Genomic DNA, 72,089 nt, shown 5'->3' with positions numbered 1-72,089 from the left:
TAACTTCTTTTTCCTCCCGCCTACCACTAATTTAATGGATATTTGGTCTTCCTTCAGGATACATTAAAAACCAGTGCTTCAGCTAACCTAACGATGGCACTAAATAAAATTTCCTTCTGACTATACAGCAGCAACCCAGTTGCCAAAGTAAAAACCACATTTCATCTCTCTGTTGCTATGAGAATGGATCCAAAAAACTAAACATAATGGAATATAGATGTGGCCTGAAAATATAGAGTCAGTTTGAGCCATCTGAAAAGCCCATGGTTCCCCCTCTTTCACAAGGAAACTATTTTTAGAAGTCTCTGAATGCCCTGTGACTTTATGGCTTCTTCTAGTTTAGACATCCAAACTCCTATATAAGGGATTCTAGCCAAAGAATTAAGCTTCAATTTCTTTTTAGGGATATTCTCAACCTATAAGGACATAGGCTGACACACATGTGGCATGGTGGCTGAGGCATTTCTATTGGGACATCCGTGGCAGCACACTCCAACCAGCGTCTGTCACACACGCATAGCAATGTATTCAAACCAAGCCAAGTAACCTGTTTCCTTCATATCAGCAACTGCATCAGGGTAATATTGGTGCAGAAAGATTCACAAGTTGGTGTGGCAATATGCCAAAGTGAATACAGTAAAATCTTAAAGACGTGCACATGGGACCCTCTACGGGGATCTTAGATAAAACTTAAATTACCCTTTTTATATTAAAAATAAGTCCTCCAGGGCTTCCCTGGTGGTGCAGTGGTTGAGAGTCTGCCTGCCGATGCAGGGGACATGGGTTCGTGCCCCGGTCTGGGAAGATCCCACATGCCGCAGAGCGGCTGGGCCCATGAGCCATGGCCGCTGAGCCTGCGCGTCCGGAGCTTGTGCTCCGCAACGGGAGAGGCCACAACAGTGAGAGGCCCGCGTACTGCAGAAAAAATTTTAAAAAATAAGTCCTCCACTGGGGCAACATACAGGATGTTACCTGGTGATTCCCTTATGCACAATTTACGTTTTTAAAAATTACCAATTTTAAGTATACAATTCAATACGCTTTGACAACTGGATTCAGTTGTGTGACCACCACCACAATCATGACAAAGAATATTTCCATTTTCACAACAAATTCTCTCAAACATTTTTGTAGAGTCTCCTTGCCTCAGTCCCTGGTCTTTGGCAACTACTGATCTGCTTTCTATAAATATGGTTTTGCCTTTTCTAGAACTTCATATAATTGAAATTATACAATATGAAGACTTCTGCACCTGGCTCTTTCAAGTTTTAGATTTATCCATAATTTTGTATATATCCATAGTTTATTCATTTTTATTGCTGAATACCAGTTCATTATATTTATACACCACAGTTTATCAATTCACAATTTATTTATGAAACAACATTTGGGTTGTTTCCAGTTTGGGGCTACTATGAACATCTGCATGCAAGTCCTTGTGAGGACATGTTTTCATTTCTCTTTGTTTAGTACCCAGAAGTGGAATTGCTGAGACATACACTAAGCATGTGTTTAAATTTTTAAGAAAGTAGCAAACTGCTTTCCAAAGTAGCTGTATATTTTTGCATTCCCACCAACAATGCTCCAGTTGTTCTGTACCCGTACCAACAACTGGCTTGTCAATCTTTTTAATTTTAGCTATTCTAGTAGGTATGTAGTGGTATTTAATTTGCATTTTCTTAAGACTGATGGTAAGTATAAGATGTGATTGGCGTTTAATGTGCTAATAAGAAAGAATGCTGCAATTAAACAATGACACAATGCTTTCTTATCACTTAGAAATTGCATTTTATAGCCTCCCTAAAAAGCTCTCTTAGACTTATTTAAGCATAGTCTTTTTATTATAAATCTCTCACATATAAACAAAAAAGGAATATATAAGCAAAATTAATTGGTGAAGAAAACCCTAATACTTCTTCAAATTTAGAGTCCAGCTCTTCTAAGTCACCTTTTGACTCAGTTATTGATGTTAGTGTTTTCCATATTACATTGACTTTATTTTTAATATTTATTTATTTATTTGGTTGTGTCAGGTCTTAGTTGCAGCAGGCAGGCTCCTTAGTTGTGGCATTCGAACTCTTAGTTGTGGCATGCATGTGGGATCTAGTTCCCTGACCAGGGATCGAACTCGGGTCCCCTGCATTGGGAGCACAGAGTCTTAACCACTGTGCCATGAAGGAAGTCCCTACATTGACTTTTGTGTCAACCGTGGTACTGGAAAGACAGTCTTTTATTTTGGAAGTCTGCACCATTTTTGCTTCTGAGCTTTTTCTCCAAGCCACCAACAACATTCTGTAAATTTTGATGCTGACACTAACTTGATCTTATTAGGCTGGATTGAATTCCTTATCAGAAAAGATTAATATTCCTTCTTCAAATGGTTTATAGATTAAAATGGTGAAAGATTTCAGTTGTCCAATCATGCTACCAGCAATGACAACCAAGATTGCACATGCCCAGGCAATGACAAATGAATCAGTTGTAAAATATCATCAATGGTAAAATAACACCCCAGTTCCAGAGATGTAAGAATATGTAAAATGGTGCATCTTGGAAACATGAAATACAGTGTCAAATAAGCATACTTTTTAAAAGTTGTCTTCTTTATCTTAGATGTGTATTTCGATACAGAAAACATGAAGTCATTTTAGTGGGTCATGACCAGCACTTTTTAAGCAAAATAGAATAGAATAAAAAACATAAAAGTGACATACATAGTAAAGGTAAGGGCCACTTCATAACCTTTACAAACATTTCAAAAATGGTTTTTTTGGTCAATTATATATTTGGTTGTGATATCTAATGTATTTCTTAAAGCATGTTGTAATCAAAAATGTTTGAAAAATATTACTATAATAGCATGAGAAGCATTCAATAATATTGATTGATTGATTTTTGCAGTCAGAAGCCTTTTTTTTTTTTTTTTTTTTTTTTCCAGTACGCGGGCCTCCCACTGCTGTGGCCTCTCCCGCTTCGGAGCACAGGCTCAGCGGCCATGGCTCACGGGCCCAGCCTCTCCGCGGCATGTGGGATCTTCCCGGACCGGGGCACGAACCCGTGTCCCCTGCATCGGCAGGCGGGCTCTCAACCACTGCGCCACCAGGGAAGCCCCAGAAGCCAATTTTAAACTTTTTTAAGTGGCCCAAAATTTTGATCCAATTCTTTAAAAGTTATTATCAGGTTGGTATATTTTTACCTTCTTTCAGTGAGGGCAATATTAGAAAAAACTTTGCACTCTCTCAGTTTATATGATTACAATATCACAATCTAACATATATATGTTCCTAAGGGAAAGAGTTTCAATTTCTGACTCACAAATGAGATCATCAGAGTTCAGGGATCTGGATTGGACCCAGACTTTTAGGTCCTGGGTGGTTAATTATTTAGCACCGTTTCAAAACTAAGATCCTTTAAACAATTATTCAACATTTGTTTGAAAGAAAGCTCTCTCCTCAATTCCCCAATCAGTAAGTCTGGCCCCAGATCTGCAAACTCAAACCAATGACACAAAAAACTTGATCCATCTCCCTTGAAAGCAGTTCCAGGACTATTTATTTGCCAATTTTTCAAACCTACTATTTAGTGGGACCTCACCTCCCATGCACATGACTTATCGAAATAGCTATCATCTCCCTACCTCCTTCTTCCAACTAAATTTGATAGTCTTCCAGGAAGAATTCTGGTACATATGTTCAGATCTATGTTCAGATCTTCCATCTATGTTACTTTTCCAGTAATGCCCTAATCAATTGGATTGCTCCAAAGCTGTCTGGCTCACTTACCTCTCACTCCCCTTAATCTAGCTCTGGCTGTAATAGGAAAGCCTCTGCCTTGGAGCCAGGAGACGTGAGTGCCTATCCTGGCCCTATCGCACAACAAGTGACCTTTGGCATATGATTTAGACACACTGGGCCTCAATTTCTTTATCTACAGACAAAATGAGCTCTCTGACTTTATGTGGTCTGATGCTCTTTCTATCTCTATAATTCCATATCTTTGATGAATAGTTTTCATATCTGCTCCAATAGCTAGGGGTTATAAGAAATGGAGGTATGGACTCTAGACCATGTCCTCCTTTTAGCCATAAAAAACTCTACTATAATAATTTTTGTTTTTTAGCCCTGTGTAAGATTTCATTTGAATGAATGATTCCTTGAACAAAATAAATAAATATAGGAAAACTATTCAGGTATTTTCTGAGTAGCCCCTATGTGCCTGGTGGATACTTGAGAGCGTGTTTATGTTATTTAATTTGTTAACTTGAAAGCACTACACAAAGTAATATGCTTACTTACATTAAATGGAGATAAATTTGTAAAAAATAATTTATTTTATCATTAAAGTATATCTATCAGACCTAGTATTGTTATGATCCATAAGAAGAATATAGTTGAAAACTATATTTATATATTCAACTGGGAAATAAAAGCATTTTATAAAGAGAACTGAATTTCTGTAAACTATATCTCACTAAATCAAGTTAACAACATTATTATAGCATTTCCTTTCAAATAAGGAAGTGCTGAAAATCGTGAGAACAGAGCGAAATAAGTAAGAATATACCAGATTATTTTGACTTTTAGTACAAGCTATCTCTTTCACAACTCCTTGAGGGCCGGAGAGGTATACCTATTATACATCTGTTTTTCTCAACAGCACCTACAATGGGACTTTATTACACATCAGTTTAATGAATGAAATGTGCCAGGCACTCAGCTCTGGGAGGTAACACCCCACTGCTCCCACCAGTATAAAGCAGAGTGACCACATGACCCTGGTTTACCCAGGACGGTCCCCCTTTAAGCCTGTTATACTACACTTTTTCACTCTCAGAGGGTCGTGTTTTACAAGATAAATCACGTGCTTGCCCTAATTATAAGCCTCACTCACATTCATTCTGCCTTTCAGCTGCTGGGTTTTTTTTTTTGGCTGCATTGGGTCTTCGTTGCTGCGCATGGGCTTTCTCTAGTTGCGGCGAGAGGGGGCTACTCTTCGTTGCGGTGCGCGGGCTTATTGCGGTGGATTCTCTTGTCGCAGAGCACGGGCTCTAGGCGCGCGGGCTTCAGTAGTTGTGGCACGTGGGCTCAGTAGTTGTGGCGCACGGGCTTGGTTGCTCCTTGGCATGTGCGATCTTCCAGGACCAAGGCTCGAACCCGTGTCCCCTGCATTGGCAGGCGGATTCTTAACCACTGCGCCAGCAGGGAAGCCTTCAGCTGCTTTTAAGGTAAGAAATTCTATAGCCTTTGGCTCCAGTTCCTGATTTTATTTCACTCTGTGAGCAAGTAGAATAAGTGTAGACCTTGAGAAATGCATTCCTGTTCCACTTTCATTAAAGTATTATGGAGAGCTACAATCCTCTGGGGGAAAGTTTATCTTTAGGAGACTGAGCTAAAGCACAAACACACCTTGCCCTGTGAAGTCAAGGCCACCGGGAAACCTGAATGAAAGGCAAGAAGTCTCAAGTTTCCACCAGAAAGAAAGACATGATCTGGAGGGAAACTTTCACCTCAATTTTGGTGGTCCAACATTTCTATTAGGCATATGCCCTGCTGCCTGCTATATCCAGGGACTTGGGAAAATAATCAGATCACATGTTAATCACTTTGAGTTCCATAGAAAACAGATGCCAGATAAATTCCTGGCTTTGTTAGAGAAATGTTGCAAAGGCCAGACTGTAAGAGAATTTCTCACTAGTCGTAACTTCAGGAAAATTATACTAATTTAGACTTCAGTTTCCATCAAACACACATCATAATAATAATACAGTGGCACCATCTGACTCTTAACCATCTGTTCTCTCATACCAACACTGTGAAAGCGGATGGGGAGGCAACACCTCAGGGAAAATGGCGGCACACGTTACGTTAGGGAAATGCCAGCCTGGGTAGCCAAGTTCTGGACATAGAGAATAACCTTGACAAGAAATAAAGTAAAAGCAGTCTACATCATTTGTACTGATATAAATGAAGTGCCGCTCAGGGCACTGAGCCACGGACTTCAGATTTCTGGTCCTCCCTTCGACCTGGGCCTGGCAGTGATGTCAGCAGTGATGTGGCAATGTACCAGATGCCCTAAGGAGGAGGTCCCAGAAAAGGAAGCATCACCTCTCTTCTTCCCAAAGTGAAGGTGATTCCTGCCCGGTTTTAGAAATCTAAAATTAGGTTTAAGAGTTCTGGTGGTATTCATCTGACCCTAAGGAAAGTCTGAAGCTAGGTGCCTCACTCAGGTGCTCCTGAGAATAAGAAATTTATAAATTTATGTCACATCGACAGGTTTATGTTACCCTGGGCCTATATAATATAGGACATATATCCCAAATTTAATTCTGGTAACAAGTTAACATACTTACCTCCCTTTTTCCTCTTTATTACTTCTTAGCTACCCCACTTTCTTACCCAAAAGTGATGAGTCACTTAACCTCTATTTTAATTTCTCATTGGCAAAATTGGTGGGGCAGTTTGGAGTGGAATAGGGACTATATTTTGGCAACAACAACCCAAAGTATCAGAAAAGCCTCATATCTTTCCGTGAAGCAAAGGCATAGCTATTATCTCTTTACCAATCATCCGGGCAAAGTGATGAAATGAACCAAAATGAAAGGAATCTAAGGAACCAACATCAAACGCAAGCTAATTCTGTTGCTACAACAAAAGACAGTTATGGTGTAATCAGAGCCATACCAGAGTCTATAAGGTACTTCATTTACCCACAATACTCATTGCAGTTACTTCCTAGTTTCTCTTCTCTCTGTCTTCAAACTGAGTTTGGAGTCAAAGCAACTTGCCTACCCCTTGGCCCCAAACAACTTGCTCGCATCTGCTCTGCCTATAGAGAGGACACAGAATCAGAAGCGGCGAGCCTGGGACCTAGCACACTCCCAAATTATACCCAATTGTGTGACCTTGGTACAGGCATTTAACCTCCTGGACCAATTTGCTTCACCTGTGCCATGAAGGGTTTGGTCACCATGAACTTTAAGATCCCTTCATATTCAAATATCTCAAATTCCTTAAAACTTCCTCTTTCTTTCTTTTACATCTCCTCCTTTCTGTCTTCTTACAGTTGTGCTTGTGTTCCCAAGCTCTTATATATTTAATCATCTGGCTGAGGCAGAATAGCTTAGAGGTTAAAAAGCACAGCTTTGGCACCGGAGAAAGCAGAATTCATGGTCCAGTCCTGCTACATACCAGCTGTGTAACTTTGGATAGGTTCTCTTGCCTTGTCTGTAAAATGGGATTAATAATAATATGTACCTCATAGGTCTGTGGTGAGGGTTAAAAGAGACACTGCATGAAAAATGCTTAGCACATATTCATTCAGGTCTTCAAGCACCTGGCATGTGATGGGCACAGTGCTAGCCCCTGGAAGTGCAGCGGTAAACAAAATAAACAAGGTTGCTGCCTGTATAGAGGTTCTAGTGGGGGAGTGAGCTCTCGAGCAAGTCCCTGCTGAAGTACAAGATATGTGCTATGAAGGAACCATCTAGAGACAAGATGCCAAACGATGTCACAGGGAAGTGAATTGTGGTGGTGGCATGGCAAGAAAATCGTGCGTTAAGGAGACATCAATTATGAGTAGGGTGGGGTCAAAGAAGAGTAGGAACTAGACCCCAAGCAAAGTTAGGGGAAGGCTTGTGGGAAAACCCTAGAACTAGGAGTGACCATGACTGGAGACCCTGAATTCGGGAGGGGCTAGAGGAATAAGCATGGGTTCCATCCTGCAGGCAGAGTAGGCACTGTTAGCTGTTGTCATTATTACTGTCCCCACAAATGTAACATATCCAAAATGGAATCTGTCTTTCCACCTAAAGCAACTCCTCCCTCCTGCCTGCCCCCATTCCTTGTCATGGTGGTGTTACTCTGCTGATCCTCATATTTTGAAGTCCTCTTTGATGATTTTTTCTCCTTAGCCCCTTCCACTCATTTACTCTACAAGTTTTAAGTACCAACTGTGATCAAGATACACAAGCTAGCATTTCAACTTTTCAAAGTTTCTTCCAACCTGTGCCCTTGTTTCTGTTCCCACAGCTCCTACCCAAGGCCTTACGATCTCATGCCTGTTATAGCAGTAGCCTCTTAACTAGTAGCGATATCTCTATATTTAATAATCTACAAAGCCCTGCCTACATAATAAATGCCACAAAACACTACATTATTCTTGTTTTATTACTGCTAAAATAAAAATAGTGGCCTTCTATTCATCCTTTAGATGAGAACAGTTTTCAGAGTCCTTTGACACATTTCCTGCCTATCCATGGGCTGCTCCACAAGGAGAAGGGGGACTTCTCTTCAAAATGATCTCATGTCCTCCAAACACATAAGATTCATTCCAGATTCCAAGTCAGTGATTCTCAACCTATGTGGTCCATTGTCACCTCAAAAGTTCTTAAAATACTCATGCTAGGGCTGATCCCTAGAGATTCTGGAGAGAATCTCTTAGTCATCAGTAATTTTTTAAGCCTCCCAGGTGATTCAAATGTGCAGTCAAGGTTGGGAACCACTGCTCTGTGCATTCTGCCTTGCTGTTTCCCAGCCTATAAGGTCTACTCTCCTTCCCTCTCCCACCCTATTTTCTCTGTCCTTATAGGTTCAGCAATTTGGGTTGTCCCTGTCTACTCCTGACCATCCAAATTCCACATTTCTCAAGACCCTTAGAGTATAAATGGTTTGAATCAATTGTTTTGGTAACTCCATCATAGGTAATTGTTTCCAAAACCTTCTAAGTGGGAGTTCTAGAACTCAGTACCTCAGGTATATGGTAGAATACAAAGACTAATGTGAGCCAGTCTAGGCAACTCATCACCATTCATGCAATTTTATCTATAGAAAAGCAAATCTTTTCCTATTGAAGAACCTAAAGACTGTTAGGAAAATGTGTTCAGATTTCCAACTTGCCCTACCAAGCATGAATCCCTTCCTGTCCTTACTGCCCTTACCAACTCTACAGGAGCACAGAATTCCATTTGCCTAACATCTCACATGCTGGCAGACACAGGACAAATCTTCAAGACCCTGGTGACAGCTTTCATGTCCTGAGACACCTACTAGAGCCTTCACCACCACTTGTATCTGTCACTTGGCTGAGTTTATAGTATACATGCCCCATAAGTATACCAATTTTCTCCCCTCATCTTGGAATGAAGCCCTTAATACAAATGAATTTCCTACATAACCTAAGTTTACCTCTTGGAAGACACAATTCTTTCATCTTAACCATTTTGACAGAAAGCTAGTTGAATATTATCTTCTTTTTCTTTATAAATTTTTTTATTATTTATTTATTTATTTTTGGCTGCTTTGGGTCTTCATTGCTGCATGCAGGCTTTCTTTAGTTGCAGTGAGCAGTGGCTACTCTTCATTGTGGTGCACAGGCTTCTCATTGCAGTAGCTTCTCTTCTTGAGGAGCACAGGCTCTAGGTACATGGGCTTCAGTAGTTGTGGCACGCAGGCTCAGTAGTCGTGGCTCGCAGGCTCTAGAGTACAGGCTCAGTAGTTGTGGCACACAGGATCAGATGCTCCATGGCACATGGGATCTTCCTGGACCAGGGATCAAACCTGTGTCCCCTGCATTGGCAGGCGGATTCTTAACCACTGTGCCAACAAGGAAGTCCTGAACATTATCTTCTTATTACCTTACTGAACAGAGTAAATGGATTGAAATAATTTCTTGACCACTCAGAACCATCATTATAAGCCAGCAGGAGAGCCATGTAGCATTATATAGATCCCTGAAAGGGTTTTTAAGGTATCTAAACTTTTCCCCCCATATATATTCAATTATCTGAGACATAAACACTTGGCATGAATACTGAAAGGAAGTAAAATAGGTAATGACCATCTTCTTTGTGCCTCAAACTTTCCGTACTTGTGACCAAGTGCCTACACCTTACTGTGCATATTCTGTGTATTATGGATGAAGACCTGAAGGTAACTCCTCCTCCGACCTCCAATGGCAGGTTTACATTCAGTGACAGATATTTTTCTCATGGCTTAGAGGCTTTTTTTTTTAAACATCTTTATTGGAGTATAATTGCTTTACATTGTTGTTAGTTTCTGCTGTATAACAAATTGAATCAGCTATACGTATACATATATCCCCATGTCCCTCCCTCTTGCATCTCCCTCCCATCCTCCCTATCCCACCTCTCTAGGTGGTCATAAAGCACCGAGCTGATCTCCCTGTGCTATGCAGCTGCTTCCCACTAGCTATTTTACATTTGGTAGTGTATATATATCCATGCCACTCTGTCACTTCGTCCCAGCTTACCCTTCCCAATCCCTGTGTCCTCAACTCCATTCTCTATATCTGCGTCTTTATTCCTGTCTGGCCTCTAGGTTCATCAGAACCTTTTTTTTTTTTTTTTTTAGATTCCATATATATGTGTTAGCATATGGTATTTGTTTTTCTCTTTCTGACTTACTTCACTCTGTATGACAGGATCTAGGTCTATCCACCTCACTACAAATAACTCAACTTCGTTTCTTTCTTTGGCTGAGTAATATTCCATTGTACATATGTGCCACATCTTTATCCATTCATCTGTTGATGAAAACGTAGGTTGCTTTCATGTCCTGGCTATTGTAAATAGAGCTGCAATGAACATTGTGGTACATGACTCTTTTTGAATTATGTTTTTCTCAGGGGATATGCCCAGTAGTGGGATTGCTGGGTCGTATGGTAGTTCTATTTTTAGTTTTTTAAGGAAGCTCCATACTGTTCTCCATAGTGGCTGTATCAATTTAAATTCCCTCCAACAGTGCAAAAGGGTTCCCTTTTCTCCACACCCTCTCCAGAATTTATTGTTTGTAGAATTTTTGATGATGGCCATTCTGATTGGTGTGAGGTGATACCTCATTGTAGTTTTGATTTGCATTTCTCTAATGATTAGTGACGTTGAGCATCCTTTCATGTGTTTGTTGGAAATCTGTGAAACGCAAAAGACCCTGCACAGCCAAAGCAATCTTGAGAAAGAAAAATGGAGCTGGAGGAATCAGGCTCCCTGACTTCAGACTATACTACAAAGCTACAGTAATCAAGACAGTATGGTACTGGCACACAAACAGAAATATAGATCAATGGAACAGGATAGAACTCCCAGAGATAAACCCATGCACTTATGGTCACCTTATCTTTGATAAAGGAGGCAAGAATATACAATGGAGAAAAGATAGCCTCTTCAATAAGTGGTGCTGGGAAAACTGGACAGTTACATGTAAAAGAATGAATTTAGAACATTCCCTAACACCATACACAAAAATAAACTCAAAATGGATTAAAGATCTAAATGTAAGGCCAGACACTATAAAACTCTTAGAGGAAAGCATAGGAAGAACACTCTCTGACATAAATCACAGCAACATCCTATTTGACCCACCTCCTAGAGAAATGGAAATAAAAACAAAAATAAACAAATGGGACCTAATGAAACTTAAAAGCTTTTGCACAGCAAAGGAGACCATAAACAAGATGAAAAGACTACCCTCAGACTGGGAGAAAATATTTGCAAATGAAGCAACTGACAAAGGATTAATCTCCAAAATATACAAGCAGCTCATGCAGCTTAGAGCCTTTTTGTTTTATGAATCATTACCCCAAGATGGCCAGAAGCCTGAAATACAGTGAATGTGTAGGAGGGACCCACTTGGGTAACAGTTACATTCCATTAATTACACAAGTAATTCTGGCCTTCTGGTGGGAAAATTGCAAGAGTCAATGACCTACAAGTGAGTATTAGAGCTAATATCTCCACCCCTACCTTAATCATAGGACATAAAAATCTAAGTAGCCTTTGTATTACATTGGAAATTTGCTTGGATTTAGAGAGCCATGGGCTTAGAGCATTTCCTAAAAATTTGCTTGGCCCCCAAAATGCCTAGCTAGATACTCGAATGTATTCCATGACCCTCATATAATAAAGGCTCACAATTCCCTGGTTATAACCTTACACAAAAGCTCCTAGGGCCTTTCCAAAATACCCATCATATCCAAAATAAGACATGCTTCAGATTTAGGCCAAAGTAAGCACCCATATCTAATATGCTATCAGCTGCTACAGACATAAGGTTTATTTGCCCTATTTGATAATTATCTGATTGTTGAAATTGTGGTAAGTATTTTAATGCATGTATTATCTTCCTACTTGAAGCTCCTGTTCTTTCTCAAAGAAAAGTAAAAACCAAAACTATTTCTGCACCTACATTGCTGTTACGGCATCTTCAGATCTGCAAATAAATTCTCATTTGTACATTCTGTTGGTGGTTTCTCTCTCTCTTTCTTTCTCTCTTAATTATTGGAAACTTGAAGTGAAAATGAATCAGCAACCATGACTGCTGCACTTAAGGAAATGTATGATCTGGTTTATAATTTATGTATTAGCTCCCGAAGGAACTTAAGTACTTAGCTCACAATTTATGATGAAAGTATGAGTAACAGCATCTCTTAACTTACATCTGATTCAACTTGCTCATTTTATCTAAATCTAAAGTCTAGATTTAGTTCTCATTCTACACTCATTTCACCAGCAGTTTAATCTCTAAATGTGGAGCTGCAATAAAATATTTATTTTTACCCAATACCTTCTTTCTAGTTTTGAGATACACCATAGCATCATGTCTTTGATATTCTCAGAACACACAACTGCTCTACCTGATGGTGAATAGCATTAGGCAAAGGAATTATTTTTCAGGAAACTATGAGGGAGAGAAGGAAGGGGAGGAGAGGGAACTCACATAGAGAAGCATTGTTTTTAATCTGATGAATTAATAATCAACGAAATATTGTCAAACTTTTCTAAGGGTCATTATATTCATTTCTTTCTTATCCCCACATCAAATCTAAACTTCCCGGTCTGCCATATAGCCACTGAGGATGCCAGCTTCCTGCTTTCATAGAAGCTATTGATAGCTCACTATCATATGAGGTGTTCTTTTTTTAATTTTATTTTATTTTATTTTTTATTTTTTTATTTTTTTTCTTTTTATTAGTTTCTGCTTTATAACAAAGTGAATCAGTCATACATATACATCTGTTCCCACATCCCTTCCCTCATGCATCTCCCTCCCTCCCACCCTCCCCATCCCACCCCGCCAGGCGGTCACAAAGCACCGAGCTGATCTCCCTGTGCTCTTCGGCTGCTTCCCACTATCTATCTACCTTACGTTTGGTAGTGTATATATGTCCATGCCTCTCTTTCGCTTTGTCACAGCTTACCCTTCTCCCTCCCCATATCCACAAGTCCATTCTCAAGTAGGTCTGTGTCTTTATTCCCGTTTTACCCCTAGGTCCTTCATGACATTTTTTTTTTTTTAATTCCGTATATATGTGTTAGCATACGGTATTTGTCTTTCTCTTTCTGACTTACTTCACTCTGTATGACAGACTCTAGGTCTATCCACCTCATTACAAATAACTCAGTTTCGTTTCTTTTTATGGCTGAGTAATATTCCATTGTATATATGTGCCACATCTTCTTTATCCATTCATCCGATGATGGACACTTAGGTTGTTCCAGCTCCGGGCTATTGTGAATAGAGCTGCAATGAACATTTTGGTACATGTCTCTTTTTGAATTATGGTTTTCTCAGGGTATATGCCTAGTAGTGGGATTGCTGGGTCATATGGTAGTTCTATTTTTAGTTTTTTAAGGAACCTCCATACTGTTCTCCATAGTGGCTGTACCAATTCACATTCCCACCAGCAGTGCAAGAGTGTTCCCTTTTCCATATGAGGTGTTCTTGAACACCGACTTTTCACTACTCAGCAGCATGATGGAGAAATCAAGGATGGTCCATGGAAATAGCTAATGGTCTTCTTTTAGGGCAAACTTGCTTATTCTGCAATACGTGCTTCTAAGTTTATTGGGGATAGGATGTCCTTTCTTTCATGAAATGATGTTGATAATGTTTGAAAAAATAAAAGATGGGCAACAACCCCCCCCCAAAAAAATTCCCTGTCTGCCTTTCCAGATTTGGCATTATCTTCCCACCTAATCATATCTTCCACTTCCCCCCAGCACAAAGTGTCTGCCCCTTCAAGTCCTACACAAGCTCTGCTCACTCCCACATCTTAAACTGTGTGACTTGACCATTTAGAATGGGAGTGCGTGATTGGAAAGAACATTATGTAGGAACTGGTGAGCCTGGATTTTATTCCTTTCTTGCTAATAAACTGGGTGACCTTATCTATGTTACTTAACCCCTCTGAGCCTTAGTTTCTTCATTTATAAAGTGAGAGTGTTAGCTTGATATGGTCAGATTATAACACTACTTAGATCATTCTCTATTCCTTACTAACTGAAATATCCTTTTAATTCCATAGTTCTTATCATCATTTGATATAATATATATTTTACTTATTTAGTTTTTCTTACACACCTCTATTAGAATGAAAGCTCTGTGTGGGCAAAGTTTCTTCTCATTTTGCCCACTGTTGTATTCCCAGCACTTAGAGGAGTTCAATGCATTGTAGCCACTAAATAAATCTTCGTTGATTGAGTTAAGGCATTAAAGATTCATACATATTATTCTTCCTTAAATATGCTCTGCAAGTCGAGCTCCTCCCTCAAATTCTGCTGACTACTCCAAACCCAAATCTCCCTTCCATGCACTTCTAATGCAATTACAGTTAGGGCTATACAGTTTGGCATTTAAGAACTCTCTGAATATTCCAGATATATCAGCACCAACTTTTTAAGTAGAGAATATACATTTCTTAGGGCCAAGTGCTATGCCTCATCTGTCATATATTTGCTAGGTATCTGATTGATTAAACTGATGGAAAGTGTCAGCCTTGCATCAGGAAACTAACTGAAGTTTTAGCCATCTGCACCTCATGGGGGCTCATGGGGGTGATAAAACCACCCAAGATACATCTCTGCAAGCAGAAAAGGAGAAGTCAACATTTCCTTTGCCACTGTCCATGAAAGCATATAATATTATCTGCTGGTAATAGAGAGACTATACAGGGCAGAGGGAGTTTTTTGGGGAAGAATCAGAATAAAAATAACTGGAAGGACCTTTCAAAAAGAAGAAAGAAATGGTAGAGGACTTGAATTCAATTTTAGAGATAGAATAGAATTAGAATTTATAGAAATAGAATAGAAAGTAGAATTTAAGAGATAAAAAAAACATCTTAGACATTGTCTCTTACCCTATGTTTGTCTGAGAAAATGAGGATAACAGAAGTGAAGTGACTTGCATAAATGCACACAGATTATTAGTGAAAGTACCATGAAACACTGCTCATCAAAATCTGATCTGGAAAATTGAATTTTCTCATTAAAGTTTTACAGGAAATGCATTTGATTTGTAGCTATGACCAAAATGCATTTGATTTGTAGCTATGACCAAAATGCTTTCTAGAATATACCTGCAAGGATATACAATATATTGGGACATTTTACTTCTAAGTATAGCTTAGTTTAAGTAATTGAGTCTGCCTTGGATATTTTAGGGACATGTTGCTGAGCATCAACTATAACTGTAGCATATTAACAAGGTGAAAATTATAGGAGCAAGAATTTGCTAGGCTCTGACAATGGATTTTGGGATATTGGTTTTTATAATAAATTGTTTTCTCTGGATTTGCTTCTTTCTCCTAAAAATCAAATGCTAAAAAAACCAAAACCATTGAATTAGAAGTCTAAATTAGTTCACTCCCAGTTCTTTAGTTCACTGTATAATCACAGAACAGGATTTTTTAAAAATATGAATTAACTATATCATTGCCCAAACTCTAATTTTGCTTTTATGAAGAGGTGTTGGTGAGTTAGTGAAATAGATCCTTATTGACTATGCTTCTATTTCCATTGCAGAATCATAGAACATTGGATTAGGAAGAGAATTTAAAGAACACCTTGTCTTATCCCCTCACTTACCCATGAGGGAATGGAGGTCCAAAGAGGTTGAGTGACAAGCCCAAAGCTATACAGCCAGTTAGTGTTAGGACCTCTTATAAAATCTCAGTGGTTTACTTCAGGACTGTAACCAAAGAAAGGTATCCTAGCTGCTGGAGGAGGAAACCTCCCACAGGCTTCCAGTATCTCTCAGTTACTATAAGTCCAGACCCATGCACACAACTTCCTTATGATTCCATAGACATATTGGTGAGAATGTACTCCTTAGTTGCTGGACATTGCCCTGTTGGCCCTAGAAAGGTTGCCAAGTGAGGGTTCCTGATGTCCTGCTGAGTCTTCCATCCTTTCTGTTAAGTGATCCACAGCATGGAAGCCACACCTAAAAAAAAAGGTCATTCTGTGCCCTAATCAAATTTCTGACATGATTCCTTACAAGGGAACTCTGATCAATCCTGTCTGGATTTCACTTTAATCTGCTCATTTTTTGAGCATTCATAGCACATAGTACTCACCGTAAAAGACCGAGGGAGCCACAGTTTCTGAATGAATGGATGCCGTTGTTGCTACGCTGGTAAACTCTCTCAGATTTGGCCTGGGAAGCAAACATTTTAATGTCCCAGGTTAAAATTTACTTTACTTGTGGAATGCATTCATCAATGACATAATTTTATTTTGCTTGTTTAATTGAGTAACATCACAAGTGCGGGAGACAAATACATTAGTTGGGTTGGTGTTCAGGAAAGTGTCTACATCTATTTCAGGGAACTAATAATGACATCTAAAAAAGCAAACACTTACAGAACTTAGGATGCACTAGGCACTCTTCTAAGAGCTTTACATTGTTAGTTCACTTAATCTTCAGAAAAACCCTAAGAGGTAGGTATTAATATTATCCCATTGTACAGATAAGAAACTCAGCACAGATAAGAGTAACTTGCCTATTGTCACATGGCTAATAAGTGGCAAGGCTGGGATTGTGAACCCAGAAGTTCATATTTTCACCACTATGCTATACCTAACACAGGAAATTTGAGAAAAGAAATTAAAACAACCTTTTAACCTCCATTTTCTAGGCGTTTCAGGTTAAAGTATTTGGGGATCTGAGATATTTGGACAACTGACCTAAGAGCTAAAGGTTCAACCATGCAATCACCTGATAATTTTTATCATAATTCAGTTTACATTTTCACAGTTTTACAAAATAGAGTCAAATGTATGAGAACATTTCTATACTACTTGACCTTGATAAGTAAAATATGTCACTAGCTACCTACTATATGCCAGGCTTTGGAGCAATAGCCATGAATGTCACAGTTCTTCTCAAGATACTTACGGTCTTACTGGTGGAGACAATATTTAAACATAGAAAAAATGCAACAACATGAGCAATGCATGGTACATGTCAAATTGGGAGGCTGACAGCAAGTGCAAAAAAAAAAAGATCCTTCTAGAAATAATTTGACATTCAGCATTCCAAACACTAACGATTCTAAAAACCTCCTGGAATAACTCAAAGTTAGAAAATTGTGAAAAGTTTCTTATTTTCTATTATAATTTGTGGTGCTATTAATTTTCAATTCTTCATATAGTCAAATAAACATTTTCTTAAATATACACTCATTAAAATACTTTGATTAGGATTTTAAAGGATTTTGAATTCGATACCAGCTGAATATTTTCTTTATTACTGAATAACATCTTCTATTAAAGCTTCAGTGTGTTTAATGTTTATAGTTTTTTTCATGTCTGCTTTTCTTTAAAAAATAATAAACATAAGTTCCTTGACTATAATGGTAGGAAGTTTTCAAAATAAACAATACAAATATCAGAAATACCAGCTTTCTTAACAAGATAATTTCCCTCCCCTGTAAATGAACCATTTCTTGATCGTTCTTCATACATTAAATATTATCCCATTGTATGTAGAATGTACAGACTAACTTTGTTTACATCTCAATTTAATTTTCAGTTTTAATTTTCTTTATTTTGCACAGTGGGTTAGGGATTATCCATTGTTCTTCATTAAACTACAATTCTTTTGAACAGTTATAGTCATTTTAATTCCCAACTCATTCTTACTGAAATCTGTAAGAATAACAAGCTCTGGGAGAATTTATCCATTGTTATGGAATGAATTGTGTCCTCCCCCCTAAATTCATATGTTGAAGCCTGAACCTCAGAATGTAACTTTAAAGAGGTAGATAAGACCTTTAAAGAGGTAATTAGGTTAAAGTGAGCCCATTAAGGCATGCCTCTATCCAAGTGATTAGTGAACTTATAAGAAGAGGAGATTAGAACACACCAGGGATGTGCACCCACAGAGGAAAGACCACATATGGACAATGTGAGAAAGAAGGCAACCGTCCACAAGCCAGGAAGAGGGTCCTCACCAGGAACTGAATCTGCTGGCACCTATACCTTAGACGTCCAACCTCCAGAACTATGAGAAAATAAATTTCTGTTGTTCAAGCCACAGTCTGTGGTATTTTGTTATGGCAAACCTAGCAAATTAACATACTCATTTTGAGAGGCTTACCTTCCTCTCCAACAAAGCCAATTTCTTAGAGTCAGTGCTTCAAGAATTCTGGTTTGTATATATTACCTCATTTTCTACCTTCCTCTCTATGTCATATTTACTCTCCTTTTCTCTACTCAATCAAGCCTAATTCTGAACTACAAACTATAACCCTGGTGACAGGGTCATCTCTGAAATACATGCAAAAACTGACAACTTTTTATTTTTAGCAACGACAGTATACAGAGTCAGAGCATCTCTCCAAAATTAAAAACATTTAAAATTTTGAGAGCCACTAGGTTTTGTCATCATCATCTTCTTAAAAATGTAATTTGCATCAACAATTTTTTAAAAAAATCAAACAATGTGACTATATGTAAAGTTAAAAGTGGAAGCTGACCATTCATCAAATCCTTCTTGCTGACCATTCACCAAATCCTTCTCCAAAGAAATATTCACTGTTGACAATTTGGTGTGTAAATGCCCTGCTTTATTTATTTATTTATTTAGTTAGTTAGTTAGTTAGTTAGTTAGTTAATTTTTCGGCTGTGTTGGGTCTTCGTTGCTGTGTGTGGGCTTTCTCTAGTTGCAGCGAGCAGGGGTTACTCTTCGTTGAGGTGCACAGGCTTCTCAATGCAGTGGCTTCTCTTCATTGAGGTGCACAGGTTTCTCTGTGGAGGCTTCTCTTGTTGTGGACCACGGGCTCTAGGCACACAGGTTTCAGTAGTTGTGGAATGTGGGTTCAGTAGTTGCGACTTGCAGGCTCTAGAGCGCAGGCTCAGTAGTTGTGGTGTACAACTTAGTTGCGCTTAGCTGGGCTTAGTTGCTCCACGGCATGTGGGATCTTTACGGACCAGGGCTTGAACCCGTGTCCCCTGCATTGGCAGGCAGATTCTTAACCACTGCACCACCAGGGAAGCCCTGCCCTGCTTTAAATGAAGGAATCTCCTCTAAAACACATTTACAATACTTGTACAGGCTACCTCCTTATTCTGTGAGCACCACTCTAGCAAATGTCTCACTCCTTGGAAGAAAAGATACCATCTTCGTTTCTGGGGCTGGAGACCCAAGTCATGGCCTCACAACCTAGATATCTGCCAGCAAGGGCAGAATATCAGCCTTTGCAGACAGCCTTCCATAAAGTCCTAATAAAAGAAGCCCAGAATTGCTTAAACATTAGATAAGTAACTGTTCAGATTTATTTGTTCCTGATACAATATGCCAAAGCTTACAGTTGAAAATTAAACAATAATATACTTCCCCCTCTGTTCTACACAGCAATAACCTGTTTCTCTGGTGGATAATCAGAGGCCAAAGGGTGGGTAATTTATCACAAAAGATAAATGGGAGGATTGCCAAAAGTAACAAAGGGGCAGTGATATCCTTGCTCCTACTATAGGGCACTGGTTTAATTAAGGCGAAGTTAATAAACTTTCCCAGCAATGTAAGGTCAAGTCCAGTCTTCTCCTTAAAGTCAAGGAAGCCAGCCAGATCACAAAAAATAGGAAGTAATAGATATCATGTTAATCACCTCTTTTTATGGTCATGAGCTATATTCCTGGGGATCAAAAGATTAGTGTATTATAATCTAGTTGTTTTCTCTAAAACTCTCTAATAATATTTCATACAATTATGCAAATTAATGTGGGCCATATTCTCAGAAACTAAAAGAAAGACAGGTTTCAGGAAAAAGATGCAAAGTCAGTAAGAAAATTAACTTCTGTCTGTTTTTTTATTAAAGTTAATTTATAGGCTATTTTTCATGAGAATTGCGTATGTATGTGTGGGCGTGTGGGGGTGTGTGGTTAAATGTTTGAAACCTCTGTGCTCATTCTCATAATCAAGTAATAGCTGAGCCTGTTTAACAAGTTGCTGGAGATGACCCTGAGGAAACAGAAAGTAGTATTAATAAGTAGATGGGGAGGTAATGCAAATTTTGTTGCTGCTAAATTTTGGTTGCAGGTTCAAACTTATATACATGGAAAGGGTGACTGGCTGTACACACAAAATGAAACAAGAGAATTCTGTACACACAAAATGAAACAAGAGAATTCAAAGTCAATATTTAGATAACTAATGTGAAAATATGTGTAATGATATATATAATGAAGAGATGAATTACACACCTCATGTGGGGTAGGGAGGACACATCCTTAAGGACTATAGCAATAACAGCTAATATTTATTAAGTGCTTATTATATACCAGGCATTATTAACTATTTAACCCCCACTACAGCCCTGTTAGGTAGATTCTATTATTGTCCCCATTTTACTGATGAGGAAATCAAGTTCCAGAAAGGCTAAGTGACTTGCCCCAAGTCACACCATTAACAAGTGTGGGTTCAGTTGGTGAGCTGGCGATCTGATCCCAAGTCTCGATGTATCTTCAGGTCTTGGAATCCCAAAACTGAAAAACACCTTAGAGGTATACTATTTCAGTCTTCCACCAAAAACTTGAACAGGAAGTCCCCCAGCCTCCCACCAGATAGCTCTTCAGAAAGAGGAAGCTCACTGAGGAAACCCTTGTAGGAGCAACTCTCTTAGAAATTTCTTCCTTCTAGTTTGAGTGGTACTTGTTTCCCCTGCAACTTTCACTTATGCATTCAGTGTCTGTTCTGCACCCTACCCCTAGTGGAGCTAATCCCCCCATTCACATGACAGCTTTTTTTTTTCATTTTATTTTATATTGGAGTATAGTTGATTAACAGTGATGTGTAAGTTACAGGTGTACAGCAAAGTGATTCAGTTATACCCATACAAGTATATTAATTCTTTTCCAAATTCTTTTCCCATTTAGGTTATTACAGAATACTGAGATGTATTCCCTATGCTATACAGTAGGACCTTGTTGGTTATTTATTTTGAATACAGTAATGTATACATGCACAAAACAACATTTGAACATTTGTGGAAGACTCTCACATTACCCCTTGAGACTTCTTTTTACTACATACTGAAAGTGATTTTCCCCTGAAAACAAACCAGATCACATCATTCCCTATTTGAAATGTCTGTTGACTCCTCTCTGCCTGTGAGATAACCAAATTCCAAATTCCTTTGCGTGGCATTCATATGCCATGGCTCAAACCAAACAGGAGTCTATCTCCTACTTATATTCAATCTAAGATGGATGTTCCTTATCCATGGGCACCTACGCTCCAAAAGGTAATTCAGGAACCCAGGTTTTGTCCATCTCCAACAAGTGGCTTCTAAGGTTGCCATGCATATCTACAGTGAGATGGAGATTAGCATGTGGGAGATGTAGCCCTAGAATGGTGCGGATCACTTCCAACCACTTGGCAATTGTGAGGACTCTACCACATGGCTTCATTTAAGTGCAAAGGAAATGGCTGCACTCAGGAAGAGGAAGAAACAGCCTGGTGAGCAGCCAGCCCCTCTCTGGTGACCTTACCTTCTCTTTTCTGCCTCATGTGCCACCACTTTTCCTTAAGCAACAATATTCAAATTGAACCCAACTTCCTATTATTCTAAAGCATGTCAGGCCCTCACTTTGCTTTATGCATGCTGCTTTGCTACATCTAAGTTCCCTTCTTTGTTTTGTAAAATCCTATTCATACTTCAAGTCCTAGTTCAAATGTCACTCACACTCTTCCCCATCTCTCATTCCCCCAACAACTAGTGTTATTTTCTGACTCAACTGTGTACTCACAAAGCTTGAAACATTTATGCATTGTCAATTTTACACATCTATATGCATATACATAAAAACCCCATTGTATTATATTCGTGTTCATGTTCTCTCCGTTACCTTTAAAACTCTCAATTTTCCTTTTTTCATCCCTGTAGGCCTTCAGTTATCTCTTACCTGGACCATCGCAAAAGCCTCCATACTGATCTCCCTTTCTGACCATCTTACCACCCTCCACACAGCTCCTGGAGTAATTTATCAAAAATGCAAATCATGCCGTGGAATCCACCTCCTACTGAAAACCTTCTAAGACCCATGGCCTAGAGCAGCTACTCTTAAAACTCAGGGATCCTTGAGTCCCTCCTCCAGAGAGTTTCATGCTGCAAGTCTAGAGTAGCATCCAGAAAGCTGCAGTTTTAATAAATGCCCAAATGATTTTGATGTAGGAGGTTGGTAGACCATATTTTGAGAAATAATGAGTTACAGGAAAATCCCTCAAGTATTGACAGGTCACATGTTCTACTAATACCAAGTTATGTGTATGTCCCTGTAGGTATGTTACATTTTGGGTCCACTGTACTTCCGCACACACTCTGCCTTATACTTAGATTGCTCCTCTCTGTGTGGTCTTCCTAATGGATTTTTATTCATTCTTGAAAATGCACCTTAGACCTCATTCATCTTGCAGCCTTCCCAGTCCCTCCTTGCCCACACAGAATTAATCTCTTCTTCCATATAATTTCTGTGCCTTGTAAATATTTATATTTCTACATATATCACATTGGCAGAGATAGCACCAGCCTGGACTGAGAGGGACAGAGAGAGTGAAAAATGAAAAAAAGGCCATTAGACCCCCAAACTTCTACAAGCAGGAAGCAAGCTGCAAAAAACTACTCAGGTGGACTTCCGTGGTGGCACAGTGATTGGGAATCCACCTACTGGTGCAGGGGACACGGGTTCAGGCCCTGGTCTGGGAGGATCCTGCATGCCGTGGAGCAACTAGGCCCATGAGTCACAACTACTGAGCCTGCACACCACAACTACTGAAGTCCATATGCCTAGACCCTATGCTCCACAACAGGAGAAGCCATGGCAATGAGGCCGCGCATCACAACAGAGAGTGGTCCCCACTCGCCGCAACTACAGAAGGCCCGTGTGCAGGAGCGGAGACCCAATGCAGCCAAAATAAAAATAATAAATAAATAAATTTATTTAAAAAAAAACTACTCAGCTGCAGACACATACTACCTTTCACTAAACAAAAAAAAACCAATGGCTCACAGGTTGGAAATAAGAGCAGAGGGTGGAATCAAGAGCCATGAATAATTATTTCCAGGCCTTGTTTCCTAATCAAGAACTTCAACCTGTGCCCTGCTGGATTTCAGAATTGCCATGGACCAAGGACTCCTGTGCACACTGCATGTTCCCCTTTCTTAACAGGAGGGTCTACAGTGGTTACGCCAGGCTCATCTTGCCATTGCATGTTGGCTGCAGGAGGAGTAGATAACATGTATCTTCAGTTTATACATCTTCAGATCAAGGGGAATGGTATTAAAGGGGACTACACACAAGGAATCTCTCCACACTTGGACCTGATTTTGAAGCCAACATCGTGGATTTTAAGCTGATAATTTAAGTGAATGAGACTCTTGGGGGGTAAGGGGAAGAGTTTAGTATATTTTGCATGTGGAGACATTAAAAGTAATTTGTGGCCAGAGGAAGAACTGTGATGGTTTTCAAATATGTCCATAAATTCTTTGATACTCCTCCCTTCCAAGATGGAGCTATTTTCTCTCCCTTTAAGAGTGACCTATACTTATTGACTTGCTTTTAACAAATAAGATGCAGTAAAAGTAATAATATGTGATAGCCAAAATTAGGTTATAGATGGCCTCCTCCGTAATCTCCTTCTCCCTTGGATCATCTCTCTGGGAGAAGCCAGCTGTCACATTAGGAGAACACTCAAACAGCCCTATGGAGCAGCCCCTGTGGAAGGTAACTGAGGCCTCCTGCCAATAGCCTTAATAACCCACAGAAAAATTAGTTAGTGAGCCCTCTTAGAAAAGATCCTCCAGCCCCCCCAGGCCCTCAGATGCGTACACTCTTGGCTGACACCTTGACTACAACTCATGAGATTCTCTGAACCATAGCCATCCATTTTAAGTTAATATCTAAGTTTGTGCATTAATTTGTTACACAGCAGTAGATTATCTGGGTAATTACAAATCTTTACTTTTATTCATTCAGGGCCAGGTGCTCCCATAGGCACTTGGATATAGTAATGAACAACGTGAGCATAATTTTTCTCTCAAGATAGACTAGTGGGAAAGGCAGATATTAACAAACACATGCATTTATATGTACAGATCGTGGTAAGTACTGAGAGAAAAGAGTATGCAATGAGGAGAAAAATGGGAGAGACGCAATTTAGATTTGGAGGATCTCTATAAGGATGTGGCATTTAAGCACAGATCTAAAAGAGGGGCAGGCTTTAGCCAGCTGAAATTGTGGGAAGAGACTTTGAGGCAGAGCAAACAGCTTGCACCAAGGCCTTGAGTTAGGGGAAGGCATGGATGGATCAAAGAACCAAGGGGATGAGGGAGGTAATGTGACTCTAGTGTCATGAGCAGGAGGGAGATGGGATTGAGTTGAGGTTGGAAAGGGAGGCCAGAAGCAGATCGTGCAGAAACTTGTGGGCCATGATGAGGACATTTTAGCTGAGGAAAGGCTCTGAAGGCTGAAGAATAACATGATCCAGTATATTTTATTAAATGACCACTCTGAAGTTCACATGGAGAATTGATTAGAAAGGAACACGAATAGAATGGGGAACCGTTAGGAGTCTCTGAATGTAGACCAGGAGGGGAAAGAAAGTGGAGCAGCCTTGGTAGTGGAGATGGAGAGAAGTAAATGGATTCAAGCAATACCAAGGGGTCAGAATCACTAAGACTTTAATCCATCAAGTCTAGCAGAACAAGCAAAATTTCTAATTAAGAAAAATTAGGGGACTTCCCTGGCAGACCAGTGGTAAAGATGCCACACTTCCAATGCAGGGGGCGCAGGTTCGATCCCTGGTCAAAAAGTCAATGTCAAATCCCATATAAATTTTTCTGTGAGTTATTACCTAATATTTTACTGCTTAATAGTCATTCCGTTTTTTCTAAAATGACTCTCCAGGGGCTTCCCTGGTGGTGCAGTGGTTGAGAGTCCGCCTGCCGATGCAGGGGACACGGGTTCATGCCCCGGTCCGGGAAGATCCCACATGCCGCGGAGCGGCTGGGCCCGTGAGCCATGGCCGCTGAGCCTGCGCGTCCGGAGCCTGTGCTCTGCAACGGGAGAGGCCACAACAGTGAGAGGCCCATGTACTGCAAAAAAAAAATAAAAAAAAAAAAAATAAAATAAAATAAAATGACTCTCCAAAAGCATATGAACTCTAATGTTAGTCAGTGTCTAGAGAAAGGAAACGGAGGAATAATTTTTTGAACTTTTCTTTTGACTAAAAATGTGAATTATCAAGACTTTTATAAAATGATCCAATGACATAGCTGTAGCACCAAAGAGGTGAACTTAGGTTAAATAGAATACTATTTGGGAGGGAGTCCGTTGTTTGTCTGTTTCCATTTTATTGCTACCTGTATAGTCACGTGAAATCTTAAGTTACAGTGTTTTACCTGGTTACCACAATTATAGAGATAATATGCCCATAAGATTGCCAAGGTAAATAAGCTAAGGGTGATCCTTTGAAAAGCTAGACCTATTCTACCACGTCAGTTCCAAAGATGTTGCAATCAAGGGGTGTGTTTTGAGTTGGATGTTTCCTGTTCTGGTTACCTAAACTGCACCACTCCTGTGTTAAATACCATGTGTCTAGGTCTACACTAGGAAAGGCTAGAAAGGAAGAAAGGGTGAAACATACTTGACTGCTCTTTTAGAAAACTGAGGTCATGCTATGTAGAAGGGTTTTCTTGGACGGTAACTGCTTCAGAACTCCTTTCTTCAGTTAGAGACATTTATCCTCTATAGCAACATTCCTCCAAGTGTGGTTCAGGAGCCATTTGCATGCATCAGCATCACCCGAGATGCTCATGAAAATACAAGTGCTGATTCAGTAAGTCCTAGCTGGGCCCCTTGAACCTGTGTCTTAAAGAGCATTGAGGGAAACCCAATTTATATACACTAGAATTTCAGTATCTGTACTATAGGATACACAATCATGGCTTGATAAAAACTCTAAGTATATGCAAAGTTATCTGGTTTGATAGCCAAAGGACATCAAACTGTTTCCAAAGAAAGAGAGATTTTCAGGCAGAATTATAAATCTATTACTTTACTTTGAGGAGAGTGACAGTATTAAACTCATATAAATCTTTCAAAATCTTCCATTCTTCATAATTTGAAAACTTGCTGTTGGCTGTCGAAACTAAATTGGTCAAAGCAACGTCAATTTTCTTTCTTCAGAGGTTTTCACATACAAAATGGTCTTCAAACTGAAAGTGAGCATAAGGACAGTTAATGTTCTGTTTTTATCTCCAGATAATGTTCTGTTTTTTGATCTAGGTGTTAGTTACAAAGCCATGTTCTCTTTATAAAAATTCTTCAATGGAATTCCTTGGCGGTTCAGTGGTTAAGACTCTGCGCTTCCACTGCAGGGGCATGGGTTCAATCCCAGGTCAGGGGAGCTAAGATCCCACATGCTGCATGGCAAGGCCAAAAAAAAAAAAAAAAAAAAACCTTCAAGCTAAACACTTGTGATATGGAAACACTTCTCTGTACAAACTATCCTTCAAAAAAATTTTAATTGGTCTTTAAAAAAATTCAACCTCATTAGGAACTATATGAAACTACTTTAACAAGATATTCTTGTCTTTCAAACTAATAACCCTTAGTATTGATGGCTGTTGAACTGAAATGGTCATTCTCCTATACATTGTTTTTTGGAAATATAAACGGATGTAAGCGTTTTGGAAAGCATTTTGACCATCAATATTTGTCCAAAGCTTTTTAAAACAGTCATACCCATTGACCTAGTAATTCTACTTCTTGAATCTATCCCAAGGAAGTAATCTTCAGTATGAGAAAAGCTCTATTCCCAACATCCAAAATATAAACCCGACTGAATAATCACAGTAGGGGAACTCTTACTGAACTCTTAATATATCTATATGGTGGTAAGTATACACTGGTGATAAATGTAAAAAGAAAAGCAAGGAAATAATTGATACAAAATTCTTTTTTTAAATTTTACTGAAGTATAGTTGATTTGCAATGCTGTGTTTAATTTCTGCTGTACAGCAAAGTGACTCAGTTATACATACACATTCTTCTCATATTCTTCTCCATTGAATATAATTCCCTGTGCTATACAGTAGGACCCTGTTGTTCATCCTATATATAATAGTTTGCATCTGATACAAAACTCTTGATGCAACTGGGAAAAGGCACAAGGGTATCCTAAGTGCCTGCTAATATTCTATTTAAGTTTGTTGCATATACAGATAGTCTGATTATCATCATTATTTAAACTGTATATAAATTTTATATACTAATATATAAAAATATGTTATATTTTATAATATACAAATTTTTACAAAATTCATAACAAATCATATTTACAAAAGTTTATCAACATGAAACATGCTCATGTATAATGGTGAGGTTGTTTTTTTTTAAAAAGACATAAAATTAATTATAAATTATGGTATATAGATTATGTAAAAGAAGGTTGGGATCATCACTACAAAGACACAGAAATCATCTCAAAACAAAAGAAAGGAAGAATGCACCTAAACTGATATTCTTTTCATGTGATATAATTATATACCTACAACTTTCAAGACAATCAACTGACAGTGTTACAGAACCAAACTGGGGTCTACTTGCCCAACACCCAGCAAAGCCAATCTACTGATACCAGGTTGTAGTGAAGGAAAGTAGAGCCTTTATTGCAGGGATCTAAGCAAGGGAGTAGGAGACAAGCCTCAGATTCACTCCAACCTGGTCTTTGAGTTAGGGTTTTTTTAAAGGGGATGAACAAATAGGCTGGGGTTAAACATCAGCTTGTGACATTTCTGACATTTAATTGTAGTTTCAGGAGTCAGGATGTCTATGGTTTACAGTGGTCCACAACTTGGGGATGCGTTAGCTCATCTTGCCCTAGAGAAACAACCTGAGTTTGTACATTAATGATGATATCTATAACAGCAATTTTAGTCACCTGACTCTGGTTGATTAGTGTTCCATTAGCGCAGGATTGATGTCAGAGGGGACAAGGCTGTCCTGGACACCAGCTCTAAAAATAACAGCTAACAATTTTTGAGGGCTATGTACCAAGCACCGTACTAAATGCTTTTTAATGTATTAACTCATTTAATCCTGAGGGAGGTTAGTATTATTATCCTGATTTCAAGGATTAAAAAAATACTAAGGAATAGAGAGGTTAAGTAACTCTGTGAGGTCACACAGCTAGTAAGGGCCAGAGCCTGGCAAAGTTTGCACACATAACCAATACATTATATTGCCCTAACAATAAGCAGTTAGGAAATGTTATAAGTCACAGATCTCATTCACAAAACAATACAGGATCATGAAAAACACAAACAAAAATCAAAACAAACAAAACCCTAGCAATAAATGTAACCAAAAAGTCACATTTTAAAAAATTTAAAACAAGACCAGATTGGAAGACTCAATAAATTAAATGGATGTAAATTCTCCAAAATAACAAAAAAATTGGTGGGGGGGGGGGTCATGAAAAAAAAGTGAGTAAGTTCTCTCTTCCAGATAGTCCAGTCCTCCAGCCAGTCACATAGGGAAGTCCCTGGAGCTTGAACTGCAAGGTGCTCCATTCACACAAAGGTAGCTCAAATCCAGCAATCTGGTTTGGCTACTTTGAGAAAAAGACAAAAGTAGGTCTCAAACAGTGGCAGGCCATAGAATGAAGCGTTCTGCTCCACTGCTACCCCAGAACCAAGGGATCAGCATGACAGCCTGGTCAACATTCATTCACTAAGGTGTGGTCAGGGCAACATTTGGCCACTATTTTCCTGGTAAAGATAGTAATGCAGGCTGTAATTCTCCAGCTATGCAGAAATAAAAGAGCCCTCCCTGAGTCTCAGAGTGCATAAAGGGGCTAGCAGATCAGACCACCACGATAACCTTCTGTCACACCATCAGTGTTGAGCTGAAGTCAACCACAGATCTCCAATCCAGCTCTCCCTATTTACAAAGAAACTGAGGTCTAGAACGGGCTTCTCCTCCCAGGTCACAAAATTATTTTAAGCCAGAACCAGAGCGCTAACTCCCCCCTCCCCCCAAGTTTTGAATATGCACATCCAAAGTACTGCAACCGATTTACACAGGGGTCCCCAACGCCTGTGCTATGGACCGGTGCTGGTCCGTGGCCTGTTAGGAACCAGACCGCACACCAGGAGGTGAGTGGTGGGTGAGCGAGTGAAGCTTCATCTGTATTTACAGCCGCTCCCCATCACTCGCATTACCACCTGAGCTCCACCTCCTGTCAGCATTATGGTGAGTTGTATAATTATTTCATTATATATTACAGTGTAATAATAATAGAAATAAAGTGCACAATAAATGTAATGTGTTCGAATCATCCCAAAACAATCCCCCACCTCCCCGGTCCATGGAAAAATTGTCTTCCAAGAAACCGGTCCCTGGTGACAAAAAGGTTGGGGACCGCCGTATTTATAGATAAAACCAGCATTTCCCAATCTTCAGACATTCACCTGAATGATTTTGCCACACTATATATTATCTGTACTATTATTCACTTTATATTTTCTTTGAATATACTCTTTCCTCATACATTAACTTAGCTTCATTCTAAGCAGCACAATATCCATTCAGTCATGAATGAGATGTGCATTTTTTCCTAACACATCAAAATAAATATGTATCTACTGAAATTACAATGTTTGTCTCTGAACTATTCCTCAGAAAAGTAAACCATCCTTTGCCATATTAGGAAAGATCTCCCACACGTGTTCCAAGGAATTCTAATCTTTATCATGTTAACAGGTATTAGTGAGGAAAGAGTGCATGATCAATAAACCTAGGGGATGCTAACTAAAATGAAGTTAAAGAGCTTTGAATTTTTTTTAATGGTTAGACACCTCAGGGCCTAAGGAGGGAATATAGTGCAATATTTCCAAAATTTATCTGATCATGAAATCCTTTTTTCTAGGCAGAATCAGTATTGAAAACATGTTCTAAGCTGTATTAATTTTCAAAAGGCACCAGTTTTTCTTTTTGAGCCCATAAATACAAAAATAGATACTATATATAATAATTTACCCTGTATCCCTATTAGAACACTTAAAATATTTTTATGGTGGGAAAAAAGAATGAGTAGAAAATCGATATTTCCTCTTGTCATTTTCAAAAGGTCAGTCTCTTGGGTAAAGGTAACTCACCTTGTTTATAATGAAACCGGGCAATAATATTGGTACTCTAAAAATGTATATATCACTTCTAATAAGTGATCCAAATCTTCTACATTATGGATTGTAGTTGATGACACACAGGCTTTTTATGAAGGCTTGTTTTTGTTGCCTTGGGGAGTTCTAAGTGGAACTTCAAGAGTGACAGGTCCATAACATCACACTGGTCTGCAGGTGTGACCATGGGAACATGTGTAACAGATTTACCACCTAGCTTTTTTTTCTCTCTCTCCTGGTCCTTCCCTCCCTTCCTTCTTCCTTTCTCTTTCCCACCCTCCCCCTTTTCAGTTACTTTGATATAAAAAACTAAAAGGTATTTTTCATCCTTAGGCATTTTTAAGTATTTTTGTTATCATGGGGAAAACATCCCATAGCTACTAAACTAGTGCTTTAAAGCCAAAGTGTACAAATATTTATTTTCTTGCATTTTCAAATAAAATTAAGAACTAGGACTCAAGACAAAGAAAATGCTGCAATACCTTATCTTCAGTATTCCTGTTAATGAAATTAAGCAGTCCATTAGTAAGGAAGAATGCTAATGTGTTAAGAACAAGATATTCCTTCATCCAACCAGGCACCAAGTCACAGACCTTGTTGAGTATATTATTCTTAAATACTTACTTTTTTCCCAACAACCAAAATCTCAATATATTCTTCCTCTACACCGTACAGAGATTATCAAGTTATCAAGTAAATTTTTATTCTGTAGAATGGTTTTTATGTTCTCATTCAAAAATATTTATTAACTAGAAAGTTGTGTTCTTCTAAGGTTCTTCACCAAACACTGGAGGCCAGGAAAACATTCAGAAAAATGAGTCAGCTCTTGGGAGTGTCCACATTAAACACTAATGCATTGCAACAGAATCATCCTGAATAAGCTGAATTCTCTCAAATATTTAAGGCAGCTACAAACAGACTGAAGATTGAGTTTCCTCCTCTCTCTGGTTCTAGAGTCAATTGTGCACTGCACTGCATTCATAATAAAGAAATAGTGTTTCACTCTTTCAGTAAGGGAGATAAACTGAGTTCAACTTGTATAAATATAATTTAAAATGTGTCTCCTACCTTATATGAGGAGAATTATTAAAATACACAAGCATCAAGAACAAAAGATAAAATAGAGATAATGAATAAATGTCTGATCCTTTAGGGAAATACTCCCCAAAGGGCTGTGTTATTATAGCAAACTTCTAAGCCATAGGTTTCAAATGATTCAATTGTCCAAATATTCATTTTTGTGTATGTTTAAACATCACAAAGTATCTAGTAAATAAAGTTAGGTTTTAATTATTGCAATTCATCTATTTTTGAAAATCATTTACTCCCTACTTGACTCCCAAAATTCTATTTAAAGTATTGGAAGATTTAGCTGGTTCATAGAGTTGAAAACTTAAATGTCACAGTTGGACCCAAATACAATCTGTTCCTGCCTCTTCAGTTTGTGTCCTGCTGCTCTCTGAATTGCAAATGTGGGTATTTTGCAGAAAGGCATGTATGATAATGTTAGATACATTCCACACATTCTTGAAGTACTTTTTTATAGGTGAATATGCCTTGCAGGACCCTCTATCTTAGGTGAGATATTTTTCTAGTTACATATTTAATGATCATGATCTCTATCCTGCTATATCCCTTTCATATTCTGTTGGCAAAATGTTCGCCCTCCAAAGCAAAAAACCCTGATGAAAGATCTTCAGAGCCCGTCCATAATCACCTAGGCAAGGAGGACCTCATCAACATATCTTCAAAGTTTACAGAAACGCCTTGTATTAGGGTCTCTTGGAGTCAATTCTACACACAGCATATGCTAGGTCAAGCATGGCAAATAAGTTTCCATCTCTTGTGCCATCACTAGTAGATGGTGGTGAGCCCTTGAAGGAAGGAATGGTGCTGTGGATTAGCAATGCCTATAATGAGAATAGAAAGACAAAAAGGGGTAGGTGATGTATCTCCCATTCCCCCCATTTGCATCTGAGTTTATGCTAATCTTTCTTGCCTATGCCCATTCCTACCCCATCCCCATAAAAGAGATGTACCAAACGACTGCAGATTTTCTGACTGACTTTACATCCCAATAGAGCAGCAGGTGCAATAAGGCCACCTCCCTTGTTGGTTTACCATAGGCTTATCTAAGATAAATACAAAGCGTTCAGCATAATCCCTGGCACATAGTTTATACTCCATCGATGTTTTTTTCATGTTATTCACTCTACTCTCCACTTTATCCATGCATAGGTTCAGCTTAAGCAGGAAAACTGACTTTGGTTGGGTTCTTGTGAACAGAATAAGTCAGAGTATAAGGAAGTATTTGATCATTTAAACTTCACAGAAGCTATTTTAGATAGCCTTGGTAGTTGCAGAAGTGGTAAACTACTCCACATGAAATAGAAAATTAAAATAAGTGCCTATAAGCTCCAATCAGAAATACTGTGAAGAATTTTCTACTTCCTGCTTTTTGTACCCGCTTCCTGGGCACCCAGGGATGGGTGGTGGGTAGCTAAACTAACTATACCATTATTGTTCAGAGAAGTTTAACCTTCATCCTTTATTGAAATGTGGCGGCTTTGTCCTTTTGTGCTTTAAGGCATGGAGTGAAGTGTTAAGGAGTGGGCTCCTGATCAGCGCTGGGGAGGAGGAGATGCTGTAATTCAGTGGTCAGCAGTGCTCTCTGCCACAGCACTTATGAGCTCTGGGACCTTGGAAAAATTACATAACTTCTCTCAGTGTCCTTATTTGTACCATAGGGAAAATAATTCACTAAAAGCACTTTGCACATTGCCTGGCACCATGGCTAGTGCTTACTAAATGTTAGTTATTGAGGTTGTTGATTTACTGAGAAATGGAAAGAAAGGGGGAAAGAGAAGAAGGGAAGCTGTGCTTGGCATTGATCTCTCAATCCTTTTAGACCAGTGGCCTTCTGGATTCCGGGGTTTGTTGATTCAGGGCTCAGGGACAGCTATCCTAGGAAGGGCGGGAGGCAGTTTTGCAGAGCAGAGAGAAGTTGTATAAGAAGGAAGCTCCCAAGAGAGAGTCTTAATTTGAATTATAGGAAAGCTTTTATCATTATTATGGATGGAAGTGGGGGGAAAAGACATTAGCATTTGCCCAAGCTTAAAATGACACTACAATTAACACATTAGTTCAGGGATCATAGGATTGATACTGGCTTTGCAAGACAAATGATTTCCTCAAACTCCTAAAAACAAAAAGTGTCCCACTAATCACTACAGAGCAATGTAGGGATCACCTGGACAGAACTGAACACTTTCTAATAAATAGAGATTTTATCAAGCAGCAGAGATCTCAGGCATCTTTCTGTAAAAGTGGATGCTTGGGCAGATCTGTAACACAGCAGAACCAATCCTCCAACCCTCCTGCACAAATCTCATCTCAGAAAAATACAGGAAAAAATGTCAACTGCAAAAGCACATTTTGTCAATATCCAAAGAGAGAAAACTAACCCTTTAAAAACAGCAAGGGAGGCACACAGCCCGGCCGGCGAGCTGAGGTGTCAGCACAGCCGTTTCTCACTAAGCACTCTGATCTGAAGTACCAGGTATGAGGCCTCTGCATGAAGCACCCTGTGAACAAGTGAAACTAGACGAAGCACAAAGAAAAAGAAAAAAAAAAAAAAAAGGCAAGCTGCAAACCCTTTGAAAAAAATGCCTCTGCATCTCTAGCTCTTGCAGAGGTTGGCATCTTTAGTGGAGTCTCCTACTGCAGGGGGACCTTCAAGATGCCGGAGAAGTAACACGTAGAGATCACCTTCTTCCCCACAAATACGTCAAAAATACATCTACACCTGGAAAAACTCCTACAGAACACCTACTGAACGCTGGGAGAAGACCTCAGACTTCCCAAAAGGCAAGAAATACCCATGTACCTGGCTTTCTGGCTGACAGGGTCTTGGTGCTCTGGCTTGGTGTCAGGCCTGAGCCTCTGGGGTAGGAGAGCCGAGTTCAGAACACTGGACCAGCAGATACCTCCTGACACCATGTAATATCAATCAGCGAGAGCCCTCCCAGAGATCTCCGTCTCAATACTAAGACCCAGCTCCACCCAATGGCCAGCAAGCTCCAGTTCTGGACACCTCATGCCAAACAACTAGCAAGACAGGAACACAACCCCACCCATTAGCAGAGAGGCTGCCTAAAAACATACTAAGTTCACAGACACGCTAAAACACACCGCCGGACACGGCTCTTCCCACTAGAAAGACAAGATCCATCCCCACCCACCAGAACACAGGCACCAGTCCCCTCCACCAGAAAGCCTACACTACCCACTGAACCAACCTCACACACTGGGGGCAGATACTAAAAACAATGGGAGCTACAAACCTGCAGCCTGAGAAAAGGAGACCCCCAACAAAGTAAGTTAAACAAAATGAGAAGACAGAGAAATATGCAGCAGATGAAGGAGCAAGGTAAAAACCCAACAGACAAAACAAATAAAGAGGAAATAGGCAGTCTACCTAAAAAAGAATTCAGAGTAATAATAGTAAAGATGATCCAAAATCTTGGAAATAGAATGGAAAAAAATACAAGAAACGTTTAACAAAGATCTAGAAGGACTAAAGAGCAAAAAATGATGAACACAATAAATGAAATTAAAAATACTCTAGAAGGAATCAATAGCAGAATAACTGAGGCAGAAGAATGGATAAATGATGTGGAGGATTAAATAGTGGAAATAACTACCAAAGAGCACAATAAAGAAAAAACAACAAAAAGACTTGAGGACAGTTTCAGAGACCTCTGGGACAACATTAAACACACCAACTTTCAAATCATAGGTGTCCCAGAAGAAGAAGAGAAAAAGAAAGGGTCTGAGAAAATATTTGAAGAGTTTATAGTTGAAAAGTTCCCTAACATGGGAAAGGAAATAGTCAATAAAGTTGAGGAAGCGAAGAGAGTCCCATACAGGATAAATCCAAGAAGAAACACACCAAGATACATATTAACAAACTATCAAAAATTAAATACAAAGAAAAAATATTAAAGGTAGCATGGGAAAAGCAACAAATAACATACAAGGGAATCCCCATAAGGTTAACAGCTGAACTTTCAGCAGAAACTCTGCAAGTCAAAAGGGAATGGAAGGACATATTTAGAGTGATGAAACGGTAAAACCTACAACCAACATTACTCTACCCAGCAAGGATCTCATTCCGATTCAATGGAGAAATTAAAACCTTTACAGACAATCAGAAGTTAAGAGAATTCAGCACCACCAACCAGCTTTAAAACAAATGCTAAAGGAACTTCTCTAAGCAGGAAACACAAGAGAAGGAAAAGACCTACAATAACAAACCCAAAACAATTAAGAAAATGGTAATAGGAACATACATATCGATAATTACCTTAAATGTAAATGGACTAAATGCTCCAACCAAAAGACATAGACTGGTTGAATGGACACAAAAACAAGACCCATACAAATACTGTCTACAAGAGACCCACTTCAGACCTAGGGACACATACAGACCGAAAGTGAGGGGATGGAAAAAGATTTTCCATGCAAATGGAAATCAAAAGAAAGCTGGAGTAGCAATTCTTATATCAGACAAAATAGTCTTTAAAGTAAAGACTATTACAAGAGACAAAGAAGGACACTATATAATGATAAAGGGATCAATCCAAGAGGAAGATATAACAATTTATATCAAGGGTAAACATTTATGCACCCAATATAGGAGCACTTCAGTACATAAGGCAAATGCTAACAGCCATAAAGCAGGAAATCGACAGTAACAAAATCATAATAGGGGATTTTAGCACCTCACTGTCACCAACGGACAGATCATCCAAAATGAAAATAAATAAGGAAACAGAAGCTTTAAGTGACACATTAGACAAGATGGATTTAACTGATATTTACAGGACATTCCATTCAAAAACAACAGAATACACTTTCTTCTCAAGTGCTCATGGAACATTCTCCAGAATAGATCATATCTTGGGTCACAAATCAAGCCTTGGTAAATTTAAGAAGACTGAACTCGTATCAAGAATCATTTCTGACCACAATGCTATGTGACTAGATATCAATTACAGGAAAAAAATCTGTAAAAAAAACAAACACATGGAGGCTAAACAATACACTACTAAATAGCCAAGATATCACTAAAGAAGTTAAAGAGGAAATTAAAAAATACCTAGAAACAAATGACAATGAAAACATGGCAACCAAAACCTATGGGATGCAGCAAAAGCAGTTCTAAGAGGGAAGTTTGTAGCAATACAATCCTACCTCAAGAAACAAGAAACACCTCAAATAAACAACCTAACCTTACACCTAAAGCAATTAGAGAAAGAAGAACAAAAAACCCTCAAAGTTAGCAGAAGGAAAGAAATCATAAAGATCAGATCAGAAATAAATGAAAAAGAAATGAAGGAAACAATAGCAAAGATCAGTAAAAGTAAAATCTGGTTCTTTGAGAGGATAAACAAAATTGATAAACCACTAGCCAGACTCATCAAGAAGAAAAGGGGGAAGACTCAAATCAACAGAATTGGAAATGAAAAAGGAGAAGTAACAACTGACACTCCGGAAATACAAAGGATCATGAGAGATACTGTAAGCAGCTATATGCCAATAAAATGGACAACCTGGAAGAAATGGACAAATTCTTAGAAAAGCACGACCTTCCGAGGCTGAATCAGGAAGAAATAGAAAATATAAACAGACCAATCACAAGCACTGAAATTGAAACTATGATTAAAAATCTTCCAGCAAACAAAAGCCCAGGATCAAATGGATTCACAGGTGATTTCTATTGACCATTTAGAGAAGAGCTAACACCTATCCTTCTCAAACTCTTCCAAAAAAATTGCAGAGGAAGGAACACTCCCAAACTCATTCTACAAGGCCACTATCACCCTGATACCAAAACCAAAGATGTCAAAAAAAAGAAAAGTATAGGCCAATATCACTGATGAACACGCATGTAAAAATCCTCAAAAAAATACTAGCAAACAAAATCCAACAGCACGTCAAAAGGATCATACACCATGATCAAGTGGGGTTTATCCCAGGAATGCAAGGATTCTTCAATATATGCAAATCAATCAATGTGATAAACCATATTAACAAACTAAAGGAGAAAAAACATATGACGATCTCAATAGATGCAGAAAAAGCTTTTGAAAAAATTCAACACCCATTTATGATAAAAAGAAAGTAGGCACAGAGGGAACTTACCTCAACATAATAAAGGCCATATACGACAAACCCACAGCCAACATCGTTTTCAGTGGTGAAAAACGGAAACCATTTCCTCTAAGATCAGGAAAAAGACAAGGTTGCCCGCTCTCACCACTATTATTCAAGATAGTTTTGGAAGTTTTAGCCACAGCAATCAGAGAAGTAAAAGAAATAAAAGGAATCCAAATCAGAAAAGAAGAAGTAAAACTGTCACTGTTTGCAGATGACATTATACTATACATAGAGAATCCTAAAGATGCTACCAGAAAACTACTAGAGCTCATCAATGAATTTGGTAAAGTAGCAGGATACAAAATTAATGCACAGAAATCTCTTGCATTCCTATACACTAACGATGAAAAATCTGAAAGAGAAATTAAGGAAACACGCCCATTTACCACTGCAACAAAAAGAATAAAATACCCAGGAATAAACCTACCTGAGGAGACAAAACATCTGTATGGAGAAAACTATAAGACACTGATCAAAGAAATTAAAGATGATACAAACAGATAGAGAGATATACCATGTTCTTGGATTGGAAGAATCAACATTGTGAAAATGACTATACTAACCAAAGCAAGCTATGGATTCAATGCAATCCTTATCAAACTACCAACGGCATTTTTCACAGATCTAGAACAAAAAAGTTCACAATTTGTATGGAAACACAAAAGACCCTGAATAGCCCAAGCAATCCTAAGAAAGAAAAATGGAGCTGGAGGAATCAGGCTCCTGGACTTCAGACTATACTACAAAGATACAGTAATCAAGACAGTATGGTACTGGCAGAAAAACAGAAACACAGATCAATGGAACAGGATAGAAAGCCCTGAGATAAACCCATGTACATATGGTCACCTTACCTTTGAGAAAGGAGGCAAGAATATACAATGGAGAAAAGACAGCCTCTTCAATAAGTGGTGCTGGGAAAACTGGACAGCTACATGTAAAAGAATGAAATTAGAACACTCCCTAACACCATACACAAAAATAAACTCAAAATGGATTAAAGACCTAAATGTAAGACCAGACACTGTAAAACTCTTAGAGGAAAACAGGCAGAAGACTCTATGACATAAATCACAGCAACATCCTACTTGATCCACCTCCTAGAGAAAGGGAAATAGAAACAAATATAAACAAATGGGACCTAATGAAACTCAAAAGCCTTTGCACAGCAAAGGTAACCATAAACAAGACAAAAAGACAACCCTCAGAATGGGAGAAAATATTTGCTAATGAAGCAACTGACAAAGGATTAATTTCCAAAATATACAAGCAGTTCATGCAGCTCAATACCAAAAAAACAAACAACCCAATCCAAAAATGGGCAGAAGACCTAAATAGACATTTCCCCAAAGAAGATATACAGATTGCCAACAAACACATGAAAGGATGCTCAACGTCACTAATCATTAGAGAAATGCAAATCAAAACTACAATGAAGTATCATCTCACACCTGTGAGAATGGCCATCAACAAAAATCTACAAACAATAAATGCTGGAGAGGGTGTGGAGGAAAGGGAACCCTCTTGCACTATTGGTGGGAATGTAAATTGATACAGCCACTATGGAGAATGGTTTGGAGGTTCCTTAAAAAACTAAAAATAGAACTACCATATGACTCAGCAATCCCACTACTGGGCATATACCCTGAGAAAACCATAATTGAAAAAGAGTCATGTACCACAATGTTCATTGCAGCACTATTTACAATAGCCACGATATGGAAGCAACCTAAGTGTCCACTGACAGATGAATGGATAAAGAAGGTGTGGCACATATATACAAGGAATATTATTCAGCCATAAAAAGAAACGAAATTGAACTATTTGTAGGTGAGTGGACATAGAGTCTCTCATACAGAGTGAAGTAAGTCAGAAAGAGAAAAACAAATACCATATGCTAATACATATTTATGGAATCTAAAAAAAAAAAAAGGTTCTGATGAACTTAGGGACAGGACAGCAATAAAGACACAGACATAGAGAACGGACTTGAGGACACGGGGAGGGGGAAGGGTAAGCTGGGATGAAGCGAGAGAGTAGCATTGACATATATACACTACCAAATGTAAAACAGATAGCTAGTGGGAAGCAGCTGCATGGCACAGGGAGAGCAGCTCGGTGCTTTGTGACCACCTAAAGGGGTGGGATAGGGAGGGTGGAAAGGAGACGCAAGAGGGAGGGGATATGGGGATATATGTATACGTATAGCTGATTCATTTTGCTATACAGCAGAAACTAACACAACGTCGTAAAGCAATTATACTCCAATAAAGGTGTTAAAAAAAAAAAAACCAGCAAGCGAAAATCTTTAATAAATAGAATGTACTGAATTTTTTTAAATGTATTTTTAAATCTTTCCTAAGGCCAATCCTTGGCAAGGGTTAAAAGATTTGATTTGGGGTTTAAAGCTGACTGGTCTGTCATCTGAGCCAAAAAGAGAGAACTGTGGACTTTCTTGGCAATCACGGACTTAGGAACACTTCATAAAATGGGCACTTCTAGCGGCACACCTTCAAGTCCAAGTGACTGTGCAACGTATAAGAACCTAAAGGAGTCTGTAAACAGGATCTCCAAAATTCTGTGAGTCCCGGCAAAACCTCACCTAGAGGATGGCCTCTTCCTCAAGAGGAAGATATATTTTATTCCTATTCCTTTCTGGCCTATGTTTTTAATGTTCAATTTGGAAAACACAATTTTAAATGAGGTGCAAGCCAGAAAAAGGAAAACAAAACTGAATACTTTTTCTTTTGACAGTTTGTTTAGCTATAAAAAAAAGTTTAATCCATAGGTAGACCACTCAGTAAGAAGTAACTGCTATCAAAGCTTAAATTCAGTTTATATAGTTTAGAGTGAATTACACTTCAGACAATTTAGACTGTCAGCGGATCTTTTAAAATCCCTGCAGCATTAGTGTAATAGGATCAGAGATGAAGACAAATCATTAACACAACAGGACAGCTTTGAGAAGTGTATGCTGTTCTTTCAGCTACTAAAATTTCACAAAATTTTTACTTCTTAGCAACTGACACTTTTACACTAATTTGCAATTGAAAGAAAAATAATTCATATTCAATTCTCAGTCCTCACATTCAGTATCTTCAAAATGTACTTGCTGGGCCTCCCTGGTGGCGCAGTGGTTGAGAGTCCGCCTGCCGATGCAGGGGATACGGGTTCGTGCCCCGGTCTGGGAGGATCCCATATGCCGCGGAGCGGCTGGGCCCGTGAGCCATGGCCGCTGAGCCTGCGCGTCCGGAGCCTGCGCGTCCGGAGCCTGTGCTCCGCAACGGGAGAGGCCACAGCAGTGAGAGGCCCGCATACCGCAAAAAGAAAAAAAATAAATAAATAAATAAAATAAAATAAAATGTACTTGCTTTTTCAATGTAAGTGTCCATCAATAGATGAACAGATAAAAGATGTGTAATATATATATGTATATATATGTACACACACACACACAAAATGGAATATTACTCAGCAATAACAAAGAAGGAATATTGCCATTTGTGACAATAAAAATGGATCTAGAGGGTATTACACTAAATGAAATAAATCAGAAAGAAAGAAAGAGAAAGTCAAAGTATGATCTCGTTTATATGTGGAATCTAAAAAGCAAAACAAACAAACAAACAAAACAAACACAGACTCAGAGACAGAGAACAAAGGGATGGTTCCCAGAGGGGACGGGAGCGGTGGGGAGAGATAGGTGAAGAGGATTAAGAAATACAAGCCTCCAGTTAGAAAACAAATAAGCCATAGGATGTAATATACAGCATAAGGAATATGGTCAATAGTATTGTAATAACTCTGTATGGAGACAGATGGTTAATACGTCTGTCATCATTTCATAATGTATGCAAATGTCAAATCACTGTTGTATACCTGAAACTAACATCAAATTGTATGTCAACTATACTTCAATTTTTCAAAAATGTACATGCTTTTCTTCTGTTACATTAAATGAATGAATCTTACTGCAGAAATGTCTTAGGCAAATTTTATAGCTCTTTTAACATATAATCTATTATTTCATAGGAAGATACATAAAACAACTTGACATCAGAAAGTCATATTAAAAAATTGCTGCTGGGCTTCCCTGGTGGTGCAGTGGTTGAGAGTCCGCCTGCCGATGCAGGGGACACGGGTTCATGCTCCGGTCAGGGAAGATCCCACATGCCGCAGAGCAGCTGGGCCCGTGAGCCATGGCCACTGAGCCTGCGCGTCCGGAGCCTGTGCTCCACAACGGGAGAGGCCACAACAGTGAGAGGCCCGCGTACCGAGAAAAAAAAAAAGAGAAAAGAAAAATTGCTGCTGGGCTTGCCTAGTGGCGCAGTGGTTAAGAATCTGCCTGCCAATGCAGAGGACATGGGTTCGAACCCTGGTCCAGGAAGATCCCACATGCTGCGGAGCAACTAAGCCCGTGCCCCACAGCTACTGAGCCTGTGCTCTACAGCCTGCAAGCCACAACTACTGAGCCCGCGAGCCACAACTACCGAAGCCCACACACCTAGAGCCCGTGCTCCACAAGACAAGTCACCGCAATGAGAAGCCCACGCATCACAATGAAGAGTAGCCCTCACTCGCCATAACTAGAGAAAGCCTGCACGTAGCAACGAAGACCCAATGCAGCCATAAATAAATAAATAAATAAATAAATAAATAAATTTATTTTTTAAATTGCTGTTTATACAATCAAATCTCATTTCTTGTTAGATCAAGCACTGTAGCTTTTTGTTTTCCTATAAAATGAATAGCCTTATTCATTGAATTTGACTTTCATACCTTTAGGCCTTCTTAAACTACAGCAAAGTTTTAATCATACTTTTAGTTTCCTTTGTGACCAATACTTACTAACCTGAAATGCAAGGAGCAGGCCAGGCCTGAGACTAATTTTGGCTTGAATTTCAACAGACAGTGAAGTTGGTATTATCCTCAGAAAGCAATCCTGCTTCATTTCTCCTCCCACCTTGCCCTCCCCAGTTAAGAGCTTTGAACCTCTGTTTCAGGAGTTCACAGTCAAGTGGCAGATTCTCTCTGGTCATAGCTTCCTCTTTTCAAACTTTGATGATTTCCTTTACTTCAATGCACCTCATTTGGGTTATTCAGCTCCTAATTTCTTCAAGATCTGTTGTCTGAATTCTCAGAAACCTTCTCTGTTCTAGATATTGGCCTGTAGGATGTGCACCTGTCTTCTCTGAGGCATCAGACAGAGTGGATGTGAAGCTCTGAGCCAGAATATGCTTAAAAATTCCTGTACTTGGAATGGAAGATAACCTGTTGTTAACTAGAGAGCCATTTTGGAGGGAAACAAACAATACCCTGGTTAGAAGATACAACCTCTTCAGAATGGCCATTCCTGCTCTCAAATCTAAATGAAGGCTGTCCTTTCTTTTCTTTCATAGCATTGATCCCAAGTTGTAAATATCGAACTGTGTGTGCTTATTTGAATGTCTGTTTTCCTTTCTGGACAGTAAGCTTTCCCCCATTACACAGTAAGCTGTGTGAGGGCAGGAACTGTTTATTTTGTTCAAAGGATGCACTCAGAGTTTAACCCAGCCTTTTACACAACTACTTGCTGAATGGATGAATGAATGGCAGATTGAAAGGAAGAAATGTCTGTGGCTGGTCAATTCAAGCACAATGATTACACCAGGTAAAGTACTTTGCTCACGGAAGAATGAAAACATGTTTTTCCATGTTCTGGGTCAGCTGGAGAGATCTGTGTCTGAGGATGCATGCAGGGATGTGTTCATTGGTGGGATGAGGGCAGCAACTTGTGTATATGTCTCTTTAGGTTGGATGCGTATCTATATGCATTAGGTATTGGAAGTGAAGAGACTGCTGTGAGACCAGATGCAAAGTGGAATGTGTATGGATGACAAAGGTCAAGAGGGTAAGTTCTGAACACTCACTCTACTCTGGATGTGCCACGCACTGTGCTAGGGCACTAGCAGTTTTTGCAGGACAGGGTCCCAGTGGTACCCTGGATAAGCTGATGCCAGGTCAAGGGACCACATAGCTATAGATAGTATCTGGTAGGACAAGCTGAGTCCTTATGCCTGTCGAAGAGCAGCTTCTTTCCTCACAAAGATTCTTGTTCTTTTTCTTTCCATTTTTGACTGGAAATGCTCCCCTCCTGGTCCTCCTCGCCTCTGCAAGATCCCCACATTGGCTCCCTGCTTCCAGGCGGGTTTGCATTCATTTCTCCCAAATAAATGTGCTTCAATTCTTCTTATAAACATCTCAAAATTTAAAAATTGGAAACTTATTTTGGAAGAAAACCAGATGAATTCTGTGTCTGGGTAAAATTCACTAATATCACCTCAATAGCTAGCCTATGATTACAGCCAATATTAGGTATACCCTTGAGAAATTATGTAATAAAGTTAATCAATATAAGTAGGCAATAAAAATCATCTCTTTGAAAGTAATTCTTTCCTTTTCATCAAGGGAAGGGAAGGAGATTGCCTAAATTATCTGAATAAGTACCTTAATTCTCTTTTTTGTGATTATATACACAACCAGTCTTTGGATATTTGGGGCTAGGCCCAGGCAAAAATAAGTTCTATCAAAGTAATATAGGGGGCTTCCCTGGTGGCGCAGTGGTTGAGAGTCCGCCTGCCGATGCAGGGGACATGGGTTCGTGGCCCGGTCCACGAAGATCCCATATGCCGTGGAGCGGCCGGGCCCGTGAGCCATGGCCGCTGAGCCTGCACATCCGGAGCCTGTGCTCCGCAACGGGAGAGGCCACAACAGTGAGAGGCCCACATACTGCAAAAAAAAAAAAAAAAAAAAAAAAGTAATATATACTCAACTTATTATTATGCCCTCTAAACATTTTATGCACAACAACTAATCATATAATCATTAGAAATAAACTTGGGAAACATAACTGTACGTAATAATAATAACTATTGTTTTTAATCTGTGCCAGATATTTTGTATGTATGGATTACTATATTACTTAAACTGTAAAGGAACCAACTTAGTAAAAACTCGTTTTTGCTAAGGCTTAGGCAACTTAACTTACCTACTATGACCCTGAATCCAGACTTTCTTTATCCCAAGGCCAATGATATTGAGGGGGAAAAAAAGAACAGAAAGAGTCATATGGCTGGAGTTCCAGTTTGGGCTAAGAAATATAGAGGTTAGAGATAGAGGTTTGGGGATCAGACAGACCTAGATTAAAATCTTTGCCATTTATCAATACTGTGATCTGTAATGTACTCAACCTCTTTGTGCTGTGTGGGGTTATTATTCGCAAGCAACAGAAACTGAGAATGGTCAATTTAAGCAGGAAAATAATTTATTGGAAAACAATCAATCACCCAAGGAGTCAACGGGAAGGCTGGCAGCAGCAAACTCAGCCAAGGTCACACCTAAGCAAGATGGTAAGGATGCCTCAACCAGCAGTCACTTACACCATGGGACCCTTCACACCACCATCCCCAGATGCTGTGTAGTCTTTTAAGAAATGACTATGTCCTCCTCCACATTCCTTAACCAAATATCAGTTTGCTCGTCTGTAAACTGGGCCTACGAAGTGTAGTACCCTCCTCATAGGTTTCTTGTGAGCATTAAATGACATATGCATAAATCACGCAGCACATTGCCTCACTAAGCACTGGATAAATTTCAGCTGGCCTCACTAATTTTTGAGCCTTTGAGTAAGTCACATAGCTTTTCTGTGCCCACAAGCTCATTACTGAAGACAGATGATTCCAATTATACTGTATTAGTCAGTATAAGCTAACTGCCCAATCAGTCCCTCAAATCTGAGCGGATTATTTCTCTTGCACTTCATTGTCCAGTGAAGGTCGCTGGGATTGGAATGAGGTCCCTACTCTATGCAGGCATTCAGAGACCTGGTCAACTTCTATCTAGTGGTTCTGCCATATACCAGGGCCTTGCATCTTGTTGGCAGAAAAGGGAAGACAGAGAGCACAGAGGATCAGGGTCTTTTAGGGACCAGGCTTGGAAGTGGCACATATCACATCCTCTCATTTTCCAATGGCCAGAATACAGTCACACGGGCTTTACCTGACCACAAGAAGTCTGGGAAACACCATCCAGCTATGTGTTAAAGCAGAAATGGAAACAGCATTTGGCGAAGCATGAGTCTCCATCACACCTAGCTAACATCCACAGGGGTTGCTAATAAGAACACATGCAAGTGCAATTGGGAAAGCTCTGTGGAAAGCAGCCAACAAGCTACAGATGACGCTGGTTTTGATGATTAAACCAGGGAGTCCCTGTGTTATTTTCTGAAGTGCTAAAAAATACAGCAATTCCAGGGGTGTGAGAAGAAGCTAAAATATAATCAGAATGTCCATCTTCCTGTAGAAGAGACGTCTGAACTCATAAGGCTTTATCTCTCCACCTGTATCTTCAAAAATGAGCAACACTAGGTAAGTAATCTCCTTTCTTTGTCTATTAGTCCAGTTCACAATGGGAGTGCAGTGGAAATATTTGTTTGGAGAAAAAAGAGAGGAAGAATAAAAGGATAGAAAGCCATGCCGTTGACGAGGGTTAACTGTCGGAGAAGGCAGCCTGAAGCCATCACTTGGTGGCCACCAGCCTCCACAGCAGTAATTTATCCCCACATGAAGATGCTGGGGAGTTAATCACAGTACTGACACGTGTAACAACTCCAAGCACTAGACTCAGCACAAAATTTATGCTTATAAAATGAAAATAATTAGGTGCATATTTGAAATGCACCACTAAAAAGGGAGGGCAGTCCTTAGGACCACAACCACAACTGTGGACCTCTTTTCATGCCCAAGGTCAGGTTAATGCCATGCTTCTAATTTACTGAACCAACTGGGCGAGGGTGTAGAAGAAGGCAGATGTATCCAAAGGCACTGTGTTATTTGTACCAGATAGATGCTTTTTTCACTGTTTTGAATATCCGTATGGCCTGTCCAGAATGACAGAGAGCAAACACAGTTTGCACAGGCTTTGCTACATGAATGTTAGCGCTTTAGGAACGCTCTATCTAAGATGTGGCCAACTTCGGCTTAGTAGGGGGTCCAGGCCAGATCTGATTCATCCTGCTGCCTTCCTTCCAGGAATCAGCCCCTTTGTTACCCATTCCTTTGACCCAAGGAGGATTCAACCAAAGGGAACATGGTTGGTACCCTGCAAGCAGACTGTGCTTTTAAACGAGCTCCCCCCTTATGGTATTTACTTAAAAGAGTAGTCAAGTAATTAGCTAGCAGAGAGCAATCAAACTGATCAGTCAGGCCACTCTTAGACTAGTGCAAACCTTCAGAGAGGATTTAATGACAGTTCTAAAGAACTGAACTAGGGGCTTCCAGTGCAGAGAAATAGGGACTGAGGCAGCAACTGCAAGGGAGGATAGCAAACAATGCTTAGAAAAAAAATCTTTTCATTAAAATATACAAACAATGATAAAAATTGTCCACACAATCATGGCGATTCTTCATTTCCTTGTGCAATGTAGATTCCTGGCAGAGTGTGAGGGAAACTGAACTACACTGTCTCAGCTTTTCAAGTTAAGAAAATAAAATAATTATTTGTTTCCCAAATCTTCAACTTCTACTTCTGAAGGCTAAACTTAAGTTTTAAGAATCATGCACCAAAAGAAGTTACAGGTAAACCTACATTTTTTTAGTCTTGTATTCTGGATTCTTATTTATTTTCATTTTCCTAAGCTACCGTGGAAATAAAATGTAAAGGACTAGTAAGAAAAACAGCTCTATTGATAACAAGCCCAGTTTATCAACGACACGCTAAAACCTGTAATATTAATTCTCTCAACAGTGTGCCTCAATTTTTACATTTAATATACTTTTCATCGTGAAAAGTTGACAAGTACTAATCCTAATTGTTCTCCATTTTAGTAACTTCAAGTGGATAGAGAACTGGAAAAATATTTTTACTAGCAGAAAGTGATTGATTATAAGTGGAACTTTCCACTTCGTCTTCATATTGTGACTGACAACCACCTGACAGGGTAATAGTGATACAATGTGGTCAGAGAAGACTGGGGATTAGAAGGTCCAGTTTCCTTTTTCTAGTGTTGATTTGTTTTCAGTGCTGACACAATCCTAGAGCTTACTACTCATGGGAAGCACAGACAACAGGAGTGGTTATAGTGATGATTAAGACTCCAAAAAACTGACAAATCGCCATCAATTATTTTATATTGGCTAACAAATGTGTGTTTTTCTTTCTGAATCCCTGATATTCATGTGGAAACAATACAAACAACAGAGTGATGTATCAACATATCCACATGGTGCCTTACGCAAAATGTGTAAATACAATTCTAATATGTCCTGTAATTAGTTGAAATCTGGAATGCCCTCTTTTGTTTCTCCTATTACTTATTTGTTACTGTGTCATTTGAGAATAACTGGAGAACCAGGTAAATTCTTAAGTTTGTTCATTCGTGAAATAATATTTAAGGCATGAGTGCCTGCTCTATCATAAGAAGAATCAAGTTATTTACCTACCCTGTGAGGAGATGGAATACGTTAAAATGCATGTATACAACCCCTGGAAAGAGGTTTTCTTAGGAACTGAAATTGTGAAGGCTCACACAATCTCACTTCATGGTTAAAAAAAAAAATGGTGAAGCAGTTATAATTATGCCATAAAGTTTTACAATCACTTTTTTTAGTTTTCAGTTCTTACTTCAGGAAGTAGAATAGAAAAAAGTGAATAACGAGTAGTCAAAAAAACTGTTCCCATCACAGAAGAAATTATAGTGTAATTCAAAGTAAAAAGGTAGAGCAATTAGGCTTTTCCAAGAGTTGACCAGGGTTAGAGTTAGTTCCTTTACTCGAAAAACTTACAAATCCCAGTCTCACTCTGCATCAGCCTTTCCAAGGATTCGTGGTGAAGGTATCTAAACACGAACGTAACAGGGCCAAGACACGAAGCTCAGTCTAACCATTGTCACCAGGCGGAGAAGTTCCCCGGAGGAGGAGAAAGGCCTCCGCGGTGAGACGGGCAGCCCTCCCCCCTCACTACCCCTCCCCTGGGGGACCGCGCACCACCTCTCCGCAGCCGCAGGGCTCTGCCACCGGCGCCGGGAGAGGTTGCTGTCCCGGCTCCTATTTTTTGCCTGGGATTGCCCTACCGAGCGCAGCCCACGGCCTGGGCGCTGCCAACTAACTCCTTTCATGGTGAGAAGATGGATTCTTCGTTGTTTCCCCGCCCATGCCTGGCGCCCACCCGTCCATCCACCCACCACAACCGTCGCGCGCACCCTACTTCTGACCCGGGGCCACGCGCGCACACCCCCTATTTCTCCTCCCCGGGCCAAGCGCGCGCACACACACACACACCTCGGGCGTTCCAAAGTAGAGTCCTAAGCCGCTGACCAAGCCGCTGACCTCCCTTCCCAGCACCCCGATGTTGCGACCCGCGTGAAGTAGGTGCGAGAAACAGCCCACTTGGAGCGGGAAGCAGTGAGGAAGAAGAGATGCCGGTTTCAGAGCTGGCCCCCCGGATGCCGACTTCAGAGTACCTAAGAGGGTGCACAGAAGAGCACTGGGGCTTCCCCAGGGTTCCCGCGGACCACTGCTTCTCCGCACCACCTGCCTGAGGCGAGAGGACCAAGTCTCCAACACCCCCACCCCCACCTCGTTGGAGGGCGGGAAAGCGGCAGGGAGCCGCCCCCCGAGGCGCGGTGGGATCCGCGCAGCCCGGAGCCCCTCCCACCAGCCCGCGGAGCTTCCTCGCCGCGCAGAGGAGCTAGCACGCGCCCCGCCCCCTCCCGGTCTGGCCAATGGGCGCCCGGGCCGCGCACTGTGTGGCCCCGCCTCCGCCAGGGAAACTTGAAGCAGGAGAAAAGTTTGTACAGAGGCTGGAAGGGCAAGAGCGGAGCTCCGAACAGGCAGCGCGAGAGGAAGATGAACGGCCCCAGGTCAGAGCCTCAGGCCGAGTGGACCTCAAGCCGCCCCCAGGGCGCCAAAAGCGGCCTCAGCTGCAGCCGCCAGCCCCGGTAGCCGCCCGCGCTGCCTTGGGCTGGGAAGGGAGGAGGCCCGAGCCGGGGATCGAGGCTCGGTGCCACCTGCGCGCGCGGCAGTACACCTGAGCGCCGTCCGGGCGCGGACGAGACCTGCGGGCTTCGCAAAACTTGGATCGTCTTTGAAGAAACGAAGGAAAGGAGAAAGAAAAAAAAATCCAAGATCAGGCTTCACTGACCCATTTCGCTGTCCTTCTGGTTCTCCAAGGTTTTGAAAGCTGACCACTCTGACCCCTGTACCGGAAAATTGGCAGCCACCGAGAGAGAGCAGACTCTGAGAAGGCAACGGCTTGGTAAGCTCCACACTGAGCGGGGCAAGGCTGAGGGCAGGGTGAAGGCGTGTCCAGGATATCCGAGGCTTGACCCTGGGGGCTTACGTGGCTGCCACCTCCGCGGCTACCACAGGTGAGATAGGGTTGGAAGCACTGGGCAGAGAGCGGTGGGCAGGCGCCCTTTGAGCCGAGCCAGGGAGGGAAGAGCGTGCTCTCCAAATTATCTTCCGTAACCTGGTTTCAGTGAGACTTTTATTGACTCAGAATCTGTCGGGAAAACGAGCAAAACACTTTTCCCTTGAGATAAGTCTTGTTCATCTTGGCAGTGGATGAGTTGGCTTGGAGGAGGAGAATGGCAGTACTAACGTATAAATATTAATGCCAGTAGAGTGGTGCTGCTGGCAGGACGTATCCGGAGCCTGGAGATTTCGGTAGCCGCAGTTGGTAAGTGGCTACAATCCACAGTGTAGGATCGAGTTGCTCCCCTGGTCTCATCAGCATATTGTCTCTTGGGCGCGGGTCTGACACCTTTTTGCAAGTGGTAATTTCAGCTCACCGCGTCTTTGTCTCTCTCCTACCAACCGCAGACCCAGCCTCGCGCTCCAAGGCAGTGTACCGCCGGCCACCACCATGGCCACCCCTGGAAGCAATGCATCCGTCCTGGCCTCCGACCGACTGAACAGCCCAGTGACCATTCCGGCGGTGATGTTCATCTTCGGGGTGGTGGGCAACCTGGTGGCCATCGTGGTGCTGTGCAAGTCGCGCAAAGAGCAAAAGGAGACGACTTTCTACACATTGGTATGCGGGCTGGCGGTCACCGACCTGCTGGGCACGTTGCTGGTGAGCCCGGTGACCATCGCCACGTACATGAAGGGCCAGTGGCCCGGGGGCCCCGCGCTGTGCGAGTACAGCACCTTCATCCTGCTCTTCTTCGGCCTGTCGGGGCTCAGCATCATCTGTGCCATGAGTATCGAGCGCTACCTGGCCATCAACCACGCCTACTTCTACAGCCACTACGTGGACAAGCGGCTGGCGGGCCTCACGCTCTTCGCGGTCTACGCGTCCAACGTGCTCTTCTGCGCGCTGCCCAACATGGGCCTCGGCAGCTCGCGGCTGCAGTACCCGGACACCTGGTGCTTCATCGACTGGACCACCAATGTGACGGCGCACGCCGCCTTCTCCTACATGTACGCGGGCTTCAGTTCCTTCCTTATTCTCGCCACCGTGCTCTGCAACGTGCTCGTGTGCGGCGCGCTGCTCCGCATGCACCGTCAGTTCATGCGCCGCACCTCGCTGGGCACCGAGCAGCACCACGCGGCCGCCGCCGTGGTCCAGGCCGCCTTCCGGGGCTCCTCGGCCGCCGCCTCCCCGGCCCTGCCGCGCCTCAGCGACTTTCGCCGCCGCCGGAGCTTCCGCCGCATCGCGGGCGCCGAGATCCAGATGGTCATCTTACTCATCGCCACCTCCCTAGTGGTGCTGATCTGCTCCATCCCGCTGGTGGTGAGTGGCTGGGGCCAGGGCTCCACTCGGCCCTTTTCCTGCATCCACCTCCCTCCTCCATCTCCCGCTCCCTCCTCTCCCTCTCATTCCTCGGCTACCAACACGTCTCCTCCAGGTCGGGGCTGGATCTGCATGCTCTGCTTCTCAGAGCAGGCCCGACCTCTTCTTAGGCCCCGTCGCTAAAGAGATGCAGCAGGTGCCTTTCCCCTACATCGCCGTTTCCTTTCCCGAAAGCCGGGTTCTCTCTCTCTCTCTCTCTCTCTCTCTCTCTCTCTCTCTCTCTCTCTCTGTCTCTCTGTCTCTCTCTCCCTGTCTCTCTCTCACTCTCACTCTCTCACTCTCTCTCGGGACAGCCCCTACCCCTTGCTGACAGCCCCTACCCCTCGCTGCCTGACACTGGTCTTCAGCCTTCCGGGAACACCCGCCGCACTCTGTCAGATGCAGAGGGGAAACCCTTGTAGTGTGACTTAGCCCCGTCCTCTGCACTGTCTAGGGCAGAATCCGAAACGTCAGGTGGTGACCTCTTTGGTGTACACTCCTTACAATAGTGGGGTTTTTATTTATGTCGGGTTTTTTGGTACCTTATGTAGAATTTTAGAGCTAGAAGGGATAGTGGATGCATTTTGGTCTAGTCTAACTCCTTCACTTTACACAGGGAGTGACTTGCTTAAAATAGTCCAGCAAAGCTAGTCTATCAAGCTGAACTCCCTGCTCTTTACCATGCTGGGAAGCACATCGCAGTGCACATGTGGCCCTACACAGGCATGGTCCAGACTCAAGTTCCGTCATTCTCTCTAGGGGCCAGGAAAGCAAGGTTTCTCAGGGGGCATATTAAGGGCAGGCTGATGTACATGGGGTATTGAATTCGAATCCTCAGCTGTGAGGGGTACAGTGCCTTTCTAGAGAAATGGGGTTTTAGAGATGGTCATCTTATTTATTGCCAAGCCAAAGCCTTGCAGCTTGAAATGAACCTCAGACCCTTCTGACTCCAAACCCTTCTTCTGTTATATTACGTCATGTCTCCCTCCTTGAACGCTGCTAATTTTGGCCTTCGCAGCAGTTTGTGTATTTGAGTTTTGGTACACTTTATTTTCAGGACACCACCTTCTTTAAAATTGCCTTTGGATCAACTTTCAAAATGTTTTAAAATGTCATAAGCAGGAAGGTTGAAAGCCTACCTAGTTCTCCTCTATTTGCACTAGAAACCCATGGGCAGATGCACATACTACTGTATCTAGAGTTTCTCTTGAAAGCAACTAGTTCTGAGTTTTTCCATCTCTCAAAACACCTCATTCCTGGAAATTCTAAACTATCAACTCAAAAAAGTTCGGGTTTTTTTTATGCTGACTGAGAGCAAAAGAAAATAAATGTAACAGGTTATTATTCCTTCTTTTCCCTTATTAATGCTGTTCGGGGATCTTTAATATAAAAATATTATATCTCTCGTAAAATTGACTGTAAATGGAAGGAACTTCGAGGTGGCTGAAAGCCAGCATACAGTAGCTTCTTGCCAATTTGTATAAACAGAAGTAAATGTAATTGGCCAGAAGGGCCTTTAAACCATTGCAGGACCCAGTATAATTTACAGAATTGATTGAGCCACATAGATATATTTTACTGTCTGTAATGGCAACTCAGAATAAAGTGAGATTTTGGAAGAAACAACTCTGCTCCTGCTGGGGCTTCCTTCTGTGGCCTCTGCCTTATGTTTTACAGAACAGTAAATGCCAAAGTGAGTTGTTGTTGTTTGCAGAACATGCACTTTAAGGAACTGAGGAATTAGAGCTAGAAGCTTAGCAATAAGCACATACTTTAAAAATGTGTTTTGGTTGGAGATAAGCATGTGAAGCTGTTGATTACCACACAGTCACAGATGAATTGTTTTCTTCAAGCCTCTTATGGGCTGAAATAGCACATCTGACCCAATGGTGCAGGGCCATTTATCACAAAGCCTTTGACATTATTTGAGAAGCAAGAGGCAAGAAATTATAGGAGCTGTATTTGTGGTTTTCAAATTAACCATATTTTAACTAACAGGGACTATACTCTATATAAAGTCAGTATCAAGTAGTTGTTAAGTCATTTTACCCTGAAAATTGACAATGGCTCAGCTGAGAAGTAATCACATGCACATACCTTTGTACGTAATAAGGAATCATACAAGTAATGGCAGGTTCAGTTTTTAGCCTTTAGTTTTGGCCACTAAAATCTAATTTCAGAATCAATTTAATTGTAAATTAATGATAAGAATGGTGTCATTGTCCTACTTGCCCAGCCACAGTTTAGCAATTACTGAAAGAATTAAAAGGGAAACATCCACAATGGTAGCCTTCCTTGGGTTACTTTTACAACTTTCTTGTTTTTTCATGTTTCTCTTATTCATATTGTAATTTAAGTTGAAAGTTTCTGAACTTTGACATTTAAAATAGTCAGATCTATCTTCAGTTCCAAGGAAACTAATGAAGCATCTCTTTTATCAAATAAAGTTGGTCGCTAATCCTATTTGAGGCAAATCAAACCCTTCGAAACATTTAAAATGCTTTGGAAATAATAGAGCAAATACAGTTTATGTGCAGTTTAGCAAAGCTTGACTCACAACATGTAAGGAAAACAAGCAGTCACTGCAAAAGACCCACATTTTTTATCTTTTGGACACCAGGGAAGGAAAAACTACAGTGGCTCTTAGAGGGCAGCTGATATTGAATTTAGGATCAAAAGTAAATTTTAATTTGTTATCCAAAATATATATGTCGCATAAATAGAACTTGGAATGGAAATTTGAGAAAGGTTGGAAAGTTGGTTGTGGATATATAAGGAACTGTGCTGAAGTTGCAAAATTTTCTAAAGCGAGTCATAAGCAATGAACAGAAAAGATGTAAATACAATGGACAGGGAACATTACATGACAAGGTTCTGTGGGAAGGCGGTGGTTGTCATTTTGTCTATTCTATTTATAACCAGGCTCTGGTTTTTAAAATACAAGAGAAGCTAAAGAAATGAAAGAATCTATGCTTAAGATAATAAAAGGGATTGAATTCTTTAGAAATATGTGAGAGCCTCCTAAGGTCCTGGTGTTAAATGCTGCAGCTGGATCAACGTCTCGTGTCTAATTTTGCAGTCACTAATGTTACGATAATGATTATAATCCAATCTTTTGCCTCAGGGCTAAACAGTTACACTGTAGGATTTGAAAAGGCATTTTCCCCCCATGCACAGGCAAGCCATGGCAGTATTTATTGCTTACTCGTTTCTTTTATTTTCTTTCTTCTTACGCTGAAGTAGCAAGCATTCATCTCTGTTAAGGGCAGAATGGCCAATTTGATTCATCTTCTGCCTGGGATGGGTGAAACTTAGGTTTTCAGGAAAATAGCTTCCTGTGAGTGTTTATTTGTTTCCTTACTATAAACTAGTTGTCTGCATAAAGACTTCATCAGCATCTGATCAGCAAAGGTTTATTAGAGCAGAGGAAAGCTGTGTAGACTTTTGTTTACAGACTGAAAGTGGAATCTTAAAACAACTGATGGGGTTTCAGATGAGTAAAAATCACATCTAGAGGTACACGAGGAATACCATAAATCCAGGCACTATTACAGCAGAACCTGAAGGATCTGATTATTGTTTTCAAATATATTTGGCTAAATTAAAAAATAGCAATGCCCCAAAGCAGATTTTTAGCCATAACGTAAAATTGCAGACCCAGCAGTAGTAAGTACCTTGAAGACTGCAAAGCAGCACATAAAAGTAAGGTGTTTTCCCTGCATCTCATCCAAGTCTTAAAAAAAGCTCTAGGATCCTCAACTGCAGATGAAGATTATATCATGCTACTTCCTGGGTGGCTGTGGGTGAGTCCTAGTCTAATGTTCCTTTCGCCATGCTGTGCTGACCTGTCAAGGCTTGGTTATGGAAAATCTGCTAATAAGATACTTTTCCCCCAGAGCTGAAGTGATTCTTGCAGGCTCCTATTAGAATGTTGAAAGTTAGAGTTTAAAAAAACAAACACTGCAGAAATAAATTTTCAATGTACAGACCTGACCTATAGAGACGAGGCAATTCGCCTGCAGTTAAATGGCCAGTTAGTGAGGCAGAGGGAAGGAGAACAGAGCTCTCACTCCACCACACAGCCAAGCACTCTCTCCACTCTCCTTTACTTAGAGATTTTTTTTTTGTCGCTAAATTTTAAAAAAAAGGTAAGCATTTCTAGTAACAGCTGTGTCAATTTTGGACTCTTCACAGGGCAGTTAGGTAACTGAGCACACACAGATCACTCCTTTTATGTGCTCAGAACAGAACAAGGAGCACACACACACAAATCCAGTTACAGGTTCTTGTCATTTGTTGGAAAACATTTCTACCTCGACAGTCAACTACCAAATCAGTCTAATCAAAATCTCAACATTCTTTTTCAATTAGACATTCCCCACCAACAAGTTAATTCTTAAACAGGAAGTATGTGTTTTTGATACCGTGTCATTAACTATATACCCCAAAGCTACCTCTAAGCTGTGGTTTAAAAATTATTGGTATATTCCACAGTGGCCAAGCCTCCACATATTTGTACTAAAGCCCTTTCATAATTTGCTCATAAATTCTTTATGGAGAAGAGCCAGGATTTGAACAGAACGTGGGCATTTATCTTTACAACATGTAGCCTCCCTTATAGCTTTCCTGTCATCACATCTAATTTTGAATTTATCATCTTTTCTCCAAGTTATGTTCCAATGCTCCTGAATCCTAATGTCTAGTCATCTTTGAGAAGTTCAGAATATTGTCGTGTATGCCAATTCTAACAAGAAGCCACAGGCGCAAATCTGCAGCTACTGAAAACTAGACTAACTTTTAAAATTGCAAGAGACTGTATGTGTTGTTTGTATTCAGTGAATTCTTTTAAGGTGTTCCCCCGCCCGCCTCCGACTCAGAGGTTCAGTTTTCTCAGCAGCACACTCTTCCAAAACTGAAAACTGCCTGAACATGTTTATTTGTGTAACAAGAGCCCATTGGACATGAATTGCAGAAAAGTGCTTTCCCCTCCCTACATGACACTGAAGTCCTGCTGTGGATGGTCCCATCTTAATCTGGGGTTTCCCCCCTTTCAACAGAGCAAATCAAGTAGCCTTTAAAGTAAGGCAGAGATGGCTATATTTTTTTCAAACCTTATTAAGTGCGTGGGCATTTTGTTCTTTTTTGCCTTCTTTTTCTCTACTTCAAGTCAGTCTCCATTGAGAACATGCTGCAAAGGAAAACTCTTTCATCTTGATTTTTTTCAAATGATTTGACCAACTTTTGAGAATGTTTTTACCTGAATTTGGAATGTTGCTTTTCAAACTCATGTTTATGCTACCCCGTGAGCTCTCCTTTCCTGAGAAGACATTAAATGACCAGGTTCAGTAGCTTGTATTAATTGTAAGCACCCCCCGACCATGGAACTCCGAAATAAGGCTCTTTCATTCCCTTAACAGTAGTCAGAATTAATTACTGCTGAACATGAAGTGAGCCACAAAGATGATTCTTTCCTTGCCTCTCGTCACCTTTGATTATGTAAGTCCATTATTAATTTTTTTTAACAACACTCTGGCTTTTCTGAAAGGTCATGGGAATTTAAAAATTGAATGGTAACTCCTAATATTACATTCCCTTAAATAGCTACAAATTTCATTCCTTCTATATCCATTTCAGCTGTTGAAAATTCTTCCTCCTTTCAGTAGTAACCATGTTTCCCTAGAGGAAGCGGTGGGAGAAACAACTAGCAACAAAACATTTCTATGTTAAAAACTTGAAAAAAAAAATTTGAGAAATGCAAAGTTTAGAATTAACCAAGATTCTGTTCTGAAAGAGGGTCTTGGAGGTGGCTGGGCAAAATGCTTCTTTTTCTTTTAAATTTATTTGTTTGTTTTTGGCTGTGTTGGGTCTTCGTTTGCTGTGCGAGGGCTTTCTCTAGTTGTGGCAAGCGGGGGCCACTCACTATCGCAGCCTCTCTTGTTGCGGAGCATAGGCTCTAGACACGCAGGCTCAGTAGTTGTGGCTCACGGGCCTAGTTGCTCCGTGGCATCTGGGATCTTCTCAGACCAGGGCTCGAACACGAGTCTCCTACATTGGCAGGCAGATTCTCAACCACTGCGCCACCAGGGAAGCCTGCAAAACGCTTCTTAAGCGGCCTGTGGGACCAAAAACTCCCAAGTGGAGCAACACTGCCACCTAGAGGCTGGAAGTCTCAAGTTCGCACAAATCCTGCCTTAGGTTTTTCACTAGAGGCTACTACACACCAGGGAGGGCCTGATACTAACAGATTTAAATCTATCCTTTCTTTTACCCTTAGGAACCTACTGTGTGAGAGTAAAATACAGATCTCATGCTTTTTACCAATAATTCCCTTGTCAGGAAATAACTCTTAAACAGAAAGCCAGCCGGCCTTAAAACAGAAAAAGCAACATGGAAGTCATCTGGAGACCTGGGGCCCAGACCAAAATCGTCCACCAACAGGGTGGGGGATCTAAATAAGGTTCTCAAAACGTCCAGGTTTCTGTAACACTTCATCTGAGAAAAGGTCCGTCCGTAGACCTGAGGGAATCTCGATGCCCAGGCGCAGCTGAGAACCTCAATAAAGAGTATGGTGGGAGGAAACCAAGATGCTTTGTTTCACCGGTTTTTGAAAGGATAGAAAATCAGTCATCCTTTGTCTTGATAGTATCATTTATCCAAACATGGTTTCTAATAGTATTTTAAGAGTAGTCATCATATACTGCTGTTCATTCTAGTTCAGTTTTTATTTAGCTGTCTTCCAGAGATCAAGGTAATAATTTCATCTTAGAGCCATTTGACTGTGTTATTCTATGAGATTTGCAGGACTGCAATTGCTTATTCAAAACATTTAGCACCAGATGTGTTTTAAATTCAGAACTTCTTGGCTTTTAGAAGAGTAATTTAGTAATATACTAAATGTATAAATGTATAAAATGTAATATCCCCATCAGAACTGGAACAGGACCTCTGGAGCAAAACATAGGAATATTCACATTAAGTAGAATAAATAAAATTATAAATCACTTCATGGTCTAGTCAGTTCAGGTTTTACAACCAAAAACAAAACAAAACAAATGAATAACAAAACAATAACAACTTCTTGATAAAGGATTATAAGCCTGTGGTTGACTGAGGTCTAAACTCCAGTGTAGGAAGAAACAAATGCAGTTACACCTCACTGATCTATAGCATCATCTAGAAATAAGTTTCATATAAGTTGAGTTTTGCAGATTAATGAAATTTATTTACATATTTTAGACTTTTTAATCCAATTTGTTATAAATCTTTCTAAAATATCCCTATTCTTTCTTAGTGACTCATACACCATGAATATTAATTATTATACTGTATGGCAAAGTGGCAATGTCATCAACTCTTATTAAAGTTAGAAATATTTGTCCCTAATTAAATGGCTCCAGCTATGCTTTTATGAGTTCTTTCTTCTTTTTATGGTTTTTAATGCATCCTCCTTGGCGGTGAGACTCACTTCTTACTTCTCCCTAACCTTAAATAATTACTGAAGGCAATAATAATTATCAAATAATTACTAAAGACAGATGGCAGTTATCTTAAAACCACTATTTTTATATGAATTACAGTGAGATTTTTATATAAAAGATCCTGGTGGAATTAGAAGTAAGACCCAGACATCATCATCATCATCATCATCATCATCATCATCATCATCATCCTTTAAGAGAAAAATTCTGGGTTTTTTTTTGCATTTATATATATATATATACACACACATATATTTATTTATTGAGATATAATTGATATATAATATATTTGTTTTAGGTGCACAGCATAAGGATTCAATATTTTTATATATTACAAAATAATCACCACAATAAGTCTAATTAACATCTATCCCCACACATAATTACAAGATGTTTTTCCTATGATGAGAGCTCCTAAGATCTGCTCTTCAGGAGTAAATGTGAAAGTGTACATTTAACAAGTACTTTTTTGAAGCAGACTCACAGGTATAGAGAACAAACTAGTGGTTACCAGTGGGGAGAGGGAAGGAGGAGGGGCAACAAAGGGGTAGGGGATTAAGAGGTACAAGCTATTAGGTATTAAATAAGGTACAAGAATATATTGTACAACACAGGGAATACGGCCAATATTGTATAATAACTATAAATGGAGTATAACCTTTAAAAATTGTGAATCACTGTATTGTACACCTGTAATTTACATAACATTGTATGTCAACTATACTTCAATTTTTTAAAAAGAGAAAAAAATAACAAGTGCTTTTACCTCTAAGGAATAAAATGATAGTCTTCCTTCAGTTTACACAAATTCATACTCTTTTCATTGAGTCATTTGAAGTTCTCAGAAGTTGGCATATCATTTCATTCTTCCATGACTTGTCATTTTAAATAGAGTAATTGTATGTGCACCAGGCTTCCCTGGTGGCGCAGTGGTTGAGAATCCGACTGCCAATGCAGGGGGCATGGGTTCGAGCCCTGGTCCAGGAAGATCCCACATGCCACAGAGCAACTAAGCCCGTGCGCCACAACTACTGAGCCTGTGCTCTAGAGCCTGCGAGCCACAACTACTGAGCCCACGTGCCACAACTACTGAAGCGGGCACGCCTAGAGCCCGTGCTCTGCAACAAGAGAAGCCACCACAACGAGAAGCCTGCGCACCGCAGTAGAAGAGTAGCCCCTGCTTGCTGCAACTAGAGAAAGCCCGTGTGCAGCAACAAAGACCCAACGCAGCCAAAAATAAATAAAATACTATGTCCTTCCTTCTAAATTCAGCAAACTCCCCCTCATCCATCAAAACTCAGTCCAAGCTCCTCTCCCACAGGAAGCATCTTCTGATGCCCTCCCCTCCAGGTCTGGGTTAGCTGTGCCCCCTGTTAATGCCTCTCATCATTTACCCCCAGCAATAGTTGATCTACCTTCCTGTTTTGCACGCTAGAGGTTACTCTCTGCTTTCAAGTGTTGTTTGGTCTTTAATGCAACTTTTTGTGCCCAGAACCTATCACAATGCCTAACACACAATAAAGGCTTACTATTAAATGATTAAATGCATGAAAGAATATGAGTAAATAAGTGATTACGGTAAGAGCAAAAACGTTTAACTGTCAAAAATAAGACTCCACAACAGCAAAAAGGTTGTGAGGGTCTCCTTGTGTTTACTTCATTCATGCCATCCCGGCCTGTGCTGGGCTGGCAGCGTGCCCCTTCCCTTGAATAGCTCAAACTGTACTAGAATGAGTTGTCATCCCTATTGGGCTGTCCAGAGAGCTCATGGCTGTTTACTGGCTCAAATGCTCCAGAGACACAAAGGAGGGATGGATTCCCTGAGTGGCAGTTGTTGAGCAGAACTATAGTTCCCAGGCAGCAGGGAGCCACTGAAGGTTTAGCAGCCAAGTAGCATAATCATATCTGCATTTTAGAAATAATCTCCTGGTGGTAGTTTGGAGGATGAATTGGAAAGAACAGAAATCGGAGGTGGGAAAGCTAGTTTGGTGGTTGATGCAGTTATCCAGGTGAGGAATGCAGTTAGAGGGGAAAAAGGGGAAAGGTTTTCTTTTTTTCTTCTTTTCATTTATTGTATTTATTTCTTGACATATAGTTAGCTTATAGAAAAGATTTTTGAAGGAAGAGTGGATAACACTAGATGATTATTATAACTGGGGAACAGATTCATATAGAGAAAATAAAAACTATTCTCTGATCATTCTAGATGATAATAGATTCAGATATTGGTTTAAAAGTTTCCAGGCTATTCTTTCTAGATCCTAAAATAAATTTCTGGGCTTTTCTGTGATTAGATGATTAGTTGACTTCCAAAATAAGTTGCATTTAAATATATACAAAGCCAACTGGCATAAGGAAATGAGTGCCTATTGGGGAAAAAAAAGATACTTCATTAGATTTACAAAAACTTGAAAGCACTCACAGAAATGAAGTTAATAAAATTCTTCTCCAGGGAACTTCATGCATATGTTACCTGTACACACATTGCATTCTTTTATACCATCTTTGATCTTGGAAAGATATTCATAAGGTAGTTACAAATATATTAAAGTTACACTGACTTGAAACATAAATGTTAATCGATGGTTTTTCTGAAGCTAATTGTGTATGCTGCTCTTTTCCTGACACTTAGTAACAGAAAAGAGGGCAGCTACCTAACGTTACTAAGTTAGGTGTTGCATAAAAATGTTTCTCCCAGTTGCTTAATGATAAACACTAAATGTGGGCATCTCATTTACACAGGTGCGGGTGTTCATCAACCAGTTATATCAGCCAAGTTTGGAGCGAGTGATCAGCAAAAACCCAGATTTGCAGGCCATCCGAATTGCTGCTGTGAACCCCATCCTGGATCCCTGGATATACATCCTCCTGCGGAAGACAGTGCTCAGTAAAGCGATAGAGAAGATCAAATGCCTCTTCTGCCGCATCGGGGGTTCGCGCAGAGAGCGTTCGGGGCAGCACTGCTCAGACAGTAGAAGGACATCCTCTGCCATGTCCAGCCACTCTCGCTCCTTTCTCTCCCGGGAGCTGAAGGAGGTCAGCAGCACGTCTCAGACCCTCCTTTACATGCCAGACCTCAGTGAAAATAGCCTTGGAGGCAGGAATTTGCTTCCGGGTGTGCCTGGCATGGGCCTGACCCAAACAGACAGCACATCACTTAGGACTCTGCGAATCTCAGAAACCTCAGACTCCTCACAGGGGCAGGACTCAGAGAGTGTCTTACTGGTGGACGAGGTTGGTGGGAGTGGCAGGGCTGGACCTGCCCCAAAGGGGAGCTCCCTGCAAGTCACATTTCCCAATGAAACACTGAACTTATCAGAAAAATGTATATAGTAGTGAAGGAAAGAAATACAGCACTATTTCTGGAAGCTTCTAAGATCCTGTGCAATAGACACATAAATGAACTGTTTAGCCGTGCTCAGAAGGGCCCTCTTCGTTCTACAATGCACATTAGAGAATATCCTGGCTTTTGGGCACTTTTCAGCAATCAAGTTGATTCCTATGGGTCCCGAGGTCTGAAGCACATTGGTTGCCATCTCGCTAGGATACAGGATTTCGGTTACAACTTGATGGCTGGGAAGATGTACCCTCAGTTTTTCTACTTGATAGGAGGATGGCATAAGTTTGCTATTTTCATAACATCAAGAGCTTTATATCTGGCACACAGCAGAAGGCCAGGTATAGAAGGGCTCTATTCCAATAAACTAGGAGGACTATCTTATGGATGATTTAAGTGTCTCACTAAAGCATGAAATGTGAATTTTATTGTTGTAAATATGATTTAAGGTATTTAAAGTATTGTCTTCTCTGTGAGAAGGTTTATTGTTAATACAAGGTATAATAAAATTATGGTAACCCCTCTCCCCCTAGTATAACCAGCTGAAGTTGCAGATGTTAGATATGTTTCATAACCAAGTTCAGACTATGGTGTTGAAAATTCACAGTGAGAGTCGTATCTATAAAAAAGATAAATTTTTAAAAGAAAGAGTTTAGCACTATTAAAGGAATAAAGCAAAATACTATTTAAGACACGAAAATTACAGGCCAAAATGTTAAAGTTCTTTCTAAGCTATGTGTAATACATAGTGAAAAACGTTTAGTGATGCTGCATGCATTTATCCAGAAAACTGTGATTTCAGGAGAACCCAACATGCTGATAAATATTTTGTACTTCTGTCTTCTCTAGCTGGTACTTTTTAAAATGTAACATAAATTTTAAAAAGTGTTTAATAAGTAACCCATAATTGAAGTGTATAATATAAAAATAAAAAGTCTAAGCAGCTTGTTTTCCCCCCAGAAGTGTGCATAGTTTTACTTTCCTAAGGAATGATCTAGAATATTCTTTAAAATTTAAGAGAAAGGCAGATTGCACCATGAAGGGCTTTACTTGGAGGCGTGGAAGGATTGGTTAAATTAGCCTTTCACAGATGTCACAACAGAAGGGGTACAGAAATTGGGCATGTAAGGGTCATCTTTTAAAAGTTTTGTGTTAACGCCCAGTAATGCTGTACACATATTTGAAGGACCTTCTCAAAGAAATATTAAGCATGTTTTGTTGCTTAAAGTGTTTTTGTGAATTGCTTGGTTGTAATTAAATTGAGCCTGATAGTGATGTGGTTTTAAGCAGTTGTACCAACTGAAATTATTTTGGAGATTATAATAAATAAATACACTCAGTCTGAGTTCCATATCATCAGTTCTGGAAAACTTGTGTGATTGCTGGGTGTTTGTTTCAGGTCATCTTTCATCTTTTTAAATTGAAATATTTAAAATTTTTTATTTTAAAATAATGTCGAAGGTAAAGTTACAAGAATAGCACAGAGCCTTGGATCCACTTAATGAAGACAGGCATTTAGAAACCAAGATCTGGGTGCAAAGTGTACTCAAAATTACCAGTCTGTATGGATAGTAGGGGAGGCAGTATTATGCTTAACTTGCTACATGTAAAGGATCCAAATATTTAATATTAAAAAATTAGCATAAACTTGTGAACCTTCCTACTTGTTAATTCTCTAGATCAGTGCTTTTCAACTTTAGCATGCATCACAGTCATCTGCAAGTCTTGTGAAAACATGAAGTTTCTGATTCAGTAGGTCTGGGGTATATCCTAGGTGATGCTGATGCTGCCAGTATTAGAACACACTGAGTAGCAACAATCCCCAGGAGTGAGGTTATGATTTTTTTTTTTTTTTTGCGATTTTTTAGGAGATATTTTTGGATGATATCAGAAAAGCAAGACTGTCATCTTCACAGTCCTGATGGCTTAGTGATTTTCGGCTGAGGGAGGGCTACCTCAGAAAAGGAGATCTGGCTCTTTCTATTTTACCGTGCTAACCAATGAATAAGAAACAATGTTTTCAGAGAATATTTTACTTGTGAGAGAAGCTTTTGTTTTTCTTCCATGTATATGGACAATGAGACCACATCTAAATTTATGTATAAATGAATATATATATTCACCACCCATGTTCATGGAGAAAAAAACAAAGCCTCATTCAGAAGTTAGCGTTACTAATAGTCAAGGCATACTCTCACTCATCCTTTACTTCAGGTTCACCACCGAGAATGCTGATTCTGGCTTATTCTTTTTTTTAATTGGAATAAAACTCACATATAATAAAATGTGCCTTGTAAAGTATTGCAGCATATTCATAGAGTGCAACCATTACTCCTAATTCCAGAGCATATTCATCATGCCAAAAAGAAACCACATACCCATTTGCAGTCACTCCCAATTCACCTTTCCCCCTAGACCCTGGCAACCACTGTATCTCTATGGATTTTCCTATTCTGGACATAAATGTAACCATACAATATGTGGCCTTTACTGTCTGCATAATATTTTCAAAGTTCATCCATGTTGCAGCATGAATCAGTACTTCATTCCTGATTTATGGCTGAATAATATTTCATTGTGTGAATATACCACATTTTGTTTATCCATGCATCAGTTGATGAGCATTTGGGTTGATTCCATTATTTGGCTGTTATTAATACCGCTGATAGCCACAGGTGTGTACAAGTATTGGTGGGAACATATTGTTTTCAATTCTCTATATACCTGGGAGTGAAACTGCTGGGTCATTTATTAAGTATATATTTGACTTTTTGAGGAACTGCCAAATGTTTTCCCAAGTGACTGCACCATTTCACATTCCCACCAGCAATGTACAAGCGTTTCAAGTTCTCCGTATCCTCATCAATACATGTTATTGTCTTTTTAAATTATTACGGTCATCCTAATGGGTATGAAGTGGTGTCCCACTGTGGTTTTGATTTGCATTTCCCTAGTGACAAATGATGTTGAGAATATTTTTAATAATTTTTTAAATGGTAATTTTATATATATATATATATATATATATATATATATATATATATAATTTATTTATTTTTGGCTGCGTTGGGTCTCCGTTGCTGCACGTGGGCTTCTCATTGTGGTGGCTTCTCTTGTTGTGGAGCACGGGCTCTAGGTGCACGGGTTTCAGTAGTTGTGGCATGTGGGCTCAGTAGTTGTGGCTCACGGGCTCTAGAGCACAGGCTCACTAGTTGTGGCACATGGGTTTAGTTGCTCTGTGGCATGTGGGATCTTCCCAGACCAGGGCTCAAACCCGTGTCCCCTGCATTGACAGGCAGATTCTTAACCACTGTACCACCAGGGAAGTCCCAATGTTGAGAATCTTTTCATATGCATACTGGCCATTTGTATATCTTCTCTGGAGAAATGCCCATTCAAATCATTTGTGCATTTTTAAATTGGATAATATGTCTATATTAGTTTGCTAAGGCTGCCATAACAAAGTACCATAGACTGGTTGTCTTCAACAACAGAAATTTATTTTCTCACAGTTCTGGAGGTTGAAGGTCCAAGATAAAGGCACTGGCAGATTTGGTTTCTCCCAAGGCCTCTCTTCTTGGCTTGTGATGGTTGCCTTCTTGCTGTCTTGCCACGTGGCCTTCTCTGTATACATGCATCCCTGGTGTCTCTTTACGAGGACACCAGTCAGGGGCTTCCCTGGTGGCCCAGTGGTTAAGAATCCACCTGCCAATGCAGGGGACACAGTTTTGAGCCCTAGGCCGGGAAGATCCCACATGCCGCAGAGCAACTAAGCCTGTGTGCCACAACTACTGAGCCTGTGCTCTAGAGCCCACAAGCCACAACTACTGAAGCCCACATGTATAGAGCCTGTGCTCCTCAACAAGAGAAGCCACCACAATGAGAAGCCCACACACCTCAACGAAGAGCAGCCCCCGCTCGCCGCAACTAGAGAAAGTCCGCACACAGCAATGAAGACCCAATGCAGCCATAAATAAATAAATAAATAAATTTATTTAAAAAAAAAAAAGGACACCGGTCACATTGGATTAAGGCCCACCCTATGACTTCATTTAACCTTAATTACCTCCTTAAAGGCCCTATCTCCAAATACAGTCACACTGGGGGTTTTAGGGCTTCACCATGTGAATTTCAGGGGGATATAATTCAGTTCATACACTGTCTTTTTATTGTTGAGCCTCGCTTATTCTAAAAAGAACAACCAAAGGAAGAAAAACTTCAGCATTGTTCACCATCCATTCCACATTTACTTATAAGACTTACCAACTATGTTATGCAAAGACCGTTTTTTTTGTTGTGGGAAACTTGTTTCTGATCATTTAGAGTGTCAAACTTTCTATGCAGGACAGTTCTGATTATCTAACTGGCTAGTATTAAATCCTACCTGGTCCCAGTAGGATATAGAAGACAGGAAGATAATTTTCACACCATCTCATAATCTTTAAGACAATCTCATAATCTAACCAACCAGGTCAAGTGTATTAGAAAAGATTGTGATATTGGTACAGCTCTTAAAGTGGTACTTTGACTAGAAGACCATGGAATGCAAGAGTCTTTTCCCAAAGTACAGCCACCCCTCTTCACAAGTTTCTTATTGGAGCCACAAACACAAAGGGCCATGGAAAAATCAAGGCATAGTAGTATTCACTGTTAGCTATGCCTTTGGCCTTAGACTTTAATGCAGAAATATCTGCATTACATGAAACAGTCATTTTTCCTAAACTACTTGTCATAGTTTCAGAAGAAAACAAGCCATGAAGTTTGCTCTCTTTTCACTGCTCCCCCACCTCATGCCCTTCCTACCACCACAGAGCCTGAGTCTAAGACGCTGCAAGTGTGATCTTATGATTGCTCTCAAGGTACACCAGAAGTGGAACCAGAGAAAAATAGACTCAGCTCGAGAGAACATTCAACCCTATTGTTTAGCCTGAGCTGCCCTAGGCCACACATGGGGCTGTAGCCCTCGGCTGGAAGTGCTTTGGAAGAAAAGAAGAGAGAAAGATAGTTGGGATTCTTGCCTTTGTATCAATATCAGCATCTCTACCATTCGTTCACAACCTTATATTTATTTACCCTCCCAGGCCATCCACCCCATTCCACACCACAGAAGAGGAGGACAGAGGAGCACCCAGACATACCTGTGTCCTAACAACTTTCAACCACAGCAAGTCCATACACTAAAATCTGAACAACTGGGTAAATATTTCTCTTTCTTGAGTTCAATACAAGGAAGAAACAAAGAGAATTACAAGAACAGTGATGAAAGAGAACTCAAGGCAACAGCTCTGCAGTAGAACACAGTGAAAGTAGCCTAAGGCAGGAGAGGGGGTTCTGGATGTCTCTAGGTTAAAAAAAAAAAAGAAAGAAAGAAAAGAAAATCAATGGATTATTTTATATTTGGAATATTGTGGGGAGTATTATATTTCTATTAGAGGGGATATTTGTAATATATACATGGAAAACTAAAGAACAACAAAAAAAGGCAATTATTGACTCCATGAAAAAGAAAGAGAAGTACAAGAAAGGTAAAACAAAAATAATAGACTAGGTGAGATTAACTATGTGTGATAATTACACAGTCATATTAAACAATGAATATAGATTGAGGCCAAAATTATAATCAACTGTATTGGAAATGGATGCAGAAGTAGTAAGTAAATATATTGAGGAAATGTAAGACAGCCAAATCATATTCCAAATAGTTCATATCATAAATTTCTAAAAAAAAAATGAATAAGCAGTGAAATCATAATTATATATACACACACATACAAATATATGCAGTGAAATAACATGTGTGTGTGTGTGTATTCACACCCTTATACACCAATCATATTTGTAAAAATTTTATAGTATGAAAATACCAAGTATGCTTTAGAAACTCAATACATTGTTGGTGGGGTATAAAATTAGAATCATTTTGAAAAAATGAACTTGGCGTGATCTACTGGAATTGAGGATGTATACAACATCAATACGAATAATAACTGCAAGGACTGAAACATATATGTCTCAATGCATGACTTCATAATGATACAAAAATGAAACAGAACACCTCACCCGTCACCTTGGGAGGGTGCTAGAGAACCAACATATTATTTTGAAAAGTGCTAAATAAAGGGGAAGAACAAAGCCTCCACTACAGAAACTGCCTGTACTACATGAATTGTTTCCAAGGTAACAAAATAGTTGATGAGGGGAAGTTTTTCTTCAAAGATGTTTTCTAGCACCAAAATTCTAACAATTATCACCATTTGTAGCCTCTGATGAAACAATGATCTAGGCAATGATAGTCAACAGCTGCTGACATTACAAAGAGAAAGAGATAGCCAGAAATATTTAACTTCTGGTCTAAATATCCAAAACCACCCATGATGTATTCTTACCAGAAAATTGAAGAATTCTAATCATTTTATAGGAAATGTAGGTACAGAGTAACATAATGATATTAGGTGGGATGCAAGAGACAAAGTACAAAAAGCAGAAAATTCTAAAGGACAAACAACTCAGTTTAAAAAAAATAAACTGCAAGGAAAAAATGAAAGGGAACCTATAGATTATAAAAGACTAAGAGACATATCAACAATGCAACAAATGGACTTTTTTGGGATCCTAATTTAATCAAATCATACTATCATATCACTCAATGTGACACAATCGACAAGGTCTACGTTGTAGCTATTTTTGAAACTTAATTTGTAATTTTAAACTTTCCCAAAAAGGAAATGCTAGGCCCAGGTGACAAGGCTTGTTAGTTCTATTAAACGCTATTGAACAAAATACCAGATCTGTAGAAACTCTTTGAGAAAAGAGTAGGTGGAAATACTTTTCAACCTTTATTTTTAATGAGGTCAGCATTACTCTGATTCAAGAGCTAAAAGAGTATTACAAGAAAGCTACAGACCAATATTTTTCATGAACATAGACATAAAAGTCCTTACTATTACCACACTGAATCAAAAAGGATCTAAAAACAATAATCCATCATAACTAAATAGGGCTTATTTTATTCCAGAAAGGCAGCTGATTTGACGTTCGAAAAATACATGTAATTCATCATATTAACAGAATAAAAGAGAAAAATCATATGATCTTTTGATGGATGCAGGTAATACATTTATCAAAATTCAATCCCCACTTGTTATAAAAGGTGTTTAGCAGACTAGAGAAGGAACTTCCTCAAGTTAATAAAGGACATATATAAAAACTACAGCTACCATCATACTTAATGGTGAAAGACCAAAATATTATAAACAAGGCAAGAATGTCCATTCTCACAGCTTCTGTTTAACACTGTGCTGGAGGTTCTAGCTGGTGTAATAAAGCAAGAGATGGAAATAAAAGGCATTCAGTTTGGAAAAGAAGAAGGAAAACTATCTTCATTCACAACATGATAATATATGTAGAACAGCCTAAACAATCTACAAAAAAGTTAATGCAACTAATAAATGAATTATCAAGGTTGTAGGCTACAAGGTCATTATTCAAAAATCGATTATATTTCTATGTAATAGTATCAAATTGGAAAATGAATATTTAAAAACACCTCTTAAAGCATCAAAAAAATATGAAGTACTTAGGGATAAACTTAACAAAAATATAGGCAAGATTTATTCACAGAAAACTAAAAAACATTACTAAGAAATTAAAGATCTAAAACAATGACAATTATGCTGTGATCATGGATTCAAAGATGTGAGTGACATTGTTAAGATGGGAATTCTTCCCAAACTGATTTACAGATTCAATACAATTCCAATCAAAATTCCAGCAGACCTGCATGTAGATAGAGACAAATGATTCTAAAATGTACATAAAAGAAACTAGAATAGTTAAACAATTCTTTGAGAAAAAAAGAACGAAGTTAGAAAAATCATGCTGATTTTTAAGACTGTAGGACAGTGTGATATTGGTATAAGAATAGACATATGGATCAGCGTAAGAGAATACAGAACTCAGACAGACCCTCAAATACATGGTGAAGGTATTTCAATGGGAAAGAGCAGTTTTTTTAAAATACACAGTACTTGAATAACTGAAAATCAAAAAACGAACCTAGCCCTTCACCTCATACATTACATAAAAATTACCATGAAATGAATCAGACCTAGATATAAAAGCTAAAACTGTAAAACTTCTAGTAGAAAACATAAAATCTTTCTCATCTTGGAGTAAGCACAGATTTCTCAGCACACAAAAAAATACAACCATAAAAGAAATATACTGGACTTCATCAAAATTAGAAACTTCTGCTCTTCAAAAGGTATCATTAAGAAAACAAAAAAGCAAGCCACAGATGGGGACAAAATGTTCACAATACATATATCTCAGGATTTTTATCCAGAATATAGAAAAAATTTTTACAACTCAATAATAAGAACCCAAACTAAAAAATGGGCAAAATGTTTAAAAAGGTACTTCCCAAAAGAAGATATACAAATGTCAAATAAGCATATAAAAGATGCTCAACATCATCAGGGAAATGCATATTAGAACCACAATGAGATACCATTACATATCCACGGAAGTCGCTAAAATGAAAACCAACAGCAGTACCAAGCATTGACAAGGATACGGCACAACTGAAACTTTTTTAATCCATTGCTGGTCAGAACGCATAATGGTACAGATACTTCAGAAGATTGTTTCCTCTAAAGCTCCACATATACTTATCACAAAACTCAGTTACTCCACCCTCAGGTACTTAAACATATATCCACACACAAACTTGTGACATATGTATATAGAAGCTTTATTCATAATAGACCAAAACTTAGATGTTTGTCAACAACTTAGATGTCCATCAACAGATATGAATAAGTGCAAATCATGATATCCATACAACAGAGTAAGAGCAATAAAAAGGAACACATTACTGATATACACAATAGCGTGGATGGATCTCAACAAGGATGGATTTCAAAAGTATTATGCTAAGCGAAAAAGGTCAGAAAGAGTATATATTGTATGATCTATTTATTTGAAATTCTAGAAAAGTAAAATCAATTTATAGTCACAGAAAGCAAATTAGTAGTTGACTAGTGCTGGCTGCTGGGGTGGAGGGGAACTGGCTATAAATGGGCATTAGAGAACTTTCTGGGCGATGGAAATACTCTACACCTTGATGGTAATGGTGTCAAAGCTCTTACAATGAATGCATGTTATTACACGTAAATTACACTCTTAAAGTTGACAGGGCGGGCAGAGATATTGTTTCATATTCTTCCCTTCAAATGAAATCTAGAGTTGATATTGTGGTCTAGCACAATGCTACGTCAGCAGACCTTTTAAATACCCTGAACAAATGTTTACATGTTGCCTTGTAATTAACATTACCCATTTTCAATAGAACTTCCATGATTTAAAAAAAATCTAAAATTAGAAAAAAATTTGGTTTTTGTCTCATGCTTACATTGAAATATAATCTGCGTTAATCTTCGTTAGGGTTTGAGGGAGTCATAAAATAACACCCTTTTCTCCTCCTGACTTTTTGAGCCTCTTGAGAGACAAAAAGTCATGTAGAGATTTAATATGTCAGATTTACTGCTGAAGAAGTCTAGGTCAGAGGATGTGATTTAGGTTTGTGACAACAATGGCCACCTAATATCAAACCCAGAATTAGACAGACCTGCTCACCAAGGCATGGGCAATCCTGCACAACTACAGGTCTCCCCTCGCAGTGACAGAGAGTCTTCACTGCAAAACCTACAACATTTCTGGCGAGAGACCACAACACAGGCTCTCTGCAGGCATGACACATAAAAAAAAAA

At 39.8% G+C, this 72,089-nt stretch overlaps 1 protein-coding gene and 1 long non-coding RNA gene across 2 annotated transcripts; one reads left to right on the top strand and one right to left on the bottom strand.

Annotated features, from left to right (window-relative positions):
• Positions 1-26,324: 26,324 nt before the first annotated feature.
• LOC309804793 lies at positions 26,325-49,285 on the bottom strand. The gene is made up of 2 exons (XR_014294164.1): positions 49,011-49,285; positions 26,325-26,505 (listed from the first exon to the last, which is right to left on the bottom strand). It is a non-coding gene; the product is annotated as an uncharacterized lncRNA (long non-coding RNA).
• Positions 49,286-49,539: 254 nt separating this feature from the next.
• Positions 49,540-63,605, top strand: PTGER4 (prostaglandin E receptor 4). Its single transcript, XM_082622363.1, has 3 exons — positions 49,540-49,986; positions 50,553-51,465; positions 61,725-63,605. The coding sequence occupies exons 2-3, from the start codon at positions 50,596-50,598 to the stop codon at positions 62,313-62,315; spliced, it is 1,461 nt and encodes a 486-aa protein (XP_082478489.1). The 5' UTR covers positions 49,540-49,986; positions 50,553-50,595; the 3' UTR covers positions 62,316-63,605.
• Positions 63,606-72,089: the final 8,484 nt, after the last annotated feature.

This window comes from Mesoplodon mirus (genome assembly GCF_964341445.2).
Source record: "Mesoplodon mirus genome assembly, chromosome: 5".
In the NCBI taxonomy this organism is placed as follows: Eukaryota; Metazoa; Chordata; class Mammalia; order Artiodactyla; family Ziphiidae; genus Mesoplodon; species Mesoplodon mirus.
This window is presented reverse-complemented; position numbering and strand designations above follow the sequence as displayed.

Coding starts and splice junctions, on each gene's coding strand:
- PTGER4 (XM_082622363.1), top strand. CDS start 50,596: ATGGCCACCCCTGGAAGCAATGCATCCGTCCTGGCCTCCGACCGACTG. Junction 51,466..61,724: donor TCTGCTCCATCCCGCTGGTG/GTGAGTGGCTGG, acceptor TCATTTACACAG/GTGCGGGTGTTCATCAACCA.